Below are 53,665 nucleotides of genomic sequence, written 5' to 3' on the forward strand. Positions count from 1 at the left end.
GTGTGACCTTGGGCAAGCCACTTAACTTCTCTGTGTCTCAGTTACGTCATCTGTGAAATGGGGATTAAGACTGTGAGCCCCACGTGGGACAACCTGATCACCTTGTATCTACCCCAGCGCTTGGAACAGTGCTTGGCACATAGTAAGCGCTTAACAAATACAACAATTATTATTCTCATTATGATTACTTCATAAAGCCTTACAGAGCTGTCTCCCAAGTGACATGATTACAAATCAATAGGTGGATAAGTGTTTTATTCCAAGATGCCTTAGGGTGAAAATCAGGTGGGAGAGAAATCATTTGGTAAACGCACAGCAGAAACCTCTACCAGACAAGAAACTCCGTGCATTCTGTAATTTTCACTGTCAGAGAATCAAGTCATTAATCTTCAAACCTCTGCTGAAGAACCCTAAGTTCTCAGCTCTATTTAAAAGAAGTCTTAGCGCTTAGTATAGTGCTCTGCACACAGTAAGCGCTCAGTAAATATGATTGAATAGAGTCTTGAATCCTCCCTTTAGGAACAATCCCTAGAAGCTGCATGTCATAGTGGATACAGCACAGGCCTGGGCATCTGAGGCCTTGGGTTCTAATCCCAGCTCTGCCACTAGTCTGCTGTGTGACCTTGGGCAAGTCACTTCACTTCTCTGGGCCTCAGTTACCTCACCTGCAAAATGGGGATTGACACCGTGAGCCCCACATGGGACAGGGACTGTGTCCTGTCCAGTGCTTTTTACAGTGCCTGGCACATAGTAAGCACTTAACAAATACCATAATTATTATTATTATTCGATTTTGCAGCCCAGAAGGGGGATATTCTTCCAGGGAGAAGGAGGAGCCTTAGAGGACCGACAGAAGATCAGAGGGACCCAAAAGGAGCAGTTGCTAAGACTTAAGGGTTAGATAAAGTTAACTAGGAGTAGACCGATAGGTCATGAGTGGGGTATGCACCATATGTCTGAATCCATTACTTCCATATTTCCTGAATTCCATCATAGTAGGTGAGATCCTGCCCGCCTTGAAAAGTGCTGAACGAGAGGTAGCTCATTGTAGGGCCGAGGCTAGCCGAGAGCCGTCGGCGAGTGTCTCTATGTTTTCGACCATGGTGATGATGGCGTTCACCTTACTTTCAGGAAGCACATGGGAAGCATTGGCCCTGAACTTTTGGAGGAGGGATTCCTTGCTCAGGGGTTTCCTCCAGTGTCCGTAAAAGGTGTCGCACCTGCCCGTCAGGATGTCCCCATTCTCCAGGTGCAACACCACCTCCCCGTACATCTTGTCAAAATTGGCCGGGTTGTCCTCCGGGTGCTCCACGGCCACTTTGGCGAGCAGTTTGGTCAAGTCGGGCCGGACGATGTTCTCCAAGCTGAAAGAGCTGACGTCCACCTGGCCGTCCAAGAGGGCAGCACAGGCATTGAACTGGAAGGAATGCCGGGCCTGGTGCTCCGACTCCGGGAAGGCCCTATTGATGTATTTGGATTCCGGGATCCTCAGGATGATAGCCTGGATCGCAGCTGGGGAGAAGGAGCCAGCATAGAGGATGGAGAGGTTGCGGGCGGACAAGGCAGCGTCGACCACCCAGTGCATGCCGAGATGAGCGGGGAAGCGCTTGAAGGCGATATCCTGCTTCTCTAAAAGAAACTCTTGATCCCTTCCTGGGAGAGGGAGAGGCATGGGGTGGTAATCCCCGTAGAAGGCGCTGACCCCCGAGCAGCCGCCGACGTCATCCAAGATGAGTGGATTGGCCTCCATGTCCTGGGCCGCGAGAAGCGCCGCTTCAAACCCAAAACGGGCGGCGTTGCCGATGTGCAGGGGTTTGGCTAAGGTGGCGGCATTCGCCATGGGCGCTCCGGCCAATGAGGCCGCCACGGCCAGGGCGTTGGCACACTGGTTTTTGTTCAGAGACAGCAACTTGGCTATGGCGGCGGCACTGCCCAGGGTCCCCACCACCGACGGGGGGTGGAATCTGAAAGGCAATTCACCAGAATCAATTGATCGATCGATCGACGGGATTTATTGAGGGCTCACTGGGTACAAAGCATGGTGCTGAGAACTTGGAAGAGTGCACTGCACAAGAGTCGGTAGACATGAGGCCTTCCCTCAAGGAGTTCACATTCTAGTGGGGAAGACAGACTTATTTTTAGTGGTATTTGTTAAGCACTCACTATGTGCCAGGCACTGTTCTAAGTAATCAAGTAATCAGGTTGGACCCAATCCCTGCCCCACACGAGGCTCACAGTCTTAATCCCTGTTTTACAGATAAGGTAACTGAATCACAAGTAACGAAGTGACTTGCCCAAGGTCACACAGCAGACAAGTGGTGGAGCCAGGACTAGAAATCACATCCATCTGATTCCCAGGCCCATGTTCTATCCACTAGGCCATGCTGCTTCTCTATGTTAAAATAAATTGCAGGTAGGGGAGGCAAACAAGTATAAGCATATGTACACAAGTACTCTAAGGAGGGTGAGTATCATGTTGCTTAGGAGGTACAGACTCAAGCGCTTAGTACAGAGCTTTGCACACAGTAAGTGCTCAATAAATACGATTGAATGAATGAATGAAGTGCATAGGCAGCGTGGCTCAGTGGAAAGAGCACGGGTTTTGGAGTCAGGGGTCATGGGTTTGAATCCTGGCTCTGCCAATTGTCAGCTGTGTAACTTTGGACAAGTCACTTAACTTCTTTGTGCCTCAGATCCCTCATCTGTAAAATGGGGATTAAGACTGTGAGCCCCCGGTGGGACAACCTGATCTCCTTGTAACCTCCCCAGCGCTTAGAGACTGTGAGCCCACTGTTGGGTAGGGACTGTCTCTATATGTTGCCAACTTGTACTTCCCAAGCGCTTAGTACAGTGCTCTACACACAGTAAAGGCTCAATAAATATGATTGATTGATTGATTGCTTTGCACATAGTAAGCACTTAATAAATGCCACCATTATTATTATTATTATTATTATTATTATTATTATTGGCAACATAGAAAAGGTGACATAGAAGGGAAGCCGAATAGGGTTGGAAGATCGGAAGTTAGTCAGGAAGACTTCCTGAAGCAGTACTGATTTTAAGAGGGCTTCGAATATGGGGAGAGTGATGGACGGTCGACTGTGAAAAGGGAGGGCTTTCCAGGCTCCGCTTAATAAATGCCATCATCATCATCATCCAGGCAGGAGGAAGGATGTGAGCTAGGCGTTGAAGGAAAGAGAGACAAGATTGAGTCACAGCAGGGCATTAGCTCTGTCTCACTGCTTAGTGTTTAGAAACGAATCTCCACCAACCTTCTAGACAAGCTTCCTGCAAAGCAAAAAACATCCCTTTTCAATCCAAAATAATCTCATTACCCAATGCCGGGAAGGTCAGAATATCAGTCTCACTGAGTTAGGAATGTATTCAGGAAGCAACTTCATGCCATCAGTAACAAGAGTCTAAAGTGACGGTTGAAAATGGAATTCTCACAGGCATGGAGAGAAAAGCTAAACTTGACCTTGGTAAGAATAGCAAATTACATGGATGAAGGGTGAATCATCTCTCTCTGCCTAAATAAAATCCAGTGCTTGTTTCTTCTAACCTATTAGAAGTAGTAATAGTGGTATTTATTGAGCTCCCGTGGTTGCAATGGACTGTACGAAGGGTCAGTAACTCTTCAACAAGTTCTGTTCTCGCCATGTCTCCAGGGCCATAAATGAAATTATAGTGGGACAATTGAAAATCAGGCCATGAATCTAATGAAGCCTTCTTTCTCTTCCGTTTGTTTTTGCTCTTCATGAAAGTTTCTCATTGAGTGGGATCTCTAAAATAGGCACATACTCATATTCTTTGCCTTGTGGAGATGGTGGAAGAGTGGGAGGGAAAGGGGTGAGTAGAAGAGGGAAGGGGATACACCGATTAAAGTGAAACAAAGTTTAGAGGGCAAAAGACTTTCTTGCCATGAGTGATGTCTGCTAAAGATATAAAGATGTAAAGATGGGTCAGACTTCATTAAGGGGTCTTGAGTTGGAAATTCAATATTGTATATTTGTCTTCCTTCTCTCCAAAGTGAATACTTTCTGAGCTAAATGGAGAGACCTGGTAAGGAACTATCTTTACCAATGTAAAATTTGGTTGCCTAGAAAAGAAAAATGATAGCTAGTTGCAGAGATTATCTTGCTAATATTCTCCGCGTACCAAGTCCTGTAATGAGCAGCCACTCAGAGAGCACAGTGGTGTAGGCCTATTGCTAATTTTTAAAAATTGTATTTGTTAAGTGCTTACTCTGTGGCAGGCACTGTACTAAGTGCTGGGGTAGATACAAGCCGATCAGGGTGGACACTGTCCGTGTCCCACCTGGGGCTCACAGTCTTAATCACATTTAATGGATGCGGAGACAGAGGGAAAGAGAAATTAAGTGACTTCCCCAAGGTCACAGAGCAGACATGTGGTGGAGCTGGGATTAGAACCCAGATTCTTCTGACCCCCAGGCCCGAGCTCTACCCACTCGGCTTCTCAGTGCTGCTAAATGGATCAAGAAAAATACCCCCAGGCACGCAAGATTTCCTACTTGATGTTGACAATTCCCCTTCCCCCGATGGGAAGAATGGGGGGACTTACCTCTTGGGAATGTCGTGAGCCTCTCTGGAGAAATGCATGAGTCTCCCCTGGACCTCGATGCCCACGTTGAAGGCTAACAACAGGTCAAGGCCGTTGGGTTTGGAGCCAACAGGGAGCATCTGGGAAGCGGCCAAGAGTGCTGGTAGCACGGCTCCTGATGGGTGCGTGGCTGGGTGCCAAGTGTCATCGAAATCCATAGAATGAACCTGCCAGGAGGAGCAATGGAGAAGAGTGAGGAGGAGCTGACAGTTTTCCAGTACACCTACATCACGAGCGTGGTTTAGAAAGGTTTACGTGTTAGAGAAAAGGCTCCTTACCGCCACGCCATTGGTGAATGCAGCCAGTGTTGGAGAGAGCCTTAATCCCGTCCTTCCGAAGACCGAGCTCACGGCATTTGGAGAGTACATATTCTGGGAGGAGACGCGAGAAGACAGTTAGGAAGAGAAACATCACTCCTCTGTTCTATTTCTGCTCAGAGGTACGGATATTTCTGGCCGTTATTTTGTTCGAGAGGAAATGGAATCAGACTGGAGGAAACCTAGTTTGTAGCTGTTAAAATCCGAGCAACGGAGAGCCCTGGCTGGGGAAAAGGCCAAAAGGGAGTGCTGAAGATCAAGAAATGAGACTAATTTCCTTCTTGCCTTGACAGCCAGTGCTTGCCCTGTTGGTGAAGGTGGTGATGTTCTTTTTTCACCGATAATAATAATATTAATTATAATGATGGCATTTGTTAAGCGCTTACTATATGCGAAGCACTGTTTTAAGCGCTGGGGGGGATACAAGGTGATCAGGTTGTCCCACGTGGGGCTGACAGTCTTAATCCCCATTTTACAGATGAGGTCACTGAGGCCCAGAGAAGTGAAGTGACTTGCCTAAAGTCACACAGCTGATAAGTGGCAGAGATGGCATTAGAACCCATGACCTCCGGCTCCCAAGCCCGGTCTCTTTCCACTGAGCCATTAGATGCAGAATCAGGGAGAACATCACGAGTCAAATCTGCCTGGCCAGTGGAATGAGCAGCAGGCTGATCATCAGAATTAAAGCACCTTGGTGCAGGTTGTTTTTTGTTTCTTTTTATGGTATGTGCCAGATGCTGTTCTAAGCGCTGGGTAGGTAATAAAAATAATAACAGTAATAATGATGGCGTTTATTAAGCACTTTCTATGTGCAAAGCACTGTTCTAAGCGCTGGGGAGGTTACAAGGTGATCAGCTGGTCACGAGGGGCTCACAGTCTTAATACCCATTTTACAGACGAGGGAACTGAAGCACAGAGACGTTAAATGCCTTCCCCACGGTCACACAGTGGACAAGTAGCGGAGTCAGAATTAGAACACAGGTCCTTCTGATGCCCAGGCTCTGTCCACTAGGCCATGCTGCTTCTCATGTTGCTGCCTGATTTGTCCTTAATGCAACTGCAACGGTTTTAGCACTGATCAGATATATAGATATATATTTGTATATATTCATTCATTCAATTGTATTTATTGAGTGCTTACTGTGTGCAGAGCACTGTACTAAGCGCTTGGGAAGTACAAGTTGGCAACATATAGAGACGGTCCCTACCCAACAGTGGGCTCACAGTCTAGAAGGGGGAGACAGAGGACAAAACATATTAACAAATAAAATATATAGAATAAATATGTACAAATAAAATAAATAAAGTAATAAATACATACAAACATATATACATATATACAGGTGCTGTGGGGAGGGGAAGGAGGTAAGGCGGGAGGGATGGAGGGGGGAGGAGGGGGATGTATATCTGATCAGATATATAGATATAGCAGATATATAAATATATATTTGCATATATATCTGATCAGATATATAGATATACCTAACATTTATATACATATATATCTCACATATATTGTATTATATATGTGTGATAATTTATACCATATATATCAGTGGAAAGAACACGGGCTTGGGACTCAGAGGTTCTGGGTTCTAATCCCGATTCCACCGCTTGTCTGCTGTGTGACCTTGGGCAAGTCTTTTCACTTCTCTGTACCTCAGTGACCTCATCTGTACAATGGGGATTAAGACTGTGAGCCCCACGTGGGACAACCTGATCACCTTGTATCTACCCCAGCGCTTAGAACAGTGCTAGGCACATAGTAAGTGCTTAACAAATACCACCATTATATATACATATATATACATATATATATATATATATATATATATATATATATATATATACACAGCACACACATATATAGAGAAGCAGCATGGCTCAGTGGAAAGAGCCCTGACTTGGGAGTCAGAGGTCATGGGTTCTAATCCCATCTCCGCCAATTATCAGCTGTGTGACTTTGGGCAAGTCACTTAACTTCTCTGTGCCTCAGTTACCTCATCTGTAAAATGGGGATTAAGATTGTGAACCCCACATGGGACAACCTGATCACCTTGTATTTTCCCCAGTGCTTAGTACAGTGCTTTGCACATAGTAAGCACTTAACAAATACCAAAATTATTATATATATACAATAATATATATATTATTATATGGTATTCCTTAAGTGCTTACTATATGCCAGGTACTATATGCCAGGTACTATACTAAGTGCTGGGGTAGATGCAAGCTAATCAGGCTGGACACAGTCCATGTCCCACAAGGGGCTCACAGTCTTAACCCCCATTTTACAGAAAAGGTAACAAGGCCCAGAGAAGTGAAGTGACTTGCCCAAGATCACAACACAGACAAGTGGTAGAGCTGGAACTGGAACCCAGATCCTTCTGATTCCCAGGCCCGTGCTCTATCCATTGGGCCATGCTGCTTCTCATGTTGCTGCCTGATTTGTCCTTAATGAAGCAGCTTCTTAATAATCTAGGCCATTCCGCCCCTGCCTCTATGCTCAGCAAAGTGCTCGGGGATGCACAGTTGTTGTAGAACCCGGGAGGATGATGGATAGAGTTTTGTTCACTTCTCCCTGAAAACCACCCTCAACCGCCCATCCGTACCCAGCTCCTACAGCAAAATGGCATCTCCACGGGGCCCAGCCCCTACCTGGCAGTACTTCAGCGCAATGTCGAACACATGGGTGGAGCTGCCGAGGAGACCGACCCCAATGCTGTCCAAGATCATTCTCTTGCTCCGGAGGCGGACCGTGTCAGACAGGTGCTCCGGAAGGACTTCGTGGATAAAGGAGGCAAAGCTGTTGGTGACCGTCTCTTCCACGTTACCCCTCTCCAGCACTGAGGGGAAAGAGCGACTCTATGATTGGCTTCTCCACGTGGCTCAAAGGGGAGCATTGACGCTGACTCGGTTGGAGGCCCCGAAGGAAGAAAGAAAGCAGCGGGACGGGTAAGCGGAGTGGAAATCCCTCATTCATTCCTTCTTTCAATCGTATTTATTGAGCACTGACTGTGCGCAGGGCACTGCACTAAGCGCTTGGGAGAGAACACTACAACAATAAACAGACACACTCCCTGCCCAAAATGAACTTATAGTCTAGAGTGGGGGAGACAGACATTAATATTAATAAATTACAGGTTTGTACGTAAGTGCAAAGGGAGCAAGTCAGGGCGACGCAGAAGGGAGTGGGAGAAGAGGAAAGGGGGGCTTAGTCAGGGAAGGCCTCCTGGAGGAGATGGGCCTTCAATAAGGCTTTGAAGGGGGGGAGAATCATTGTCTGTTGGATTTTAGGAGGGAGGGTGTTCTAGGCCAGAGGCAGAATGTGGGTCAGGGGTCAGCAGATTTTACCTTTGATGTGAAGCTTGTCATGGTAATGACTTCATTCATTAATTCAACCATATTTATTGAACACTTACTGTGTGCAGATCACTGTAGTAAGTGCTGGGGAGAGTATAATACAGCTTTATGTGAAAATATTTCCTGCCCACAACACGCTTACTTCTCCTTGCGATGAGAAGCAGCCTGACCAAGTGGAAATAGCACAGCCCTGGGAGTCAGAGGACCTGGATTCTAATCCTAGCTCTTCTACTTGTCTCCTGTGTGACTTTGGGCAAGTCACTTCACTTCTCTGGGCCTCAGTTACCTCATCTGTAAAATGGGGATTAAGACTGTGAGCCCCTTGTGGGACAGGGACCGTGTCCAACCTGATTAGCTTGTATCTACTTCATCACTTAGTACAGAGTCTGACACATAGTAAGCCATTAACAAATACCACAGACAACTAAAAATACTTGTGGGGCTTGCAGCTAGGGGAAAGCAGGAAACAGAGTGTCCCAAAGAGGAAAAAGACCTGGAAAACCCCCTCTCCTTCACTTATTTATTCATATTAATATCTGTCTCCCCCTCCAGACTGTAAGCTCACTGTGGGCAAGGAACGTATCTGCTAATTCTGTTGTATTGTGCTCCCCCACGTGCTTAGTACAGTGCTCTGTGCATAGTAAGCACTCAATAAATATGATTGATTGACTGGTTTATTCCACCATAGACCTGAAGGTAGAAGTGCAAGCTGAAAGCTGGATAAACTGAAAGAAAATCCTTTGCCAGGAATACCTGGGTTAAAATCCACTTGGCAGCATGGCCAAGTGGTTAGAGCACAGGCCTTGAAAGAAGAAGACCTGAGTTCTAATCCCAGCTCCTCCATTTTTCTGTGTGGCCTTGGACAACTCACTTAACTTCTCTGTGCCTCAGTTACCTCATCTGTAAAATGGGGATTAAGACTATGAGCCCCATGTGAGACCTGGACTACATCCAACCTAATTAGTTTGTATCTACCCCAGCCCTTAGTTCAGTGCTTGGCACATAGTAAGTCCTTAACAAATACCATTTAAAAAAAAAAAAGTACTGTAGCAATATCTAAAGCCTAGCTTCACTTTAGGGATACTCCCAACTTAGTTTTAATGATGATCTCTTAGATTCAAATGGGAATATTATATTAGAAATTATAAATATTACAATTTGAATAGAATTGTACTCTTCCAAATGCTTAGTACAGTGTTCTACACTGAGTAAGCACTCAATAAATCCAACTGATGGAATAATAGAATTTCTGTTACCCAGAGAAAACCTGTTAATGATGCTAACATGACTATGAGTATCGTTCTTTACAGCAGCAGCTATTTTCCAATCCTGCTGTTCTGAGGCTAATACTCATATCTCAGCATATAAAGTCAAACACCCAGCCTTGACACTCACTCTGAGTGTTCTGTGTACAATGGCAGTTTTCAATATTTTATTTGAGCAAACTACCTAATTAGCTTTTCTTTACTTCAGTCCTTAATACAGTGCCTGGCACAAAGTAAGCCCTTAAAAAGAATCATTAAAAAAAACCCCAGCAAAAAACATAAGGACTATAGGCCAAATCTAGAGCTTAACTTCACTTTGGGGATACACCTAACTTGGTTTGAGATAATAATAATTATTATTATGGTATTTGTTAAGTGCTTACTATGTGCAAAACACTGTTCTAAGCACTGGGGTAGTTACAAGGTATTCAGGTTGTCCTACGTGGGGCTCACAGCCTTAATCCCCATTTTACAGATGAGGCAACTGAGGCTGAGAGAAGTTAAGTGGCTTGCCCAAGATCACACAACAAAGTGGTGGAGCTGGAATTAGAACCCACATCCTCTGACTCCCAAGCCCCTGCTCTTTCCACTAAGCCATGCTGCTTCTCTAGCCACGCTGCTTATAGCTCTTTGAAATTATAAAAGAGAAATCTAGAATCTCTGTTACCCAGAGAAAACCAGGAAAAGACACTAAAATAACCACGAGTGTCATTCTTTTCAACAGCAGTTATTTTCCAGCCCTGCTGCTCTGATGCCAGGACTAGTATCGCAGCACATTAAGTCAGATGCCCAGACTTGAAACTCACCCTGAATGTTCTGTGTACCATGGCAGTTTTCAAATAGCTTATTTGGGCAGAAACCTAATTTCTTCAAATGAAAATAAATGGAGTCTTTTGACTCCCAAATGTCATAACTGATGATTCAAGATTTGTTTATAAATGTGCACTTGCCTTACTTAGAATTCATCGGCTACTTAACGGTTATTTTCGTGACTCAGAGAACACGAATTGACAACAAGAAGGGAAGGTGCTGATGGAAAGGATCTTAGTCCCTGTGTCATGTCTCTTAGCAGAATGCAAATCACTTCGATGTTAGGTCTCACTATAGAGCAGTACAGAGTTCTTTGGAGGAAGGGTGATCTAAATGAACAGAAGTACACTGGTTTTAATGGGAAGGAAACCTAGGTTTGACAATGGAGGGGAGGGATGAGGAAAGATAATAAAATAATAATAATAATGATGGCATTTATTAAGCGCTTACTATGTGCAAAGCATTTTTCTAAGCGCTGGGGAGGTTACAAGGTGCTCAGATTGTCCCACGCGGGGGCTCACAGTCTTAATCCCCATTTTACAAATGAGGTAACTGAGGCCCAGAGAAGTTAAGTGACTTGCCCAAAGTCACACAGCTGACAAGTGGCGGAGCTGGGATTTGAACCCACGACCTCTGACTCCAAAGCCCGGGCTCTTTTCACTGAGTCACACTGCTTCTCAAGATGAGAAGATGAGTTTTAAGATTGTCCAGGACACATAAAGGCTCTAGAGGCAAGCTGGGGAGAGGAGGGAGAGAGAAATAGGGTTTATATAAGGGGAGCTGGTGATGGAAGAATAGGGAAAATGAAACTATATTCACAGAGTTGAGTAGTAGGAATTGGGAGTGTGAGTTGAGAGGCAGGATTGTCCACAGTATCTAAATCTTCCCCAGGTACCTCTGCTTGATTGCTTTGTGTATAATGCAATAATTATTACAAGGATAAAATCTAGACTATAAGTGTGTAACACTCAGTAAGAAGAAGCAATATCACCATTTCACCCAAATTAAAGATTAAAAGTTTAGATAGCACCTTCTGTCCCTCATGATATCACTACTTCCCAAGAAAATGTCCCTCAGTGTAATCAAAAGACCAAGGAAAATAATCATCCACAAAAGATTGAGCTTTTCCTCTTATACTCTTTGACTGCTAAATGGTAAATAAAAAAAGTCCTACTGACTCTAATTGACAAGAGCCAGGGGTGTTCAGTGAGTGAGCAAAAAATATGATGAGACAGTCTTATTCTTAGTTGACTGATGGGGAATCCATCCAACAAATAGGCAAGTAGCCTCTCTAATGTGAATGGAACTACCTTAGATGATTTATCCCATCAGTTCCTCCTTCCCAACTAACTCCTCATCCTGTACGCCTGATAGATTCCCGAAGAGCCTAAAATAGTTATATTCCTTCCAAAGTACTAGGTTTTCTCCCAGAGGATAAATTGGATTTGAATAGACTACAGGTGCTGATTTGTTATTAAATGCAGGTCCCAGATGAAGTAAAATGATCCAGTCCATGTATTGATAACTTAAAACTTCCATCTATGGATGTTAGAAAACTAAACATTGGAATGATGTTCTCAATTATCCCAGAAGTTTACAGTATTTGTAATTTGGCTTTATAGTCTCTCCTGTAAGCATCGTAAGAAAGAAATTATTGAGAGAGAAACCAAAGGGCGGGGTACTCAACAAGAACAAACCTTGAACTGCTGCCTTGTGCACTTGTCTGGAAGCTGAGAAGACCTTCTGCGACTGCTAGAGGAAGGAGAACAAAGTGTTGATACCATTTAGTTTGACCCCCTTGACTCTTCATTCTTTGCTAGTGAGAAGGTGTCCAGTTAAGAATGGAAAACCAGATATAGAGTCTCTATGCTCATATAAAAGAAAGTAAATAGTCAAACCCTTCCCTCAAAGGCATCAGACCAACAACTCAGCTCAAAATAAACAAAGGAGGAAAGGCACAGAAATGGTGTTTCACTTCAAATCTATTAGTGGAGCTCGATTGCTACATCACAGTGAAAACAGAGATGGTAGTGAAAATGTGAAGCACTCCGCATGTGCTGAAAAACATTTCATTCAGCTAACAGGCAAAACACCCAGGAGAAAAAAAGCAATTTTAAACAAGTCACCTTAGTAATCTGGAAAAAGCAAATTTAATTACAGAACTTACATGATTGCTGGAAATAAATGAACAGCATTTACCTGTAAAGTTGAGAAGACCATCTTGTTTACCTTCAAGTACTTTTTGTAAGGGGGAGGTTCTTTTGAGCAAATTGGTTCTTCTCTCGAAGTGATACTAGGATTGCTAGTTGGAAGTCTTTCTTGCCAGGGTTTATATATACCCTGACAAGCATATTTCCTTTTTCTCTTCTTTGGTGACATCAGCCATTAGATAGAGCCAAGATACGACATTCAGGTTGAGGAATCGGAGGGAAACCACCCCCAAACCAGGAAATGTAAATGTTGTGAAAAAAAAAAAAAGAGCCAGACGAAGGGAAAAATTGGCCAAGAAACCAAGGTATCCACGGTCCAGTGTGTGAATAAACAATCAACTCCTCCCACCCTGGGCTCTGAATATAAAATCTGAACTTATCAGGACATAACAGGGAGAAGAGAAACTACTCTGCTCCTGCTCTGCTAAAAGCATCGTTTAGAGCAAGCAACAAACAAGTAAGAGACTTTAGTCCATAGTGGGGTGTTAGATGACCACAACTTTGCACTATTTTCTTCACCTTATGAAGCTCTTTTTCCATAAACGTCTGGCTCCTTACTTAGCCACATCCATGGGATTCTTCTTATGCAGATTTTGAAAAATGGTTTGTGTTCTTTTTAATACTTCACTGCAGATCAATTAAGAGAGTTTTGGGGGCTTGTGCTGTTTAATTTGCTTCAACCTTTTGAGCAGAATTCTTAAAGTTCATAGTATTTTATTCATTTGGCAACAGTTGTCTTGTAGCAAGAGAATGTGGGAGTGGAGATGCTTCTTAGCATTTTAGACTTCATTTCCTTGCTTAATTCCCTTGCAATCTAGCATGATCACTTTAAGTGGCTACAAAGTGTGTCAGTCCTTCCACCTCACCTATGTTGGATAAAGGGGTGGTATCAATTACCATATTGCTCACTTTCCAAATCAGCTGCATTGAGGACTTCCCAAGAGGAGTAAGATTCTACATTTAAAGTTGGTCTTTTTTTCTTTTTTTTTTTTGGTGGTATTTGTTAAGCTATTACTATGTACTAAGGTCTGGGGTAGATACAAGCTAATCAGTTGGACATAAGTATCACAGTTGTAATCCCCTACAATGGTTGAGGAACTGAGGCACAGAGAAGTTGAGTGACTCTTTCTGATATTTATTAAGTTTCTACTATGTGCCAGGCACTGTGATAAATGCTGGGGTAGACACAAGCTGATCAGGTTGGACACAGTCCTAGTCATACTGGGGCTCACAGTCTTAACTTCAGCTACCTCAGGTACCTCAGCTACCTCATCTGTAAAATGGGGATTAAGGCGCAGAGAAGTTAAGTGACCTGTCCAAGGTCACACAGCAGCTGGGATTAGAACACAGGTCCGTTTGACTCTCAGGCCCTTGCTCTATCCTCTATGCCTCACTGCTTTTCAGTACTGTTATAGTTATTGTCATTGTGATCATTGAATGCTAGTGGTATCCCAAAGGGCACCATCAAAGTGTCATAGGTGACATCCACCCTATCAGGAAATGGGGACATGAGATATCAAAGTGAAATGCCATTGGTACTATACCCTCAACAACATTTTGAACTCTGACTGTCCTAATAGCCGAGCCCAGAAAATTTTAATTAAAATTCAGATAGTCTCAGGAAGTTAAATTTCCTCTGGGTGAGATGAAAATGGCATCTTCTGGGGACTAGTAAATTAATCAATTAGCACACTTGGCTTTTTCTGGGTATTCTGTAAAATGTAAGCTTTTGTCTTAATGCTCCTTCAGGGCAGGGGCCATCTTTTCCACTAATATTGCAGATTTCCAAGCACCTAACACATGCAGAAACTCAATAAATACTGATGGTGAGTAAAATGATGGGCAGTTTATACCAGAATCTCTAGTCTGCAAAAAACAAGATGGTAAATGATGCTTTTAAAAAGAAGTAAAGGAATGTGCCTAGATGAGTTGGAGCTCAGCCTTCTAATGAGTCACTCCTCATATAAATCAATCAATCAATCAGTGGTGTTTATTGAACACATTCTATGTGCTGAGCACTGTGCTAAATGCCTAGGAGAGTAAAATGCAATGGTAGGTAATCACATTCCCTAAGCACAAGGAGCTTACAGCCTAGATGTGCAACAGACATTAAAATAAATTGCAGATATGTTCACTAGTGCTGTGAAGCTGAGGATGGAGTGAATATCAAGTGTGCCGAAGGTACAGATTCATATATATAGGCAATGTGAAGGGGGACTATTAGCAAATGAATCTACCAAGATCTACTTTTGCTTTGTCGTTTATAATGCAGTGTTGGTTTAGCTAGATCAGTTAAACAATGATTTTCTGGGTCATGGCTTTCATTAAGTGCTCCTAGACAAGGATTCTGCAAAGCCCTGGGATAGTCATTAGCAAATCTGATCAGACGTAGGCTGTTGTTATATTGTACGCTCCCAAGCGCTAACAGGGCCAACAGTCTAAGAGGGAATACATGTGCTTATTTCCCATTTTACAGATGAGGAAACTGAGGCCCCAGAGAAGTTAATAGACTTGCCCAAGTTCCCTCAGGACACACTTTTTTATGGTATTTGTTAAGCGTATACTGTTCTAAGTGCTGGTCACTATGCCTCTTATTTTAAACTAGGTGAAGCTAGGTGGGGGCTTTTCCTGAGAACTGCTGTCATCTAGCAGAGGCCCCTGATAAGAGCTGAAATTTTTGCTTTGTTTTGCTTCAATGGCATTGTTAAGTGCTTACTATGTGCCAGGCACTGCACTAAGTGATGGGATAGATACAAGCTAATCAGATTGGACGTAGTCAATGTCCCACATGGGGCTCACAGTTTTACTCCCCCATTTTACAGATGAGGGAACTGAGGCACAGAGAAGTTAAGTGAGTTGTCCAAGGACACACAGCAGGCAAGTGGTGGAACCGGGATAAGAACCCAGGTCCTTCTGACTCCCGAGCCCATGCTCTAATAATAATAATGATAATGATGGTATTTGTTAAGTGCTTACTATGTGCCAAGCTCTGTTCTAAGCACTGGAATTCCAGGCTCCCTAGTCTGCAGGTATCACTGGTCAGACACTTCCAGCAGAGATTGAATTCAGAAAATAAATGAGGTATGGGATTGGAGACAGCCAGTTTTCCAGTTGGCAGGAAGGAATAAAAGGAAGGAATAAAATGTCACAAAGTGAACAGCCAGAATCCCCAGAATACATGAAGCCAAACTGGTTTCCCTGAAATACTTGGGATTTGGGATGACGCGGCCACTCAGGTCCAGATCACCCTGGACACAACTTTTTTCCTTCCCTCTTCCATCCCGCCAAGAGTCTTCGGCCAAAACTGACCTGGCCTTGGACACTAACCAAGGTGAATGGTCATCAGTTTGGTTAGATTCCAAGCAAGTCACGGAAGCTGCCCAGATTTTACAGTGATGCGCTGAATGTTATGAAACGAAATGTCTCAAAGAATTTGAAATTATTAGGGAGAATTCAGTTTTCTCATTTGTTTTCTCATCTATAAGAAGGAGACAATAAGATGCCACTCCACTCAGTTCTCAAGACTAGTGAAGATGTCTAGTTTTGAGAAGTCCAAGCCAGAGACTGACTAACAGGGTTTCTACCATTTCTAATGATATTCATCTGATTGACAGGCTCATCCTAAGACTGTATGCCGTCTGTAATGTGGCTATATGAGGAGCATATTTGACTTACATTGCTGTAGGTGGTTCCCCTGAACTCACTATCTGCTAATTTTTTGTTGTAGTTTGTTTATTTTAGAGGGATCCGGGAGGGTATTGGCTTGGAAGTCTGAGGACTTGCGTTCTAATCTCAGATCTGCTACTCATCTGTTGTGTGACCTTGGATGGGTCGCAACTTCCCTGCACCTCAGTTACTTTATCTGTACAATGGATGTTAAATATACTCTCTCCTACTTAGACTATGAGCTCCATGTGGAACAGAGACTGTGTCCAACTTAATTATTTTGTATCTACCAGCACTTCGTACAATACCTGGCACATAGTAAGTGCTTAACGAGTACCATTAAAATCAAAAGATTGGATTCAAAGATGGCTGAAATCAGAGATCATCAAGCTCTATGACTCTTTCCATTTATTCATTCGTTCATTCTATCATTTATTCATTCGTCAGAACGTTCAGATGAGTTCAGAGTTCTGTCCTGGTCACTGGGGGAAGTTAGGAAATAATCATCAGTGTGTTTACTCAGTGTTTAACATCTGAGAAGAACTGTTCTAGAGGCTGGGATTGATATAAAACAATCAGATTGGAGACCTTCCTCATCCCCAGTCCCCCAAGGGACAGGAACCATGTCTAATTTCCACCCTTTGTGTTCTCCCCGAGTGCTTACAGCATGGCTCAGTGGAAAGAGCCTGGGCTTTGGAGTCAGAGGTCATGGGTTCAAACCCCAGCTACGCCAATTGTCAGCTGTGTGACTTTGGGCAAGTCACTTCACTTCTCTGGGCCTCAGTTACCTCATCTATAAAATGGGGATTAAGAGTGTGAGCCCCATGTGGGACAACCTGATCACCTTGTATCCCCCCCAGCGCTTAGAACAGTGCTTTGCACATAGTAAGCACTTAACAAATACCACCATTATTATTATTATAGTGTTCTGCATAAAGCAAGCTCTTGATAAACACTATTACTATTACACAGTCTCTCTCCCACCCAGGGTTTGCAGTCTTAAAAGTCAAAGTCCTTTTTCTCAAGGAACTTTCAAAAATATTGGAAAAATGGGATTAATGGGATATGCAACATATTACGAGGGAAAATGGCAGTGGCAGAGCTAAAAGAGCAAGAAGAGAAATGCATGGGTGACTTCTAAAATGTTGGATGGCAGTCCTGCAGAATCCCAGGATCAGGATAACGTGGCCTATAGCATTCACCTTGTGTCCAGTGTCATGGCCCCTGCATTGTGCTACAGTGAAACAGAATTGTATTGTGGGAAGAATGTTCCCTAATTCTGTTGTCACAGTCTATCCAAAACATATGAGCACATGTTTTTGAACAGCTGAGAAGCAGCATGGTCTAGTGAAAAAAGCATGGGCCTGTGGCTCAGAAGAGCTAGGTTTTAAACCCAGTTCCACCATTTAACCGTTCTGTGACCTTCTCTGTGACTCAGTTTCCTCAACTGTAAAAATAGGGACAGGGTACCTGTTTTCCCTGCACCTCAGACTATGAGCCCCATGTGGGTCAGGGACTCTGTCCAGTCTACTTATAGTGTAGCTAACCCAGTACCTACTACAGTGCTTGGCACATAGTAAGTATTTAAGTACTATTACTATCATTATTATTATCATCATTATCATTATTAAGCACTTAGGAGAGTACAATTAAACAGAACGGGTAGACACAAGGACCCTACAATCTAGTGGGTGAGACAAAAATGTATCTAAATAAATATCGAGAAATGTGAAATGTGAAAGGAAGTTAAAGGCAGATTGACTAGAGTAGACAGGCAAAGTTAATGCTTAAAAAGAGAAATCAGACAGTAAAGACAAGCATATTGATCAGGAACCTAGAGCTTGACTTAACATGTTTGACAGCTAAAAGCCAAAATAGATTTCTTCTAGGTTCCTTCTCTTTTCCTTGTCTTGTCTTATGCCGTTGAGTCATCTCCAACCCATAGCAATGTCATAGACACATTTCTCCCAGAAAGCCCCACCTCCATCTGCAATCATTCTGGTAGCGTAACCCTAGAGATTTCCCTCGAGTTTGGTAAAAATCCAGAAATAGTTGACCATTGCCTCCTTCCTCACAGTTAACTCGAGTCTCTGCCCTCGACTCTTTCCCATGCTGCTCCTGCCTGGCACTAGAGAGATTTGACTTGTAGCAGATCGTCTTCCACTCTCTAGCCACTGCCCAAGCTAGGGATGGAATGGATACGCCTCTCCTTGACTCTCCCTCTCATAGTCGAGACTGCTGGAGTACTGGAAACTCTCCAGGTGCAGCCCTGAGAGGGGTTTCTTTTCCTTAGGGTGCCTAAAATAGCTTTGCTCCATCCCTGCCCACTCTTCCTATGCTAGTGTTACTCCCAACTCCAGCCCTGTGGTCCTGAAAGACAGCAGGACTATGACCCTCAGAGAGTTTAGTCACTCGGTGATATTTCTTAAGTGGTTCTGTGTTCTCTGCACTGTACTAAGTGCTTGGAAAATTATGACACCATTCCTATACCATCCCCGTACAATGTTATCCCTGTCCTCAAGGAGCTTACAACCTACAAGGTGGAGTCAAATGTTTGATAACACCCCTTACTAACATGCCTATCTCACCTTCAGCCTCTGTCTCTTGGAATGCCCTCCCTCTTCATATCTGACAGACACTAACTTTCCCCACTTTTGAAGCCTTACCAAAGGCATATCTCCCCCAAAGGCCTCCCCTGACTAAGCCCTCTTTTCCTTTTCTTCATCTCCCTTCTACATCTCCCTGACTTGCTCCCTTTATTCATCACTCCCACCCACCCCAGTCCCACTGCACTTATGTACTCCTCTGTAATTTATTTATTCACATGAATGTCTCCCCTTCTAATAATGATAGTACTTGTTTAAAGGGTTCTATGTGCCAAACACTGTTCTAAGTGCTCTAGACTGTAAGCTCACTGTGGGCAGGGAATATATCTGTTAGATTGTTTTATGTTTCTCTCCCTAGAGCTTATTACAGTGCTCTGCACACAGTAAGCGCTCAACAAATACCATGGACTGACTGACTGACCCCTGAGGTGCCATTCTGGTGATACAATTGGAGCTAGTGATATTCATTCATTCATTCACTCATTCATTCAATCATATTTATTGAGCACTTGCTGTGTGCAGAGCACTGTACTAAATGCTTGGAACGTACAATTCAGCAACAGATAGAGACAGTCCCTACCCAATGATGGGCTCACAGTCTAGAAGGGGGAGACAGACAACATAATAAAACACCATCAAAATAGATAAATAGAATTATAGATATATGCACATCATTAATAGAATAAATAGACTAATAAATATGTACAAAAATACAAAAATGCTGTGGGGAGGGGAAGGAGGTAGGGCAGAGGGAGGGAGTGGGAGTGATGGGGAGTTGGGGAGGAGCAGAGGAAAAGAGGGGGACTCAGTCTGGGATGATTAAATGATTAGCTACAGGTTTTCCTCCTCCGAGCTCAACGTCACACCCGTCTTCTTGTTCTTCTCTGTCAGATCTGAAGAAAAATGTCAAGCCCAGAAGGTTTTGCAGCTGTGTTTTACAGTGAACCCTCAGTCTTGGGCTTCCTAGCCAATGTCATCAGCGCCTTGCTCGTGTGCTTGCAGAATTTCTTCTGGACTTACACCAGCATCCAACCCCAGGGGATTGAAAACATCCTCGCAGGTAAGGAGGGTTCATCATGAGAAGCAGCATGGCCTAGTGGCAAGAACACGGGCTTGGAAATCAGAGGACATGGGTTATAATCTCGGTTCTGCCAGTTGTCTGTTGCGTGACCTTGGACCAGTCACTTCACTTCTCCATGCCTCAGTTACCTCATCTGTGAAATGGGGATAATAATAATGATGGCATTTATTAAGCGCTTACTATGTGCAAAGCACTGTTCTATGCACTGGGGAGGTTATAATGTCCCACGGGGGGCTCACAGTCTTAATCCCCATTTTACAGATGAAGTAACTGAGGCACAGAGAAATTAAGTGACTTGCCCAAAGTCACACAGCTGACAATTAGTGGAGTTAGAATTCGAACCCATGACCTCTGACTCCAAAGCCCATTCTCTTTCCACTGAGCTGCGCTGCTTCTCTATGAAGACTTGGGATGAAGACTTGGAGCCCCATGTGGTTCAGGGACTGCGTCCCACTCGACCTGCTTGTGTCTACCCCAGCACTTACTACAGTGCCTAGCACATAGTAAGCTATGTGCTAGCTTACTATGACTGTGACCTAGACTTATGTGATTTATGACTGTTACTTAGACTGTGAGCCCACTTTTAGACTGTGAGCCCACTTTTAGACTGTGAACCCACTGTTGGGTAGGGACTGTCTCTGTATGTTGCCAATTTGTACTTCCCAAGCGCTTAGTACAGTGCTCTGCACATAGTAAGCACTCAATAAATACGATTGATGATGATGATAGTAAGCGCTTAACAAATACCACAATTATTATTGCTATTATTCTCTTAGGCTAACATTTGGCAGTCCTCACACATGTTGTCATTTGCACAATCTTTCCACCTCTGCTTTCCTGTAGGGGTCCACCTTATTCTGATAGGAGGGTTCTCCCAGCTGTTGGCGGGATTCCTCTCGTTCCGGAAATACGACCACCTGGGCGGGACGGCATTTCTGGCTTTCGCTGGTCTGTGGAGCAGCTACGGGGCCACTCGAATCATTTCAGGGGCCTACCCCCTCCACACCAACCTGAGCGATGCCGCTCTTCATCATTCAACGGCCACCGCCATTCCGACCGTCAGGGAGGACGTGCTCCCGGGGCTGGTGGCTTATATTTTCATCTCGTTTATCCTGGCCTTCTGCTCGGCCACCGTGAACTACGTCATGCCCTTCGTCTTTGGGGCCATAACCCTCACCCTTGTGTTTGAGACAGTGGGCCTGTTTGGAGCGTGGGCCTTGGTGGTGTCTGGGGTCCTGGAGCTGGTCATCGTCATCTGTGGGCTTTACGGCGCTTCCGCTCTCCTGTTCAAGGGCATCACCCAGAGGTTTGTACTCCCCGGGTTCGGAAACCCTCTTTTCAACGTCTTGCTGTTGGGGTCTGCCAACCTCACCTCCTCCAAGAGCATCGGCGAAGAGAAGAAGAAGAACACAAAGTACGCTGAGCCCATGGCCCTGAGCAACTTGTGTGACACCATCTCCCCTTTCGTATTTGCCTTCTTCTGCTTTGGATATTCAGACGTCTTCTACCTCGGGGCGGTGTGGATCACCATCAACTCCTTCGGTCAGCTCCTCTCCAGCTATTACGGCTACTTGCGAGACGATGCCTATCACACGACCAAGTTTGGAGTTCATAGCCTTTATTGGCTGGTGCAGTCGTGGGAACAGTTCACCCTGACGGTTTCCATCAGGTCCCAGGATGTGCAGGGGAGCAGGGAGGGAATGCTTGGGGATTGGTTTTTCTTGATCGTCGCCTGCACCCTCTCCCTGGCGTCTTTCAATAAGGATGTTTTAGAGGTCGTCCAAAATGGCCTCTTTGTGCTCCTAACTATATCCACTATCCATCAGATACCAGTCAAGGAAGGGTACATATTCTTTGGTGTCGCTTGCTGCCTCTTCTTAGCCGCTTCCCTGTATGCCACTTTCGCTCGCCTCATTAACTCCATTGGCGAAAAGGCCCTGGTCCCTGTTGGTCCCCAGCTGGTATCAAGTGCGACCCTTGAGAAATTCCTAGGCTTTCTCAAAAGCCGCCTCACCGGAACTCAGGATTTCTCAGATACTACCAGCTGTCAGGTTTCTGAGGCCTTGTTCTACATCTGCAATGGAATGGCTGCCCTCTCCGCCATCCAAGGCGCTCCGAACGATCCCGTTCGGCAACACCTCGGTATCCCCGCCGTGCTGATTCCCGGAGCCGTATTGCAGCTGTATGTGGCCAGGATTCAAGTCCAGAGAGGGAGAAGGTTTGGGGCGGTCCTGCCTTTCTGCTACGCGGCCATCTGGGCGACCTGGACCTGGCTTCGATTTGCAGGTAAGTTATCAGTTCCTCTTTTTCTCAGCAATAGTGGAGAGCTCTCTTCTCCCCAGTGTCTTGGAATAAGTGAAGGGTTTAGAACTAGTCAATCAATCAATTAATCAATTGTATTTATTGAATGCTTACTGTGTGCAGCACATAATAATAATGATAATGGCATTTGTTAAGCGCTTACTATGTGCAAAGCACTGTTCTAAGCGCTGGGGAGGATACAAGGTGATCAGATTATCCCACATGGGGCTCACAGTCTTCATCTCCATTTTACAGATGAGGTAACTGAGGCCCACAGAAGTTAAGTGACTTGCCCAAAGTCACACAGCTGACAATTGACAGAGCTGGGATTTGAACCCATGACCTCTGACTCCAAAGCCCGTGCTCTTTCCATTGAGCCATGCTGCTTCTCTGCACAGCACATCATACTAAGAGCTTGGGAGAGTAGAATATAGCAGTGTTACGGACACATTCTATTCTCGGCTCTGTCACTTGTCTGTTGTGTGACCTTGGGCAAATCACTTCACTTCTCTGGGCCTCAGTTCCCACATCTGTAAAATGGGACTGTGAGCCCTATGTGGGACATGGACAAGGACTCTGTCCAACTGGATTAATTGGGGTCTGCCCCAGTGCTTAAAACAGTGCCTGGCACATAGTAAGCTCTTAATAAATACCACAATTATTATTGTTGTTATTATTACGATTACATTCCTTGCTCATAATGTGTTTACAGTCTAGAGGACACTCATTTCACTCCAGTAATTATGCAGATGCGCCTGGCTTGGAAATTTCTGATCTTCTGCCTCTGGATAGACAAAAATGTTCTTTTAGTAGCCTGAAAGCCTGAATGTGTTCTCCCGGGTACCTACCAAGAAGTGACATATGCACTGGAGAGAAACTGCCTTCTTGATTATTGGACAGAATTTGAACTTGCCCAAAGAAAGGAATGGTTTGTGCTAGGCAAGAGTAAAATGATAATTTCACTAGTTCACATTTTGGAACTCCATTCATTCATTCATTCAATCGCAGTTATTAAGCGCTTACTGTGTGCAGAGCACTGTACTAAGCGCATGGGAAGTACAAGTTGGCAACATATAGAGACTGTCCCTACCCAACAGTGGGCTCACAGTCTAGAACTCCACTCTCTTCAGGGGAGGAAATGAAGATGTCAATAAGCACCGTGACCTGAAGACACAGGCCTCGGAGACAGAAGGACCTGGGTTCTAATTCCAGCTCCGCCACTTGTCTGCTGTGTGACCTTGGGCAAGTCATTTCACTTTTCTGGGCCTCAGTTCCCTCATTCGTAAAATGGGGATTAAGACTGTGAGCTCCACAAGGATTGTGTCCAACTTGATGAGCTTGTATAGACATCAACACTTAGAACAATACTCGACACAAAGTAAGCACTTAACAAATACCATCATCAGCATCAACCCTAAGCTTTTGATACTGACTTCAAGCAGACAGCCTGAAGAGCAGGGCATGGATGAGGGACAAAGCAGGTAATGCTAGAACATTTCCTCAGCCCATGCCTGGAGCTGACTTTTCGAGTGGTCGATTGTCGTAGACAAAAATACAGTTGTGATGATAGCAGAAAATTCCTTCAGGAAAAGCTGGGAGTAACCTGAACTCCTCGGAGACTCTGCAGGGAAAGAGGGCTTTAATAAACAGCCTGTTGTGCTTTCCTTAGCCCCAAGGAGAGAATTATGCTTCTTTACTTAGATCATTTTAATACCTCCCAATAGGAGAGGAGTTGTTTCATAGTAAGAATTTGGAAATGGGCTGATGCTAATGGGGGATTCATTTTCAGGTCGGTACCCACTTGAGGCAATTGTAGTCAATTCCTTTCTCCTAGATACCCTTTTCAAATTTGCATTTCATTGTCTCCATGACCTGTAGAAGAACAGAATGAGGAAAAACACCTACGGTTTGCTGGGGTCTTAAGGCTCAAATAATTTGAAATCAAAATGCTCTGAGGGAAGGAGAAAGGTTAGGTCACAGCTATAAAATCTATGATGAGCTCAGAGGGATTCTTCAAGAGGAAGGGAGGGGAATGATGAACTGCAGGGAGGGAAGAGAAGGAAGGAGGAGAGAAAAGGGAAAGAGAAATGAGGGTTGGGGATGAAATGAGTAGAGAGGGGGGAGATGGGAAGAACATCTAATTTAATATGTGGAATTAAACCTGAAAAGGGATATTAGGATCAAGGCAAATTTTCTTTGGGAGTGCTTTCCCCAGCAAAGTGCTTACTATGTGCCAAGCACTGTTCTAAGCATTTGGGTAGGTACAAGTTAATCAGGTTGGACGTAGTCCCTGCCCCACATGGGGCCCATGTTCTTAATCCCCATTTTACAGATGAGGTAACTGGGGCACAGAGAAGTTAAGTGCTCTGCACACAGTAAGTGCCCAATAAATACGATTGATTGTGACTTGCCCAAAGTCACACAGCAGACAAGTGACAGAGCCGGGATTAGAACCCCCATCTTCTGCTCTTGTTATGTGGCCATGCTGTTCCCCAGGGAGAGACATCTCCTCTCCTGGTCAGAATGGCCTTCATCCCTGGACTGAGGCAAACTTTGAGCAGGGTATTGTCTTTCAGTGGTTTTTCTGTAAAACAAAAGCTGCCTCTAAGGGATTTCCTCACTAAGGCTTCAAAGGGGAACAAATCTACTGGGAAAAGCCCTGGAAATTAACTTTCACTTTTTACCACAAATAAACATGGAAATCCACAGATCAGCATCCCTGCCGAATTGTCCGCAGACTGAAGGGGTCCCAGTTCGGTCACAGGCCTGGAAATCAGCGGAACCTAGTCTCTGCCACTTCTCTGATATGTGACCTTGGCCAAGTCATTTGACTTCTCTGCGCCTCAGTTACCTCATTTGTAAAATGGGAATTAAAATCATCCCAATTATCTTGTAACTACACCAGTACTTAATACAGTGCCTGGTACATAGTAAACACTCAACAAATACCATTAAAAGCTATAGTTCGGTGGTATTTGTTGAGCTCATGCTGTGCAAAGCATTGTACTAAGCACTTGGGAGAGTAATAATAATAATGATGATGGCATTTGTTAAGCGCTTACTATGTGCAAAGCACTGTTCTAAGCGCTGGGGGGGATATAACATGATCAGGTTGTCCCACGTGGGGCTCACAGTCAATCCCCATTTACAGATGAGGTAACTGAGGCTCAGAGAAGTTAAGTGACTTGCTCAAGGTCACACAGCAGACATGTGGCAGAGCCGGGACAGTATAGAGGAGCTGGTAGACATGACCCCTGCCCTCTAGAAGCTTTCAGTCTAGTTCATACAGCGCTTTCTTGGAACACCAGTATTTCTGTCCATAAATGCTCCAGCCTGATCCCCTCCCCTAATGGAGTGTCATCCTAATTTAGGCCTAGAGAGAATCTGTGAGAAGTTCTTTTAACCACAGAATTCTTGTTGGAGCCTTACTCTCTGCCCCCCAAAATTAGACTAAAATTCTGGGTGGCGATGATGATGGTGGTGGTGATGATGACGATAATGAACTTTCCCATGATGCTAAATCCTTGAATTTCGAGATTCATCTGAGTGACTCTACCACACCCACTGGGTAAACAGAGTCAGCTCATTAGGTAATTATAATGGGGCCGTTATGACCTTGCTACCTCACAATCTCGAAGCTACCTATGGTAACCAGTAGCAAAATTAAGACAAGAGCGCAGGTCTAGTGATTCCTAGAAGAATTCACCTTCCTCAAGGCGACACTCTTATATAGGACCCTGATAGATTTATAGAGCCTTTGCACATAGTGTGTACATGCATGCAGAGAAGCAGCGTGGCTCAGTGGAAAGAGCACGGGCTTTGGAGTAAGAGGTTACGGGTTCAAATCCCAGCTCCATCAACTGTCAGCTGTGTGACCTTGGGTGAGCCACTTAACTTCTCTGTGCCTCAGTTCCCTCTTCTGTAAAATGGGGGTTAAGACTGTGAGCCCCCCGTGGGACAACCTGATCACCTTGTAACCTCCCTAGTGCTTAGAGCAGTGCTTTGCACATAGTAACTGCTTAATAAATGCCATTATTATTATTATGCATAACCATAAGAAGCAGCATGGCCTAGAGGAAAGAGCATGGATCTGAGAATCAGAGAACTTGGGTTGGAATTCTGGCCCTGCCAGTTGCCTCCTGTGTGACCTTGGGCAAGTCATTTAACTTCCCTGTTCCTCAGTTTCCTCACCTGTCAAGTGGGGATTCAATCCCTGTTTTCCCTCCCATTTAGAATGCAAGCCCCATTTGAGGCAGAGACTCTGTCCGACTTAACTTGCGCTTAGAACAGTGCTTGACACATAGTAAGCGTTTAACAAATACCAAACACCATACTATGTCATTCGTCCTCCAGCCTGATTTCAAGGCATAAAATAGTGCCTGATTTCAAGGCATAAAATAGTGCCACGACTAATCATTTTCCTGTGACAATGCATTGCCCTCTTGCATCTCAGGGCCACACTGAACCTAGGTGATGGGAATAGGGCTTGTCATTTTTTTATGGTATTTGTTAAATGCTTACTATTACCAGGCATTGTACAAAGTGCTGGGGTAGATGCAAGCTAAACAGATTGGACCCAGTCTCTGTCCCGCATGAAGCTCACACTCTAAATCCTCATTTTACAGTTGAGGTAACTGAAGCACAGAGAAGTTAAGCAACTTGCCCAAGGTCACACAACCAACAAATGGTAGAGCTGGGATTAGAACCCAGGTCCTTCTGATGCCCAGGCCCGGGCTGTAGCTACAAGACAACGCTGCTTCCCTCAGCTTGTTTCTAATGATGTGAGAAGTGGGCTTTTTGTGAGGGGAAAAAGCCCAAGGATTAAGTTGAACTTTGCAAATAAACTGCAAAAAGCCTCCCAGTTCCCCCCATCTCCCCCGCCAACTTTCCCCCCCACTTTTGGGCAAGAGTTTGTCAAGGATCTCCAAAAAGCACCCAGGCAGAATTAGCATCTTCCCAAGTGGCTCAGTATATGACACTAATCATCATTAGGGATGCTCCCCAGAGGAGTTCGTAAGGTGAGTAAATTTAGGAGTCACAATTTATTTCTTAATTCATGGTTGATGTGATATTCAGAGTTAATCTGAAATGACTCCAATATCAAGGAGTTTATATTCCTGCGCACCAAACCCTTCATTTTCTTCCCTTCCCCACAGCACCTGTATATATGTATATATGTTTGTACATATTTGTTACTCTATTTATTTATTTATTTATTTTACTTGTACATATCTATTCTATTTATTTTGTTAGTATGTTTGGTTTTGTTGTCTGTCTCCCCCTTTTAGACTGTGAGCCCACTGTTGGGTAGGGACTGTCTCTATATGTTGCCAACTTGTACTTCCCAAGCGCTTAGTACAGTGCTCTGCACACAGTAAGCGTTCAATTAATACGATTGATGATGATTGATGATGATGACATTTATTGTCTTGTAGTCTGAGACTGCAATAGATTACCCTGTTTAGCAGGTTTGCTTAGATCACTGCCATCAAATCACCCTTGAGTCTGCTTGTTGGCATAGTTTACGAGGTAAGAAAACATTACCTAAATGGTCGGGGCTGTGGTATGCTTTCATAGTATTCCCTTTCTTTAAAGAGAGCATGCAGATAATTTCATTTTAATAATAATAATAATAATAATAATAATGGCATTTGTTAAGTGCTTACTATGTGTAAAGCACTGTTCTAAGTGCAGGGGGGGATACAAGTTGATCAGGTTGTCCCACGTGGGGCTCACAGTCATTCTCCCCATTTTACAGATGAGGTAACTGAGGCTCCGAGAAGTTAAGTGACTTGCCCAACGTCACACAGTGGACATGTGGAGGAGCCGGGATTCGAACCCATGACCTCTGACTCCAAAGCCCGGGCTCTACTCCACTGAGCACAAATGGTTGTGATTTCCTTTTTCCCTGGATAGACACGTGACCACATGTTCATTTTTCATTAGTTCTGAAAATAGCCTTACAATATAATAATAATTAGTAATGTTTTCTTAAGCGCTTACTACGAGCCAAACACTACACTAAGCACCAAGGTAGATTCAAGATGATCACATTGGATACGGTGAATAAAACACAGGCCTGGAAGCCAGAGGAACTGGGTTCTGATTCTGCTCCACACTTGCCTGCTGTGTTACCTTGGGCAATTCACTTAACTTCTCTGTGCTTCAGTTTTTTCAACTGTAAAACTGGGAGTCAATAGAAGGGAGTCAATAGAGAAGCAGCGTGGCTCAGTGGAAATCAATCAATCGATCAGTCATATTTATTGAGCGCTTACTGTGTGCAGAGCACTGTACTAAGCACTTGGGAAGTACAAGTTGGCAACATATAAGAGCAAGGGCTTGTCAGAGGTCATGGGTTCTAATTCCGCTCCACCACTTGTCAGCTGTGTGACTTTGGGCCAGTCACTTAATGTCTCTGTGCCTCAGTTTCCTCAACTATAAAATGGGGATTAAGACTGTGAGCCCCACGTAGGACAATCTGATTTCCTTGTATCCCCCCAGTGCTTAGAACAGTGCTTGACACTTAGTAAGTGCTTAACAAATACCATAATAAAAATACCTTTTCACCCTCCTACTTAGATGGTGAACTTGTATCTACCCCAGTGCTTAGAACAGTGTAGAAATTGCTTAACATATGTCAATAAAAAATGGGGTTCATCTGCTGCTATTGTCTTTTTCAGGTCATCTGCTGAACATCAATCCTGAGAGTGATGGAGGATTCACAGCAGGGGCTGTTGCCTTTTTAGTGGTCAACGTCTTTTTGATCCTCTTGGGTAAGATTCCATGACAGGAGTATTCAGGTTAAGGGGATTTTCTGCCAATCTCTCACTGTTCTGGACCCAATTACATGATATTTCTATAGATGATTAATGCTGAGTTTCTGGCATTTTACTAACACCATGTCAGTTTTGCCCTCTTGAATAGTAGTAATCTGTGCAAACAGCAGACAACTATTTGTGCTTATAATAATAATAATAATGGCATTTGTTAAGCACTTACTATGTACAAAACACTGTTCTAAGAGCTGGGGGAGATACAAGGTGATCAGGTTGTCCCACGTGGGGCTTACAGTCTTACAGAAGCAGAGTGGCTCAATGGAAAGAACACGGGCTGTGGAGTCTGAGGTCATGGGTTCAAATCCTGGCTCTTCCAATTGTCAGCTGTGTGACTTTGGGCAAGTCACTTAGCTTCTCTGTGCCTCGGTTCCCTCATCTGTAAAATGGGGATTAAGACTGTGAGCCCCCCCGGGGGACAAAGTGATTACCCTGTAACCTCCCCAGTGCTTAGAACAGTGCTTTGCACATAGTAAGCGCTTAATAAATGCCATTATTGTGATTATTATTATTATCCGACCCACAAACTTCCTTCCACCTCTCCGCCTTCCCAGCTTCCCTCTGTTCTTGGACACTCCAGGATAAAAAGTGAAGTGATGACTTGAGTTACCAGATGATGTCATCCACACCGCCATTTACTGAGTCCCTACTGGGTGCAAAGCAGGGTAGTACGTTCTTGGGAGAGTGTAATACATAACAAAAAGATGCACTTTTAACAAGAGGGGCAAAATGGCCTAGTAGAAAGAGCATGGGACCAGGAGAGAGAGGACCTGGGTTCTTATCCCGGCTCTGCCACTTGTCTGCTGTGTGTGACCTTACTTGTACTTCCCAAGCGCTTGGTACAGTGCTCTGCACACAGTAAGCGCTCAATAAATACGATTGATTGATTGATTGATTGACAGAGCACTTGCTTCTCTGTGCCCCAGTTACCTCATCTGAAAAATGGGGATTCAATCTGACTGCTTGAGAGCTCACCTCCTCCAAGAGGCCTTCCCAGACTGAGCCCCCCCTTTTCCTCTGCTCTTCCTCCCCTCCCCATCACTCCCACTCCCTCCCTCTGCCCTGCCCTCTTCCCCTCCCCACAGCACTTGTGTATATTTGTACGTATTTATTACCCTATTTGTTTTATTAATGATGTGTATATAGCTATTATTCTATTTATCCATTCTAATGGTATTGACACCTGTCTACTTGTTTTGTTTGGCTGTTTCTTTCCCCCTTCTAGACTGTGAGCCCATTGTTGGGTAGAGACTGTCTCTATCTGTTGTACTTTCCAAGCATTTAGCATTCCAGTGCCCCTGGAAGATCTGTTTGATAAACAGGTAATTGGCTACAGTGCTCTGCACACAGTAAGCGCTCAATAAATACGATTGATTGATTGATTGATTGCAGTGCTCTGCACACAGTAAGCACTCAATAAATATGACTGAATCAATGATTCAATGTATGAACTCCTTGCTACTTGGACTGTGATCTACGTGTGAGACAGGGACTGTGTCCAACCTGACTATCTTGTATCTACCCCAGCAGTTACTACAGTGCTTGGTACATAGCGGGCACTTAATGAGTACCATTAAAAAAATGCAGTTCCTTCCCTCAAGAAGCTTACTCTCAAATATTCTTTATGGTATTTGTTACGTGCTTACTATGTGCCAGGAACTGTATTAAGTGGTGGGGTAGTTAAAGGATAATCAGATTGGACACAGTCCCTGTCCCACATGGAGCTCATGGAGCTCGCAGTCTTAAACCCCATTTTACAGATGAGGGCACTGAGGCACAGAGAAGTTAAGGGACTTGCCCAAGGTCACAGAGCAGACAAGTGGCAGAGCTGGGATGATGATGATGATGATGATGGTGATGATGATGATGATGGTATTTGTTAAGCGCTTACTATGTACCAAGCACTGTTCTAAGTTCTGGGGGGGATAAGGGTAATCAGGTTGTCCCACATGGGGCTCACAGTCTTAATTCCCATTTTACATATGAGGTAACTGAGGCACAGAGAAGTTAAGTGACTTGCCCAAAGTCACTCAGCTGAGAAGTGGCAGAGCCAGGATTAGAACCCAGGTCCTCTGACTCCCAGGCATGCTTTTTTCACTAGGCCACACTGTTTCTCAAGCATGGAACATCCTTCAGTTTAAACCCTTTCTTTGGATTTGTTTGTTTTAAGTAAAGATTGCTAGATTGCTAGATTGTTAGAGAAGCAGCTTGGCTCAGTGGAAAGAACCCGGGCTTTGGAGTCACAGGTCAGGGGTTCTAATCCCGGCTCCGCTAATCGTCAGCTGTGTGACTTCGGGCAAGTCACTTAACTTCTCTGTGCCTCAGTTCCCTCATCTGTAAAATGGGGATGAAGACTGTGAGACCCCCAGGGGACACCTGATCACCTTGTAACCTCCCCAGCGCTTAGAACAGTGCTTTGCACACAGTAAGGGCTTAACAAATACCATTATTATTATTATTTTTAAAGATGGCTCAGATTTAGGACATAGGGGTTCCTCGCTCTGCTGTTGTGCTTATATATCTTTAGGATGGCCCCTTATTTCATGACTTTATTTCTTTGCCCCTGGAAGATCTGTTTGATAAACAGGTAATTGGCTACATTGTGTTTATTTCATATTATCTTTTCTTCTGTTTTGTATAAACTGAACAAGCACCACTCCCGAAATCACCCAACCCACAGAAAAAAACGACTTGTCCAATAGTCTCAAAATTGAAACGCATCCAGCCTAATCTAAGATATGGAAATGCATTTGGTTGCAATGAAATATCTCCTAATATGAACCTCTTTTCATTTCTTACAGCTTCCCAATCCTACTTAGTGTTGCTCCTTCTGACTTTAAACATGGAGATCTTGATTGTCTGTTTCCTTCTTTTCACCCTGGAAAGATTACCTCTGCCCCTTGAGAGTAAGTATCGAAAGTGGAAATCACTTCCCGGGAGATGAATCAATCAATCAATCATTCAGTGTTTCAGTGATGAATCAATCAATCTTATGTGTTTACCGTGAGCAGAACACCAAACTAAGCACTTGGAAGAGTACAATACTGCAGAGAGGGGAGACGTGTCTCCTGCCCATAAGGAGCTTACAGTCTAGAAGGGGGGACAGATATTAAATTACATTAAATAAATAAATTAAATACATTAAATAAATTAAATAAAGAGAAATCCAAGTGCAGAGGTGACACAGAAGGAAGCGAGAGTAGGAGGAATGAGGGCTTAGTCAGAGGAGGCTTTTTGGAGGAGATGTGATTTTTACTAAGGCTTTGTGGATGTGCAGGGTGGTCTGTCATGCTTGAGGGTCTTTTTTTATGGCATTTGTTAAGCTCTTACTATGTGCAGAGCACTGTTCTAAGCGCTGGGGGGGATGCATGGTGATCAAATTGTCCCACGTGGGGCTCACAGTCTTAATCCCCATTTTACAGATGAGTTAACTGAGGCTCTTGTCATTAGCTCTCAATTGGTAATGAGCTCAGTTTCTTCTGGGCTCACTCAGAATTTGAATAAGGCACTACTGATGGATTTTAAGGCAAGTCAAATGAACAAATGTTCATGGAAGCCACAGGATGCAAAGGGGTTTGATAAGCCCTTGAAATACCTAAAATTATAATAATAATGATGGCATTTATTAAGCACTTACTATGTGCAAAGCACAGTTCTAAGCGCTGGGGAGGTTACAAGGTGATCAGGTTGTCCCACGGGGGGCTCACAGTCTTCATCCCCATTTTACAGATGAGGGAACTGAGGCACAGAGAAGTCAAGTGACTTGCCCAAAGTCACACAGCTGACAACTGGTGGAGCCGGGATTTGAACCCATGACCTCTGACTCCAAAGCCCGGGCTCTTTCCACTGAGCCACGCTGATAAAAGATTGGATAGAATCCCATTCTCAATTTGATTTCAGTCAATAGGTTGCTGTCCCCCGGGTGGTTAGCTAGAAAGACAGAGGTATGATAAAGCAGGAAAAGGTTTATCTGTGATGGAACATTTCATCATCATCATCATCAATCGTATTTATTGAGCGCTTACTATGTGCAGAGCACTGTACTAAGCGCTTGGGAAGTACAAATTGGCAACATATAGAGACAGTCCCTACCCAACAGTGGGCTCACAGTCTAAAAGGGGGGAGAGAGAGAACAAAACCAAACATACTAACAAAATAAAATAAATAGAATAGATATGTACAAGTAAAATAAATAGAGTAATAAATATGTACAAACATATATACATATATACAGGTGCTGTGGGGAAGGGAAGGAGGTAAGACGGTGGGGATGGAGAGGGGGAGAGGAAGGAAGGGGCTCAGTCTGGGAAGGCCTCCTGGAGGAGGTACCTCTGTAATAATAATAATGATGGCATTTATTAAGCAGTTATTATTAGTTATTTATTAAGCAGTTATTAAGCAAAGCACCGTTCTAAGCGCTGGAACTGGTAGTCTCCATAAAGGTAATATTAATGAGATAGACCTCGATCATTCTTCTCATCCCTTTGAACCGTGGCAGGGGTGTAGAACAATCAGTCAAGGAATCTTGGACGGTTGTTAGTTACCATTTGACAAATAGGATGGAAAAAGGGAGACTCAGCGTGGCCTGGAAGAAAGAGTCAGAGGACCTGGGTTCTAATCCCAGATCCGCCACTGGTTTGCTGTGCGACCTTGGGCAGTCAGTCGTATTTTTTATTGATCAGTTCTGTCTGCAGAGCACTGTCCTAAGTGCTTGGGAGAGTACAATACAACCGAATTAGAAGACTTGGTCCCTGCTTACGTTGAGCTCGCAGTGCAGAGAGGGAGACAGACATTAATATAAATACATAAATTACTACTGTGCATTATAATGGTATTTATTATAATGGTATTTATTAAGCGCTTACTATGTGCAAAGCACTGTTCTAAGCACTGGAGCACTGTTCTAAGTGCTGGATTAGTGCTATGGGGCTGGGGGAAGGGTGAATGAAGGGTGCAAGTCATTTGACTTCTCTGTGCCTCAGTTTCCTCGACTGTAAAATGGGAATTCAATACCTGTTCTCCCTCCTACTTAGCCTGTGAGCTTCGTATGGGACTGGGACTCTCCCTGACCTGATTATCGCGTATCTACTTAGACCAGCTTGTACTTCCCAAGCACTTAGTTCAGTGCTCTACACACAGTAAGCACTCAATAAATACGATTGAATGAATGAATGAATGAACAGTGCTTAACACAGAGTAAGGGCTTAATAAATACCATAATTATTATTATTATGAAATCAGTCAATCAATCAATTGTATTTATTGAGCACTTACTGCGTGCAGAGCACTGTACTAAGCTCTGAAAAGAACAGAGGACTGGAAGTTAAGAGACTTGGGTTCCACGCCTGATTCTAGCGCCTGCCTGGTGTGACTTTGGGCAAGTTACTTAACTTTTCTGTGTTTCAGTTTCCCCATCTTTAAAATGGAAGCAAAATGCTGTCCTCTCTCCCCCTCGTCCCCCTCTCCATCCCCCCATCTTACCTCCTTCCCTTCCCCACAGCACCTGTATATATGCATATATGTTTGTACAAATTTATTACTCTATTTATTTATTTATTTATTTTACTTGTACATATCTATTCTATTTATTTTATTTTGTTAGTATGTTTGGTTTTGTTCTCTGCCTCCCCCTTTTAGACTGTGAACCCACTGTTGAGTAGGGACTGTCTCTATATGTTGCCAACCTGTACTTCCCAAGCGCTTAGTACAGTGCTCTGCACACAGTAAGCGCTCAATAAATACGATTGATTGATTGATTGATTGATTTGGGACAAGGGGCCTTGTCCGATCGGATTACTTTACTTCTACTCTAGCGCTTGGTACATTTTGTTTTGTCTTACGCTGTCGAGTTGTCTATGACCCATAGCGATGCCATGGACACACCTCTTCCAGAATGCCCCACCTCCATCAACAATCATTCTGGTACTGGATCCATACAATTTTCTTGGTAAAAAATATGGAAGTGGCTTACCATTGCCTCCTTCTGTACAATAAACTTAAGTCTCGTGTCACTGCTGCCCAGCACGGGTGAGTTTTGACTTGTAGCAGGTTGCCTTCCACTTACTAGCCACTGGGCAAGCTAAGAATAGAATGGATAGGCCTCTGCTTGACTCTCCTTCCCATAACCGAGACTGTTAGAGGACTGGAAACTCTCCAGTTGCGACCCTGAGAGGGGAGCTTGGTACACAGCAAGTGCTTAATAAATACCATCATAATCATCATATTATGAGACTGCAGTTGTGTGAACTCTTTAAAAAGCTCGATTTTATTTGGGGGAGACAAATAGCTGATCAAATCAGTAGGATCAAGGGACTGGGTGTACTTTGGAGCGTCATTTTAGACTTCAAAATATATTCAAGAAGTGAATTTTCCCTTCCTCCCCCATTACAGAGCTCTGTACTGCCTCAGAGGTCAGGAAGTATTTGCTGACCAACCTCTTTGATCTGCTACTGTTTTGCAGTTGCGATGTTAGCTCTTTTCTGTGCTATCTGCATCTACGGGACTTTGGCCTCTCTCGTCAACTGCGTATTTGGCAAAGATCTTCTTCTGATGGGACCCTCTCTCTTCCTGGTAAGAGTCATTTCTTATGATGATGAATCCACCGCATTCATCACCAAGAATACACAGGAGCTGCAGTGGGACAGGAGGGTGGGAGGGGCAGACATAAGTGACTATGTCTTTGGGACTCCTGAGAGAGGCAGAGGGAAGCGTCCAGTCGTACAAGCCTCCTCTTCCGCTAAAGCCTAGACGTCTGCGGGTGTGGATGAAATTTAGCAAGGGGATGGGATCGGTCTTTGGGTTTCCATCGGCTTAAACAGGCACGGAACACCACAGGATTTTCCCAGTAAACAATCTGAATCAGGGACAGGGCAGCCCTTTTTTCCAGACTGGAAGTGGAAAATGTCTCACTGCCTATTTTTAGCCCTTGTGGTCCTCGAATAGTTGTCTCGGTTAAGATTTAAAATGAACATGGTCCCTGTACTTGGGGCTTTTAAGTTAGGCTGACAGATCGTTACTCAGTCTCCCTGGGGCCGACTTGATTTGCCCATCATTAGCATACATTTGCATGTCGTGTTCAAACTCTCCTGGCTCTTAAGCATATGAAATTAAAAAGAGAGGATTAATTCAGTCAGTGATATTCAGACTCGATATTTGGAGCTTGACACACCTGAAGTAGACAAAAAGGACATTTAATCTCTGGTTGTTGAAGAGACGGGAAAGACGTGGCTATTTCAAGGATAGAGAAGCGGCGTAGCCTAGTGGGTAAAACATGGGGCTGGGAGTCAGAGAACCTGGGTTCTAATCCCACCTCCGCCACTTGTCTGATGTGTGACCTTGGGCAAGCCACTTAAATTCTCTCGGCCTCAGTGACTTCCTATGTAAAAGGGGGATTAAGACTGTGAGCCCTATGTGGGACAGGGACTGTGTCCGATCTGATTAGCTTGTATCTGTCCCAGGTACAGTGCCCAACACATAGTAAGTGCTTAAAAAGTACCATTAAATATAAGGACAAGGAGATTGGGGTGAGACTCCTTTGCCCGTAATGCTTTGTCTGGTCCTCTCTCTTCTTAGTGATGTAGGGATATTAATAATAATTGTGGTATTTGTTAAGTGCTTACTATGTGCCAAGCACTGCACCAAGTGTCAGAGTAGATACAAGATAATTAGGTCAGGCACAATCGCTGCCCACAGTCTAAGTGGAAGGGAAAACAGGTATTAAATCTCCATTTTGCAGGTGAGGAACCTTAAGCGTGGAAAAGTCAAGTGACTTTACCAAAGTCACATAGGAAGTCAGTCATGGAGTCAGGATTAGAACCCAGGTCCTCTGGCTCCCAAGCCCGTGCTCTTGCCAATAGGCCATGTGGTTTCTCACCTTTCTCACCTTTGCACTTTCCTGGCACTGGGAGCGGATGGAACCTCTTCTCTGGTCCTCTCTCTTCCCAGTGATGTGGGATTGGCTGGGAACAGTCCTAGGACCCAGCTGTGGCCATGAGCTGACCAAGAAGTTAGAAGAAGTTAGTAAGAAGTTAGAAATAATGGTCACCTGGCACTACCCTGTCAGGAAGCTTGTAAGATCAGCTTCTAGAGCCTGATTTTCCCTTACTGGGCTTTGGGGCATCATCACCTCCAAAGGCACTTACAGGCTGGACATTTGGCGAGGGCCTGTAGAACAAGGTAAAGAATTTACGCAGGGGTAGTTCCAATACTGATATCAGACAAGGTTTATCCAATTACTTACGGGCTTTCCGGGTTCCGTTCTCTCTTCCAGGGGAAGAAACGGAAACAGGAAACCAAATTATCACCACCATGTGTGTGCCCTCTCTCCCATCGGACCAGCAGTTTGAGGATCATCGCAAAGCTGTTGGATGATGGAGGGGTGTGCGGAGTACCCACCGACACGGTATACGCCCTGGCAGCCTCATGTAAACACTCAGAAGCCATTGAGAAGATCTACAGAATCAAGGTACCCACCCTGTTTCGGCGATCCTCGCCTCTGTCTAAGATTTTCTGCCTAAAAATCAGTCATCCAGGTCTGTAGCCAGGTACACTATGTTAGAAGCGTCCCACACTCCAGCACTTAGTACAGCGCTCAGTGCTTTGTCATAACAATAACTGTGGTATTTGTCAAGTGCTTACTCTGTGCCAGGCACTGTACTAAGTGCTGGGGTGGATACAAGAAAATCAGGTTGGACACAGTCTCTGTCCCACATGGGGCTCACAGTCTTAATTCCCATTTTAAAGATGAGGTAGCTGAGGTACTGAGAAGTGAAATGACTTGCCCAAGGTCACACAGCAGACAGGTGGCAGAGTTGGGGCTAGAACCCTTTTGACTCTCAGGCCCATGCTCTATCCACTATGCCGTACTGCTTCCCAACAGTGCCGAGCACTAAATACAGTGCTTGGCACATAGTAAGCACTTAATAATAATAATAATAATTATTATTATTATTATGGTAATTGTTAAGCACTTACTATGTGCCAAGAACTGTACTGAGTGCTGGGGTAGATACAAGATAATCAGGTTGTCCCGCATGGGGCTCACAGTCTTCATCCCCATTTTACAGATGAGGTAACTGAGGTACAGAGAAGTAATACAAGGTAATCAGGTTGTCCCACATGGGGCTCCCAGTCTTCATCCCCATTTTACAGATGACGTAACTGCGGCACAGAGAAGTGATACAAGGTAATCAGGTTGTCCCACGTGGGGCTCACAGTCTTCATCCCCATTTTACAGAAGAGGGAACTGCGGCACAGAGAAGTTAAGTGGCTTGCCCAAGGTCACACAACAGGCAAACAGTGGAGCCGGGATTAGAACCCATGTCCTCTGACTTCCAAGCCTGTGTTCTTTCCACTAAGCCACGCTGCGTCTTATTATAATTATTATTATTAAGTCAAAATACAGTTAACAGGAGCCTGCTCTAAGATGAGACACAGTCCCTGACTCACATGGGGCTCCCAGTCTTAGGGGATGGGAGAACAGGAATTGGATTCCCATTTTATAGATGAGGAAACAGGGGTGCAGAGAAGGTAAGATACTTGCCCAGGGTTCGATAGCATACGAATGGCGAAATCGGGATTTAAACTCAGGTTTTCTGACACTCTGGCCTATGCTCCTTCCAGCTCCTTCCTTATGTTTATTTGGCTTGCTTGTTGTTTGTTTGTATTTGTTTTTAATGGAATTCATTGAGCGCTTAGTACATTCCAGGTACTGTACTAAATTCTGGGGTAGACACGAGCTGATCAGGTTGAACACAGTCCTTGTCCCATATGGCTCACAACCTTAGTCCCCATTTGACAGGTGAGGTAACTGAGGAACAGAGAAGGTCACAAGCCAGACAAGTGTCAGAGTTGGGATTAGAAATCCAGATCCTCTGACTCTCAGGCCTGTGCTCTTTCTACTAAGCCTCACTGCTTCTCTCTCTTCTCTCTGAAGCTGAAATTTGCCCAGAGGGTGGGATTGTAGGCTTAGTTTGGGGCCTGTTGGGCTTTCTTCCCTAGTTCCTGCTAGCAGTGAGATCCTGAACAATTTTCCAGCACTGACTGATTCTTGGGAGCTAATGCAGAGATTCCCGTAGCAATGTATTTAATCCAGTACCTCCCGAATACCCTTTCTCTTTCTAAATATCGACTGTCTTCTCCCTCTTATTTTTGACAGGACAGACCTCAAGACAAGCCTATCTGCATCTTCATCTCCAATTTAGAACAGTTGCGAGCTGCCAATCCTCCCTTCACCCCCCTGCTCTGGGACTTCATGGCCAGCATTTATCCTGGAAGCATTGGCTGCATTGTCAAGAAGGGAGAATGGGTGAAGAAGTTGGGTGAGAGAGCTGGGAGTTTTTCTCACCCTCCAATTTCCTCTCTGAACATTATATTTGTGGGCAATTTGGTTTTATCTCCTCACCCCAACCTTCCAGGAAGTGAGTCAAGGTGCAGAATGCGTCTTAGGAGAAAGACCAACATAGACAACTTATAGGAACAATATATACAACAATATAGGAAGCAGCTTGGCTAAGGGAAAAGAGCACGGGCCCGGGAGACAGAAGATCTGTGTTCTAATCCCAGCTCCACCACTTGCTTGCCGGGTGACCTTGGGAAAGTTACTTAACTTCTCTGAGCCTCAGTTTCATCAACCTTCAAATGAATATAATACCTGTTCTCCCTCAAACTTAGACTATGAGCCCCATATGGGACAGGGATTGTGCCCAACCTGATTACCTCGTATTCACCCCAGTGCTTAGAAAAGTGTTTGACCCACAGTAAGCTGCTTAACAAATACCATGAAAAAAACCCTTTAATTTTCAGAACTTCTCTTCCCCATCGTCTCCCAGGTGTCGGAGCTGGTTTTGACCGAGTGGGCACCAAAGACAGCATCATGATTCGAGTGCCTGACCAGACGGTCGTGGTCCACCTCGTTGAAATGACCGGCCCCCTGGCCGTCACCTCGGCCAACCCCAGTGGAGAGAGCGACAGCACCCATCACGAAATGGTCATCTCGTGAGTGCCCCTGAGGCCGCAGCTCTTTGGAACTAGGGCCTGGGAAATCCACCAGAACATTTTTCAAAACAGAAACAACCTCTTTCTCTCTCTCCCACCTAGAAGCCGCGGTGGCTCAACACAGACCTTCTGTCCCCTCCTCTCCACCAGACGGAAAATTCATCTGGGTTAGAAGAGAGGGAGAATAGTTCACCTCATTGAACTGAGTTTGCTTGCTAAGTTACCACAGATACATAATAATAAAATAGGGTAGTTCCCTTTTCTTTATTGCTAAGAGAAGGATAAACTAAAAGTCCTCAACCCACATCTTAGGTCCTTCTTAGGAAGCCTCTTAGGAAACCTTAGGAAGCCCCACTTTTTTTACTGTCCGTTTCCAAGGGTCACATAGGATCAGTTCCATCCAGGACCTACAGTGATATATTGCAATGAGGAGGAAATAGCCAAGGTGATAATATGCATTCCAGCACACTGGGCAAGAACTGACAGTTCTTAATTAACACTGGCTATTTCTCTAGCCCCATGTCCATCTGATCACAGACAAAGTAGCATTTAATTAAAGCATTGCATGGTCCAGGAGCTGGCGGGGGAGGGTTTCATTTTGAAGAGAATCAGAGGAAGATGGCAAAATAAAAAGGAAGTCACAAATTGGTATTATGTCCACACATGACTTAGAGATCCATAATGAACTTTTTGCCTTGCTATAATGCCTTTTGACTCAAAGCTCCAGGATCTTTATGAATTCAGTCTTAATTAGTTAAGTAAGCTAAAGTCTTACTAGTCACACTTGATTGGATTTGGGTTACATTAACTTCATGCTCTTATAATGGTTACCGGAGCAGAGATGGCAAGATTTTTTTTCCTTCTTAGTCTGACGAGCATCTGATTTCTTTCCTTTCCTATCAGTCGCCTTGGACACAAACTAGAGGGTGTTCTTTGTGACGGAGAGTCCGATGAAGTGCTGGCATCCACTGTGGTCAATTGCCTGAGAATAGAAGAAGGTAACTCGGAGTAATTTCATTGTGCTCTGGAGAATCGTTCCTATCCTCTCCGGCTCCTCTCAGGTGCTGTTGCCAAGAGAGCTTAGTACAGTGCTTCACACACTGTAAGCACTCAATAAATATGATTAATTGAAATACAATTGAAACGAAACAGCTAACCACAAGCTACAGCTCAGAGTCATGGTCATCAATAAATCATTCAGTCAGTCATATTTTAGAGAAGCAGCACGGCTCAGTGGAAAGAGCCTGGGCTTTGGAGTCAGAGGTCATGGGTTCAAATCCCGGCTCCGCCACTTGTCAGCTGTGTGACTTTGGGCAAGTTACTTGACTTCTCTGTGCCTCAGTTCCCTCATCTGTAAAATGGGGATTAAGTCTGTGAGCCCCACGTGGGACAACCTAATCATTTTGTATCCTCCCCAGTGCTTAGAACAGTGCTTTGCACATAGTAAGCGCTTAATAAATACCATCATTATTATTATTATTATTATAGAGTGCTTGCTGTGTGCAGAGCATTGTACTAAGCGCTTGAAAAGTACAATTTGGCAACAGATAGAAACAATTCCTACCCATCAAGGGGCTCACAGTCCAGGAGGGGGAGACAGACAACAACACAAAACAAGCAGGCAGGCAACAATTTGATGATGATGGTATTTGTTAATTGCTTACTATGTGCCAAGAACTGTTCTAAGCACTGGGGTAGAAACAAGGTAATCAGGTTGTCCCACGTGGGGCTCGTGGTCTTAATCCCCATTTTACAGATGAGGGAACTGAGGCACAGAAAAGTTAAGTGACTTGCCCAAGGTCACACAGCTGATAAGTGGCGGAGCCGAGATTGCTGAGCACTTACTGTGAGCAGAGTCCTGTCACGACATTTGGTTAGACAATGCAGGGAGGGCTGACCCGGGGAATTGGGTTCATGGAATGGGAGCAAGGGGGAAGACAGGAGCACCGAGAAGGTGCTACTGATCTACTCGGGTGACCTTACCCAAATCCTCAGGAAAGCAATGAAACTAAAATAGATGTTCAGACCGATTAGATATTGGTGGAAGGAATAGGATTGGGTCATTTTGCTACTTTACACAGTTTTACCTGAAATCCTTCCCAGTCAAAGCTTCGCTCAGATCAAAGGCTTAAGATCTGGAGAAAACTTCAGGGCCAAAAAATCTGCCTTCTGACAGGAAGGCAAGCTGGGGATCTGAAGGGAAATTCCAAGAACTATTTTCTCTTTTATTTCCTTGAATTAGGCCCTGGTAAGTGGACATTATTGTGTTCTCAGATCGTTAAACTACGCAAGATGCAATTTTTATAACTACAAATGAATTGATTTATTTTTAACAGGAATAAGATTTATCTCTCCATCATATTTCTTCCCCTCTCTCTTCCTCCCCAGGCACCATCACCATCCTGCGGGAAGGCTGTGTGCCAGCGGCCAAGGTGATGCAAATATTTGAACAAGCAAAAAGCCGAGCAATATGAATCCAAGGGGCAAAAAGAATAATGCTCTTCAGTACACCTAATACCGGAAACCAAAGTCTTGTCTGAAACACCGCTATCCATTTTTGGTACATTCTCCAGGCCGCAGATATATAATATTTTGCTGTTCCTTCTTCTTCACTCTGAAACATGTCTTAGATAATAATAATATAATAATAATAATGGCATTTATTAAGCGCTTACTATGTGCAAAGCACTGTTCTAAGCGCTGAGGAGGTTACAAGGTGACCAGGTTGTCCCTCGTGGGGCTCAAAGTCTTAATCCCCATTTTACAGATGAGGTAACTGAGACACAGAGAAGTTAAGTGACTTGCCCAAAGTCACACAGCTGACAATTGGCAGAGACAGGGTTTGAACCCATGACCTCTGACTCCAAAGCCCGTGCTCTTTTCCACTGAGCCACGCTGCTTCTCATAGATCCAAGAAAGGTTTTGTATCACTTTCTTTGTAGCTTCTAAATTCATTCTTGAGGCAACTAAAGACAATGATCTGATGGGAGTTTGGTTCTAAAGTTTTGCCACTCACTTCAGCGTGGCTCAGTGGAAAGAACACAGGCTTGGGAGCCAGAGGTCATGGGTTCTAATCCCAGCTCCGCTACTTGTCTGCTCTGTGACTTTGGGCAAGTCACTTAACTTCTCCGTGCCTCACTTACCTCATCTGTAAAATGGGGATTAAGACTGTGAGCCCCTTGTGGGACAACCTAATCACCTTGTGTGTCCCCCAGCACTTAGAACAGTGCTTTGCACATAGTAAGCGCTTAACAAATACCACTATTATTATTATTATTATTATTATTATTATTATTATTATTATTATTATTATTACCCAGAGTATTGGAAAGTTTCATTGGCAAGACAGTAGCGTGAAATAAGATCAGAGTGGTCTGATTATAAATTAGTACAAAATTTCTATCAGTTCTAAGAGTCAGTCCTTAAGGATAGGATTGGCACTGAAAAGGTTAGCTCCTTGGAGTGAAGCAAATATTATTCCCAACCAAGACCAATATTCAGTGGTTCAGGGAAAGATATAGATTCCCCCTCTAGACTGTAAGCTCTTTGTGTGCAGGGAATGTGTTTATTGTTGTATTGTACTCTCCCAAGTGCTTAGTACAGTGATCTGCACATAGTAAGCACTCAATCAATATGATTGAATGAATAATAATGATGGCATTTGTTAAGCACTTACTACATGCCAAGCACTGTTCTAAGCGCTGGGGAGGAGGGTACAAGGTAGTCAGGTTGTCCCATGTGGGGCTCACACTTTTAATCCCCATTTTACAGATGAGGTAACTGAGGCCCAAAGAAGTTAAATGACTTGCCCAAAGTCACACAGTTGACAAGTGGCTGAGCCGGGACTAGAACCCATGACCTCTGACTCCCAAGCCCGGGCTCTTCTCACTGAGCTACTTTGCTTCTCTTGAATTCCTCAAATTTCACCACATTGGGAAGAGTTGTAATTGAAGGGGAGAGAGATACCCACCAGTTTGAAGACATATCATCTTTGGTTGGCCACACAGATTACCACACTGATCCTCTGTAACTTCCAGTGAGAATATTGCTATTTCTTCCTTTCAGTCTGGGCTTCAGGAATAATATCTTTCTAATCAAAATCAGCACCTGGGTTTGTGGATCCAAATTTTAGGAAGCAGCTGGGACCTCATCTGGCCTTCTTAGTCCTAAATTGGAGTTTTTCATTCTGTGGCTCACTGAGGCTTTGACGCAAAAAAGCCACAAAGCCACTTGCACTTTTCTACTTTCTGCTTGCTTTCCTCACCACTATTAGAGCTTATTTTGGCAGGATCTCATCTAATACCTCTTTAGAATTCCCTCCAGTTCTTTGTTCATTGTGCTGTTCCTACTATACAGTCAATAAAAACAAGATGATGACAAAAGATTCAAATCACGGGCAAACAATAGGACAAAAAGTCTTCAGAAGGTTAATTTTTATTTATGTTTTTACGTCCTATACTTTGCATATGCAGTATCAGGTGACAGCAACTATGCCTTATTAAGTGATGTGGAACCCCAGAGAAAGTTTTATTTAAAGAGAATTGCCGAAATGTTGTTCTCTTTTGATGACTCCAGACAGAATCTGAGTAGGATTTGCTTTATTTCTAGTCCCTTTTTAGGTCCTTATAATTGAATTGCTTTGATTTGTCCATTGGTTTTCTTTTATTCCTACAGACGCTGACAGTGCACGATTACCGTGGTCCTTACCCATAAGTCAGATGTTAGTAGATCGCACAGAAAGCGCCTCTGTGATCTATGGGAATGACAGTGAGATTGAGCCATGAGGCCACGATTTTTTTTAATGATATTAAGCATTTACTAACTGCTGGGGTAGACGCAAGCTAATCAGGTTAGACACAGTCCATGTCCCTCAAGGGGCTTACCATCTTAATCCCCATTTTACAGATGGGGTAAACACAGAGAAGTGAAGTGACTTGACCAAGGTCCCAAAGCAGACAAGTGAGAAGCTGAAATTAGAACCTAGCTCCTCTTACTCCCGGGCATTTCATTCATTCATTCATTCAATCATATTTATTGAGCGCTTACTGTGTGCAGAGCACTGTACTAAGTGCTTGGGAAGTGCAAGTTGGCAACACATAGAGACGGTCCCTACCCAACAATGGGCTCACACTCTAGAAGGGGGAGACAGACAACAAAACATGTGAACAGGTGTCAAGTCGTCAGAACAAATAATTAAAGCTATATGCACATCATTAACAAAATAAATAGAATAGTAAATACGTACAAGTAAAATAGAGTAATAAATCTGTACAAATATAGATACAAGTCGTGTGGGGAGGGGAAGGAGGAAAGGAAAAAAGGGGCTCAGTCTGGGATCCATCTAAATCTAAATGCCTGGACAAGTCCCAACTGGATAAGGAGCCGTTGGACACCTGAGTAGCCTACAGTTATTGTCCTCGTCCTTCCAGTGAGAAGTCGTACAAGTGCCAACTCGTACTTCCTAAGCACTTAGTACAGTGCTCTGCACACAGTAAGCGCTCAATAAATGATTGAATGAATGAATGAAAGTCTGATTGCCAGGTTTCACTTTAAGTGGCTGGACAGAAATCCTGTTCTATTACAGTCCAGCCTCTGGTCTTGGGCAAGAAACACCACCTACTCTTCCTGTCCTCAGAGCTCCTCAGGGAAGGAGAGGGGGGGCACCCTCTTTCTCAGTCAATCAATCAATCAATCAATCGTATTTAATGGCATTTCTTACCATTGCCTTGTTGTGGGATCTGGACAAATACCTTAATCTCCCTGTGTTCTAGTTTCGACATCTGTGAAAGGGGAAGAAGAAATCTAATGCCCGCTTTCTACCTCACAATCTATATATCCTTCGGACTCCCGGACAAGTGTTCTAGCCATTAGGCTATGCTGCATCTTCAGTGGCAAAGCTGCGGCTGCTCTGTTTCCTTTGGCTCCCATTGAGACAGGGCCCCTCAAGGGTGTAAAAGAGGCAACACTTTTATGGTGACCACAACAAGATTCCAAAGCCAATCAATCAATCAATCAATGATATTTATTGACTATGTACTGGGAGACCGGTAATACGTTGTCCTAGAGGCCCTAGGGACCCTGTCTAATTCTCACCTGCATATTCATTCCCGGTGCTTAGTACAGTGCTCAGCACACAGCAAGAGCTTAGTTCAGTGCTTTGCACCCAGTAAGTGTTCAATAAATGCAATCATAATAATTATGGCATTTTTTAAGCGCTTACTATTAGCCAGATACTATACTAAGCGCTGGGGTGGATTCAAGCAAATCAGGTTGGACACAGTCCCTGTACCCCGTGGGGCTCAAAGTCTCAGTCCCCGTTTTGCGGATGAGGTAACTGAGGCACAGAGACGTGAGGTTCATTCATTCGGTCAATCGTATTTCTTGAGTGCTTACTGTGTGCAGAGCACTGTACTAAGCGCTTGGAAAGTACAGTACAGCAAATAAAGAGAGACAGTCCCTGCCCACAACAGGCTCACAGTCTAGAGAGGGGGAAGTGACTTTCCCAATTTCAATCAGATCCAATCAGATCTTCAGATCGTTAAACTACACGATGCAATTTTTATAACTACAACTGAACTGGTTTATTTTTGACAGGAATAAGATTTATCTCTCCATCATATTCCTTCCCCTCTCTCTTCCTCCCCTTCAATCTTCATCTGATTGAATGAATAACAAATAGAATTAATACTAAATGCAATCTGCTGGGACTCCATGTCTGCAAAATGCATCAACAACCACCCCATACCACTTTAGAAAAATAGTGCTGGGGAGCTGTATGGGAAGGGGTATTCATTCATTTATTCATTCATATTTATTGAGTGCTTACTGTGTGCAGAGCACTGTACTAAGTGCTTGGAAAGTGCAATTCAGCAACAGAGACGATCCCTGCACAACAACTGGCTCACAGTCTTGAATGGCCTAGTGGAAAGAACATGGGCTTGGGAGTCCGAGGACCTGAGTTCTAATCCTGGCTTTGCCAATTGCTTGCTTTGTGGCTTTGGGAAAGTCACTTGACTTCTCTGTGCCTCAGTTTCGTCAACTGTAAAGTGGTTATTAAATACCTATTCTCCTTCCTACTTAGACTGTGAGCCTCATGGGGAACAGGGGCTCTGTCCATTCTAGTTAACTTGTACCTACCCCAGTGCTTAGAACGGTGTTTGTCACATAATAAACTCTTAACGAATACCACAAAAGATCGGGGGTTGGAGAGGCTACTCATTGCAGGAGTTTCTAGGAAATTGGGTCCAGGGCACTTATTTAATAGGGCTATTAGTGATCACCCTATCTAGCCTTGGGCAGGTCAATTTAATTCTCTGTGCCTCAATTACCTTACCTGTAAAATGGGGATTAAGATAGTTTGGGACCTGTATTGTGTCCACCCTGATTAGCTTGAATTTATGCTATCCCTGAGTGCTTCTCTATTCTCTTCTTTCAAACCTTCACCCCTTTACCATGGCGTTATGCTAGCCCATCAATTGAATCAGCTGGCAGTGTGTCTAAAGTCTAAAATGACTTTGATCCCACCCCTGTTACCTGCAAGAGGAAGTCCTAGGATCTAATCCCTGCTCCGCCACACATCTGCTGTGAGACCTCGAGCAAGTCATTTCCCTTCTCTGGGCCTCAATTCCCTCGTCTGCAAAATGGGGATTAAGAGTACGAGCCCCACTTGGGACAGGGTCTGTGTCCAATCTGATTACCTTGTATCTACCCCAGAGCTTAGAACAGTGCTTGGCACATAGTAAGTGCTTAACAAATACCATAATCATCATCATCATCATCTAAACTGACCCATTTCCCTAGACTAATTCACCAAAACACCAAACCAGTTTTCTTCTTAATGCTGTCTCGCCCTCTGACACCGTGTGTTCTTCCTTGAAAGAGACTACTGTTTTGATGTAGACATAGGAAATACAGTCAAGATCAAAGGGTATTTCTAATTTTAGAGCACTAGGTAGATCCTTATCAATCAGTGGCATTTATTGAGCGCTTATTGTGTGCAGAGCACTGTACTGAGGGCTTGGGAGAGTATAATGTAACAGAGTTGGTAGACACGTTCCCTGTCCACAGCAAGATTACAGTTCAGAGGGGGAGACAGACATTATTATAAATAAGGCATTTATAATACTCTTGGCTGTTTCGGGTCTGCAAGCACAAATTTGATGACTATTTTCTCGAACGTCAGTCCTATTGGTCTTTTTTGCTTATGAATGTATTGGCAGTAGTCTCTTAGACTATGGCATTTTCCCTTTACTAATACCTGTGATTTTCAAGACCATGGGGATTTTTAGGGAATTTTCTCCCATCGTTGCCCCAGAATCTCACCACAGAGCCAATTCAAAGATTGCCACATTCTTTTTCTTTTTAGCCAAAGTACGCAGGGCTATTTTTCAGCTCTCTGTGCCAGGGAATCTTGAGAGATTTTTCTCTACCCTGTGTCCCAGAAGCTCACCATTGGGCCAAGGCAAAGATGGAAAATTTTAGTTCAGGTTTTCTTCACCTTACAGACACCTTAATACAGAGTCATTGTTTCTGGAACGATTCTTGTTTGAATCTGGGCCATCTACACTTAATGCATTCTCCTCCTGTTGGCGTTCTCCTCAGACGTGGCTGGAATCCTCAGTCGATTAGCCATCTCAGGGCTGTACCCTGAGATGCTAGTTACTCATTATCCGGTATTTTTAAATTCTGGAAATTTTCAAGGTACCCTACCATATATTTAGAACATTTTGAAAGAGTGTTTGGACTAGCCCCTTCTTAGTTAGTCCTTGCTTCCATGATGAATCACATGATGAGTCTGGTCATTAACTTGGCTTTTTCCCAACCTACAGTATGTGGGTAAGGTAAACTGCCTTAAGTAAGAAGCAGGGGTGTTGCTAAGTTGTCATGAAGGTTGTCTTGGGTTTTGCAAGACTGTCAAGAAGCAGCGTAACCATGTGGAAAGAGCATAGGCCTGGTTGTCAAAACACTTCAATTCTAATCCCATTTCTGCCTCTTGACTGTTGTGTGGCCTTGGACATGTTACTTAACTTCTCTAGGCCCCAGTTTCCTCGAATGGAAAACTAGGATGAGGTATCTGTTTCCCTTCCTTAGACTGTAAGCTCCGTATGTAAGAGGAACTGTACCTGGTAATAATAATAATAATAATTATTATTATTATTATATTTGTTATGCATTTACTATGTGCCAGGAACCGCACTAAGCACTGGGGTAGATACAAGCAAATCAGGATGGACACAGTACCTGTCCCACATCGGGCTAACAATCTCAATCCCATTTTACAGATGAGGTAACTGAGGCACAGAGAAGTGAAAAGACTTGCCTATGGTCTGCTTATATACTCCAGTCACTTACATTACCAACATCATTATTAGTGTTATTATTATGGTTATTATTATTATTATTATTCTCAAGAAAGAGACTGGCTGAGCCATGAATAGTGTTCAGTGTGTACCTGGTTCGCACTGGCAGAATAACACTAATATGTGGAAATTTGGGCTTATCATAGAGTAAATGTTATTATAAATGAATAGAATAATAATATTTACTGTGAACCACTCCCCTTCCAATGTAGTGGGTGGGAGCGACTCTTTAATTACTGCTTGGCCTACTGTAAAGAGGAAGTTTGGAGTCTGGGCTCTAATCTTGGCTTTGGGAAAATCACTTAGTTTCTCTGTCCCTCAGTTTTCTCACATATAGAATGAGTCGAAGAGACGTATTCTCCCTACTCCTTAGACTGAGCCCCACGGGATTATATCTATACTGATTGAATTGTATCTACCCCAGCACTTAGCATAGGGTTTGGCACGAAGTAAGTGCTTAACAAATATCATTATTATTATTGTCATTATTATTATCATGTGAGGACACCATGGCATGATGCAAATGTCACACTTTTTATGGTATTTGTTAGATGTTTACTCTGTACTGGGGTAGATACAAGAGAGTCAGGTCAAAGGGCTCACAGTCTTAATCCCCATTTTACAGAAGAGGTAACTGAGGCACAGAGAAGTGAATTGACTCGGCCAAGGTCATGCAGCAGACAAATGGCTCTGCACACAATAAGCGCTCAATAAATACGACAATGAATGAATGAATGAAAATGACGGAGCCGCAATTAGAACTGACACCCAAGCCCATGCTCTATCCCTTAGGTTATGCTGCTTGTCTTTGTGCCGAGGACTCATTCAAAGGCACCTTAAGGGAATGTCTGGAGTTGGGAGGCAGGGTAGCAGGGGTTGAGTACTGATTAAAATTTTTGAATAACTCTCCAACAACACTATTTTGGGAAATGGGAGGAGAGAGAGTTGGGATGGGGTGGGAGAGAGAGCTGGATGACTTGGGCCAAAGTTCAGAATGTCTAATGCGCAAAGTCTGGTGTGAGCTGCTTTAATTAAGTAATGTCTGTAGGTAGCAAAGCCCATAGAGTGGGTGTAAAAAATTGTCTCCAAAGGTAATCCTAGCTCTAAAAATTACCCAGTTTTTTAACGGACCTCTCCCCCTTCTAGACTGTGAGTCCGCTGTTGAGTAGGGACTGTCTCTATGTGTTGCTGACTTGTACTTTGCAAGGGCTAAGTACAGTGCCCTGCACACAGTAAGCGATCAATAATTACGATTGATTGATTGATTGCACAAACTAGATGCAGCTGGGATCACCAGATAATAGAGCTAAAAATGACATTTTTTGGCATTAATTGGTCGAAGAAAAACCTGACCGTGATAGCAAACTCTTCTGGCTGACATCAAGCAGTTGCAGACATTGAGCAGGGTATGACTGAAGCCCTCTGTCACCTGAGCAAACGACTGGATCCCAAAGATTTTGAAGCGAAACCCGATGACCCCAGTTTTTCCTAGGAGTCCTTGAAGGCACCATGAAATTTTTCCATGAAAAAGAACAGAAGAAAATGACCCCACCCCACCCTTAGCCCAACCCCACTTCCAACTACATCCCCAGGAACGTTACTTGGAACATTACAAATCCCTAGGTGGAGGGAACGCCGCAGAGCTTTGGCAAACAAACCAGCAAGGGTACACTGCTCATAGCCACCCCGCCTCAGCCCTGTTTGGGAGTTTCCATTGCTACCCCAAGAGTGAAGCCAAGCCCCAAATATCTCATCGATGTCTGAACTCTAGAAAGTCAACTCTAGGCCGATCCACGGTTTAGAGGTCTGGGAAACTAGATCAGTTCTCCACCTTCCCATACCCTTCGATCGTCATTTGTTTGGGGTCATTCCAGAGACCTGGAACTGAACCCAGACTTTTTGGGTGGAAGAGAAGCCCTAGGAGAGAGGTGAGTCTGAATTATTTGTCCAACGATCCTCGGAATGAACCTCATACAGCAAACTTATTAATGTTTATTTGAGGAAAGCAATCCCAATGATAGCACTTTTTGTGGTACTTGTTAAGTGTTTACTCTGTGTCGGGCACTGTTCTAAACACTGAGGTAGATGTGAGATAATCTGGTTGGACACAGTCCCTGTTCCACAAGGGGTTCACATTTTAAGTAGGAAGGAAATCAGGTATTGACTCCCCATTTTACAGTTGAGGAAACTAAGGCTCACAGAAGTTAATTTCCCAAGGCAACACAGAAGAGAAGTGATGGATCAGGAAATAGAACCCAGGTCCTCTGAGTCTCAGGCCCGTGGTCGTTCCACTTGTCCATGCTGCTTCAATAAATTCCACTGATGGATTGATTGATTGATACTATAAAGAAATAGTGATTGGGACAATTTAATGTAAAATCATTTATCTTACATTACATATATCGATTCCCTTTTCTGGGTGACTGACAGGCCTGGTAACAATGATCACAAATTAACTTAGCCATCAAATTTGCCACCTTTGCTGCATTTGGCACCTATTTTAGAAAAAGGTATTTCCTCCTCAAGAGTCTCTCTCAGCCTCAACCTCCTCTTATAATAATGATGGCATTAATTAAGCGCTTACTATGTGCAAAGCACTGTTCTAAGCGCTGGGGAGGTTACAAGGTGTTCAGGTTGTCCCACGGGGGGGTTCATAGTCTTAATCTCTGTTTTACAGATGAGGTAACTGAGGTACAGAGAAGTAAAGTGACTTGCCCAAAGTCATACAGCTGAGAATTAGCAGAGGTGGGATTTGAACCCATGACCTCTTGGGCTCTTTCCACTGAGCCACGCTGCTTCTCTTATCCATTGGTCTCCGGGGTAGCGGCTTCTCCTCAGTTGGACTGGAGATTTCTATATTCACCCAAAAAACCAACCATGCCTCCAGAAGGAGGGTGGAGATGGCAGAGGTTTCTGCTGAAATAGGGTTGTCTGTCCAAATGCCAAGCAAATGGTGGATAATGACCTCATCACTGGCTCTCCTGGGATTCGAGATGTGGATGGAAAGAAGTAGGTTGGGAGTCCCAAAACCACTGGCAAATATTGCACACACACACATTTGTACACACCCTCATCTCCTCCCAAGCCTAACTCTCATCACACTTGGACAACGAGTCCCCCAAGGGACAGTGACCATGTTTAATTCCCACCTGTGCATTCTCTCTCAGTGCTTAGTACAGTGCTCTGCACACAATAAGCGTTTCAGATACACTATCACCACTACTACTAGAATATTCCTCTTTTCTACAGAAGGCCAATGTACCTCCAGGTTATCAATCTCCACTGTTCCTGAGCCTGGTATCGATGATGAACTTGGATCATTGCAAGTTTAGAGCAGAACGATTCTGAGAAAGAATTGAAGTTCCCCAAAGCAGTGATTGATACACGTACGGAGGGTTAGACCTCCATATTAGCATATAGAGAGGATTTTATATAAATGGCTATTGGCTCACTGGAGAAATTCTGATCTCTGAAGTGTCATGTTTGAACACAAAGGACAGTTACATGAGCAGGGGAGGTGGAGATTAATTACACCATTTTGATTCCTGAGGAGATTATAAATGGTATGGGGGAGCTCCACATATTTTCAAAATTTTAAGAGTTTTATGTGTGCGGATGTCAATCAATCAATCAGGAGTTATTGAGCGCTTACTGTGTGCAGAGTACTATACTGAGAGCTTGGGAGAAAGCAATGAAACAGGGTTGATAGGAGCTTACAGTTTGGAGGGAGAGACAGACATTAAAATAAATGTAGAGGAAATGAGGCCTTAGTGGAAGAGATGTTATTTGAAGGTGGGGCGTGTGCTGGTCTGTCAGATAGTAATAATAATAATGATAATAACAGTATTCGTTAAGCGCTTACTATGTGCCAAGCACTGTTCTAAGCCCTGGGTTAGATACAAGTTAATCAGGTTGTCCCATGTGGGGCTCACGGTCTCAATCCCCATTTTACAGATGAGGGAACTGAGGTACAGAGAAGTTAAATGACTTGCCCTGGCTCATACAGAAGACGAGTGGTGGAGCTGGGATTAGAACCCACAAGTTTACATACTCCAGGCACACACCAGAAGGCAATGTAATGCTTTTCGCATCTTCAGACTTTGCCCAAGTACTTAATTCCCAGGAGGGGCAGTGAACCATAATAAAAAGAGCACCAGCCTGGGAGTCAAGAGACCTGAGTTCTAGCCCCAGCTATACCACTTGCTGTTGTGTGACCTTGGGCAAGTCATTTAACTT

At 44.0% G+C, this 53,665-nt stretch overlaps 2 protein-coding genes across 2 annotated transcripts; one reads left to right on the plus strand and one right to left on the minus strand.

Moving 5' to 3' along the window:
* Positions 1 to 1,042: 1,042 nt before the first annotated feature.
* Positions 1,043 to 12,598, minus strand: LOC119929468 (cis-aconitate decarboxylase-like). The gene is made up of 6 exons (XM_038747606.1): positions 12,578 to 12,598; positions 12,076 to 12,130; positions 7,599 to 7,786; positions 4,902 to 4,994; positions 4,585 to 4,790; positions 1,043 to 1,964 (listed from the first exon to the last, which is right to left on the minus strand). Exons 1-6 carry the CDS (start codon positions 12,596 to 12,598, stop codon positions 1,043 to 1,045), a joined length of 1,485 nt encoding a protein of 494 aa, XP_038603534.1.
* A 7,165-nt stretch (positions 12,599 to 19,763) lies between these two features.
* Positions 19,764 to 42,711, plus strand: LOC119930061. Its single transcript, XM_038748503.1, has 10 exons — positions 19,764 to 19,920; positions 20,785 to 22,227; positions 28,923 to 29,015; positions 31,877 to 31,981; positions 35,536 to 35,645; positions 37,345 to 37,539; positions 39,232 to 39,394; positions 39,905 to 40,070; positions 40,974 to 41,068; positions 42,459 to 42,711. The coding sequence occupies exons 1-10, from the start codon at positions 19,764 to 19,766 to the stop codon at positions 42,542 to 42,544; spliced, it is 2,613 nt and encodes an 870-aa protein (XP_038604431.1). The 3' UTR covers positions 42,545 to 42,711.
* The last annotated feature ends 10,954 nt before the right edge of the window (positions 42,712 to 53,665 follow it).

Source organism: Tachyglossus aculeatus, chromosome 6 (genome assembly GCF_015852505.1).
Source record: "Tachyglossus aculeatus isolate mTacAcu1 chromosome 6, mTacAcu1.pri, whole genome shotgun sequence".
Lineage (NCBI taxonomy): Eukaryota > Metazoa > Chordata > Mammalia > Monotremata > Tachyglossidae > Tachyglossus > Tachyglossus aculeatus.

What these genes read in the sequence shown, in the direction of transcription:
- LOC119929468 (XM_038747606.1), bottom strand. Translation starts at nt 12,598, where the DNA reads ATGGTCTTCTCAACTTTACAG. An exon ending in TTGCGCTGAAGTACTGCCAG is followed by an intron (nt 4,995 to 7,598) that starts GTAGGGGCTGGG and finishes GTCTCCTCCCAG; the next exon opens with AATATGTACTCTCCAAATGC. An exon ending in GCTCACGACATTCCCAAGAG is followed by an intron (nt 1,965 to 4,584) that starts GTAAGTCCCCCC and finishes ATTGCCTTTCAG; the next exon opens with ATTCCACCCCCCGTCGGTGG.
- LOC119930061 (XM_038748503.1), top strand. Translation starts at nt 19,764, where the DNA reads ATGTCAAGCCCAGAAGGTTTTGCAGCTGTGTTTTACAGTGAACCCTCA. An exon ending in ATTACCTCTGCCCCTTGAGA is followed by an intron (nt 31,982 to 35,535) that starts GTAAGTATCGAA and finishes ACTGTTTTGCAG; the next exon opens with TTGCGATGTTAGCTCTTTTC. An exon ending in TGGGACCCTCTCTCTTCCTG is followed by an intron (nt 35,646 to 37,344) that starts GTAAGAGTCATT and finishes TCTCTCTTCCAG; the next exon opens with GGGAAGAAACGGAAACAGGA.